Raw genomic sequence first — 50,617 nt, 5'->3', positions numbered from 1 at the left:
TGTTTCCTGAGCATTCATCCTGTTTGGTTTGCATGGAGGTTAGGTGACTTTGCATCTGGTACACTTTTCTTACTGTAATATAGCACAATATTTTTGGAGAAGCTGGTTTATCGCACAAGGGCTCCAAATCCATTTTAATTGTGCAACCTGAATTTGCTGGAGTTTGAATCCCCCCCCAAAATAGGGACAGTCTGGAATTGCCCAGTAAGAAACCATGCGAATAGACACAGTAAGGATGAACTGAGTGAGATGTAAGGCCTTCAGTTATCGATTTAAAGAAGGATCTTAACACCCAAGTGGCACTTCTCAGAATCAACTATATTTCCCTTTCCCCATATAAGGTAGTCTTGCTATGGTGGGACTATTTGACAGCATTTTTGTGGCCCTTTGCAATCTTGCTTATTTGAAACTCTTACTGGCTACAACTCATTTAAGCATCCATCAGCCTTTTTCGGGAGAGAACCAGCCTTTCTGATGCATTGCATGAAGTGTTCCTAGGTTAAGGCTTTATGGTTGCATACAGACTGTAGACACCCCTGCATTTGAGCTTGCCTAAAATTAAGTCTGTGTGCTGCCTTTAACACTAAATCTAAGTGTCTAAAGGGCTCCTTTCTTCTGCCCATTCACCTCCCATTTCTTTGCTCGCTACCCTGAAATCATCTGGAAGAGGCAGAGAAAGCAAAAGTCAAGAGTGATAGGTGAGAAAGCAGAATGCGAGAGAGAGAGAGAGAGAGAGAGAGAGAGAGAGAGAGAGAGAGAGAGAGAGAGAGAGAAGAGGCAACCTAAGAAAGCAATCAAGCTCCAAATCAGGCACCTGCATATTTAACACACTCACCAGTTTGGCCATAAAGTGGAAGGTGGTAGAGAAGACAAGTCTAGTTATTGTCCCCACTTTCCATTTATGGACAAAAGTAGGCAACTCTCCCTTCACCTTTATAGCCAAATTGCTAAGCATGTGCTTGGCAACAGACATGCAGGTCTGGCTCAGCTCCAAGTGAGCAATCAGAAAGCATGAGAGTAAAGAAAGGAAATGGAGAGCAGGTATGAAACACGCAAAGGGATGGCGAGTGCATGAGATGCATGGAGATGGCAAAGCCAAGGGAGCTGGAGGACAAAAGAAGACAGAGACCTAGCCAAGGCAAGAGCGAAGGAAGGAAGGAAGGAAGGAAGGAAGGAAGGAAGGAAGGAAGGAAGGAGGGAGGGAGGGAGGGAGGGAGGGAGGGAGGGAGGGAGGGAGAGAGAGAGAGAGAGAGAGAGAGAGAAAGGAAGGAAGGAAGGAAGGAAGGAAGGAAGGAAGGAAGGAAGGAAGGAAGGAGAGAGGGAGGGAGGGAGGGAGGGAGGGAGGGAGGGAGGGAGGGAGGAAAAGGAAGGAAGGAAGGAAGGAAGGAAGGAAGGAAGGAAGGAAGGGAAGGAAGGGAGAGAGAGAGGGGGGGAAGGAAGGAAGGAAGGAAGGAAGGAAGGAAGGAAGGAAGGAAGGAAGGAAGGAAGGAAGGAAGGAAGGAAGGAAGGGAGAGAGAGAGAGAAGGAAGGAAGGAAGGAAGGAAGGAAGGAAGGAAGGAAGGAAGGAAGGAAGGAAGGAAGGAAGGGAGGGAGGGAGGGAGGGAGGGAGGGAGGGAGAGAGGAGAGAGAGAAGGAAGGAAGAAGGAAGGAAGGAAGGAAAGGGGGAGAGAGAGAGAGAGAGAGAGAGAGAGAGAGAGAGAGAGAGAGAAAGAAAGAAAGAAAGAAAGAAAGAAAGAAAGAAAGAAAGAAAGAAAGAAAGAAAGAAAGAAAGAAAGAAAGAAAGAAAGAAAGAAAGAAAGAAAGAAGGGTGATGAGGAGGCAACTGGTTCTCAACATGACCCAAAGACCCATGCTGTGGAACCCTTGGTGAAGCTAAGCAGGTGTGGGTTTGGTCAGCGCTTGGACTGCAGACCTCCCACATCTCCTGTCTTGAATTCTATGATGGAAAGGGGATAGAATACTAATAAAGAAAAGTGAGGAGCAAAAGAGAACATGGCACCATACAATACCAGTATCTCTACCATCCACCCAAGAAGAGCTAAATGCAGCTCGGGGAGTCTACTTACATGAGAGTGATAGGGAGAGTGTGTTAAAACATTCTCTCCCCCCTCCCCCAGTGCATCTGCTCTGATCAAAATCAGAGCTGAGGGTTGGCACTTTTAGTGGTTTTTCTGGTTTTGTTAATAAGCAAATCAGGAGATCCTCTCAAAAGTCGCTTCCGGATTGGTTTATGATGAGGTGGGTTCTGCTCATGTATGCAAGCTTTTTTTGCGGGGACCAGATGCTGTCATGGGGACCAGAATGCCAGCCTTTGTTGTTTTCCCCATATAATCTGGATTTGCCCTTTCCTGGGGAAAATCTGGTTTTGGGTCATTGTTGTTGTTGTTGTTGTTTTAAAAAACCCACCACTATTGTCCACTCTATGTGAATACACTGCTTGAACTATTAAGCTCCTACCAGGAAGCACCCAGAGAGGGCAAGTACAGAAGATGGAAAAGATTAGACAAGAAAGCCGAGGAGTGGCAGAAAGACACACAGAGAGAGGAAGAGAGAGAGAGAGAAAGAAAAGATGCAAAGCAGCGCAAATGTAGAGACCGTGGAGAAGGAGGTAGAGAAGAAGGCTAGAGAGCAAAGTCAATGAGAGAGCAAGATACATGCTAATGTTAGATTCCCATGTTCATTTTTGTTTAAAGCAAAGCCGCTCACTGCAAGGTGAATTCTCACCATCACTTTCAGTCGGCGGCCCTTTCTTCTGAATTGCAGGAAACGAGAAGAGCCCATTCCTGCCACTCACCAGGACCAGGAGAGTTCTTGACGACAAGAGGAGCAACCAATGATGCCTGTAGGAGGGGAGCAGGCTAGGGTCTCATCCTTTCATGTGATGGCTTGCAGGTATCACATGACAATGAACCATGAGAAATCCTCAGCTGATACAATAGAGGAAGAGAGTTAAAGCGACAGAAGAAATGAGAATCACCGAGCAAGGGCGAGAAGGCAAAGACACAAAAGCAGTGGGAAAGAAAGCAAAGGCGATGTGAGCCAAAGCAGAGAAAGCAACAGAGAGGCAGAGAGAGAGAGAGAGAGAGAGAGAGAGAGAGAGAGAGAGAGAGAGAGAGAGAGAGAGAGAGAGAATCAATGCAGGGGGCAGAGAAGGGAAGTCAAGAGCAAATGAAATGCCAAGATGCTGAAGGTCAAATCAGAAGCAATGCACAGTTATGTGTCTCTTTCCAAGTGGCACAGCCAGCTAATTTTAGATGCTGGACTTCCAGGTCTTACAGGTGTTGGGGAGGGAGGAAGCCTTAATTTCTCTTCCCTCTCCCCCCCCCCATGCCATGCTTTGTAACTACAGTGGTGCCCCGCAAGACCAACGCCTCGCAAGACGGAAAACCCGCTAGACGAAAGGGTTTTCCGTTTTGGAGGCGCTTTGAAAAACAAATTTCCCTATGGGCTTGCTTCGCAAGACGAAAAAGTCTTGCGAGTTCCTTCGGGGTTTTTTCCCTCCCCCCCCCTTTCCCTAAGCCGCTAAGCCGCTTATCAGCTGATCCGCTGATAAGCCGCTTAACAGCTAATTGCTAAAAGCCGCTAAACCGCTAATAGCGCTAATCCGCTAAGCTGTCAATGGGCTTGCTTCGCAAGACGAAAAAACCGCTATACGAAGAGCCTCACGGAACGAATTAATTTCGTCTTGCGAGGCACCACTGTACTCCTACATTCCCGTTAAATTAGAAGAACAACAAAAAGTTTGCCCACTCTAGTTTTTTAAAGTAAAAATATACTCTTGAGAACGTGCAGTTTCACATTTTTAACTGACTTAAATCTTAGCAACATCATCACTAAACAAATAAATAAATAAATGGTGTTTGCTTCTACTGCTAAATATTTGGGAATGGGCACAATTTTGCTGTAGAAAAGGATAATACTGTATTTACTCAAATGTAATGCACACTTTTTTTGGCTAAATAATGTCGCAAAAAAAGATCCACTTGTCGCATACAAAACAGCCCTGGTTGCTAAAGCTGCCCAAAGTACTTGTGCTAGCTGTATAAAAGACAATGCTGTAGACTGTGCAGGCGATTCATTAATACTGACTTATTGTAAGTGGATGTATACCTCTGGATTTCTTTTAACAGCTTTTAATGCACTTGCTGGATCTATAATTGAATTTGTAATGGCTTTTAGCCAAACACAATAAATAAATAAATGATTGATTGATTGAATCAGGGTGCACATTAGATTTGACGGCGCATTTACATTCGCCAGCAAATACATTTTGGGGTGTCAAGGTTTTGAAAATTAAGGCACGCATTAGATTCGATGGCACATTAGATTTGCATAAATACGGTATATTTTTGAAGTAAATGTAGTAATAAAAATTGGCATCTGTGACCATGTACATGCCTGGTCCACCACTTTGACTATAACATATTTTTAAAAAAAAATAAGAAGAAAGGATGCCAGGGAGACTACTATCAGCCTTGATGGGCCCTGGCATGTCCATGCTTGCTCAGGTGCCGATACCAGTCTTCCTTCCTTCTCTCCCCATCATCTCCCATTCTCAGGTGGTCATCTGGAGGCCCCTGGACTTAGGCCCTGAGGTTAAGCCCTAGCTGCCCCACTTGTCTTCCCCCCAGTATTTTAAATATATAAAGGTAACCTTGGGAGGCTGTGAATTTAAGTGGGGAAATGGATGGCAATGGTGTGGTGCAGGGACTGCTTAATCTGTTTCCCTCCAGACTATTACCCTGATCAGAAACCACCCGCCTTCAAATTGCTTTTCTCCCTGCAGGGGGGGAAATAGTATTCCCCACCCCTACTGAGCGGACAAACAGAAGGGGATGACTTCAAGCAAAAAAGGGGGGAGGCAGATGAAACAGGGTTAAGGCATTCCCTCCTTCCCATTTCCTCCCATATCATGTCTAATTTTAATCAGAAATAAAGAGGGACGCGGGTGGCGCTGTGGGTTAAACCACAGAGCCTAGGACTTGCTGATCAGAAGGTCGGCGGTTTGAATCCCCATGATGGGGTGAGCTCCCGTTTCTCGGTCCCTGCTCCTGCCAACCTAGCAGTTCAAAAGCACCTCAAAGTGCAAGTAGATAAATAGGTACCGCTCCGGAGGGAAGGTAAACGGCATTTCCGTGCACTGCTCTGGTTTGCCAGAAGCAGCTTAGTCATGCTGGCCACATGACCCGGAAGATGTACGCTGGCTCCCTTGGCCAATAAAGCGAGATGAGCGCCCCAACCCCAGAGTCGGTCACGACTGGACCTAATGGTCAGGGGTCCCTTTACCTTTACCTTTAAGCAATAAAAAGAGGACAGAAGCAAAATGGAGATCGCATGCAGGACAGAATGCAAGAGAGAAACAGAGAGCAGGATAGGAAAGGAGAAAGGAGCATCTGTGAGCAAGCAATAGGGGTTCGAGGGAGAGCAGACAAGCAAAGGAGCGTGAAAGTAAGTGGCCAAGGAGGCAGAAAAGCTCAGTGGAAGGCAAATGCAGAGATGTCCCGCAGTAAGCAAAGGGCTAGGCTAGAATCTTTCTTCCTTGTATTTTGGTTTTCTACATGCAGGATTTAGCTTTTATTTTTGAAAGGGCAACGTTCGGTATCCAGCCAACCTCTTCATCCAGCTGCGTATGTTGAACCAGACCAAGTCTTTTGTGGCCCAAGACCCTTTAGCTTGACTTTCCAGCAAGATCTGGGGCAAGCAGCGATGCTGAAAGATGACAGGAGGAGGGAATTATGGGATGAATGAGCAGAGAAAGAGTAAGCAGCAGGAAGCAAGGCATTGAGGAAGCCCCCATTCTGACAAAGTACTAAGGAGCCATTTCTCTTCCTTCCTTCCTTGAAAAGGCAAATCAAACTGTTAAGTTTATGAGAAGCTATGCACTGGATAGCTTCCCCATTAAAACCACATAATTTCAGGCCACCTTTTCTGCCCACTACAGAAACTCAGATTAAGTCCTCATTAAAGGCTATAGTCAAGAAGATGTGTGCTGTGCTGTGCTGTGCTGTGCTGTGTGTGTGTGTGTGTGTGTGTGTGTGTGTGTGTTTTAAAAAAATGAATCTTGGGACAAGGAACTGGGGAAGAGTACCAGAATCCCACCCTAGGCGTACACAGTTGTACCCTGGAAGTCGAATGGAATCTGTTCCGGAAGTCTGTTTGACTTCCAAAATGTTTGGAAACCAAAGTGCAGCTTCTGATTGGCTGCAGAAAGCTCCTGTAGCCAATTGGAAGCTGCAGAAGCCACGTCGGACGTTTGGCTTCTGAAAATCGTTCAAAAGCCAGAACACTCACTTCTGGGTTTCGATCATTTGGGTGGCGATTTGTTCGGGAGCCAAGTTGTTTGAGATCCAACGTACGTCTGTTCTTTTCTCAAATCCTGTCTCTGCTTTCTGCAATTTCCACAGGCACTGCTAACATGCATTCAAGCGTCACAGTCACAAGGACGAAGAACTTGGTTCCTAAGAAGCGAAAGTTTAGCGTGCTGAATGCCGAGCCTTTGCACTTGCCCTGGGCAACATACAAACCACTCTGGCTAGAGGGAAATCCAGGCTCCGCAGTACTGCAAGTTACAAAAATGAAACCAACCTCGTTCCGTTTCACCATTGGGGTTGGATTATCCCTCTCCAAAGACCAGCAGGGAAGTTCACGATCCTGTGTTCCATGCTTGACCCCTGTAATCAACTATTCTTAGGCTCAAGGCGGGCAAAACACACTTAAAACAAGTCAAAGTAGTTTTGAGAGAGGAATCGCTTACTATGGTGTATGCAAGTGTCTTTTGTTCCACTGTCACCTGTGAACAAACAGGTTTGGCAGGGTTTTAAAAAAAACCTACCAGGCTTATTTAACCAGAGGCAAAGGGTGGGATGAAGGCACCAACAGCAGTGCTTTTCAGTTAACTCCAGCCTTGCTTTGCTCCTGTCCTTCACTAAACACCCTTGCCAGTTAGGAGCTGAAAGCAAGCAAGGCTTCAGTCACATCCTTAACATACATTCAAAGCACTCTTAAAGTTGTATGAGTCATGCTTCCCCCACCCAAAGAATCTTGGGAACTGTAGTTTGTTGGGGGGGGCTTCAAACAACTCTCCTTAATAAGCTACAGTTCCTAGGATCCTTTAGGGGAAGCCACGACTCTTAAAAAGGTTTAAATGTTTGGTTTGGATGTGGCCTTCATTCCAGACAAGAGGAAGTAGGCAGCAGTAGCAACAGCAATAGAGGAGGAGGAGGAGGAAGAGGAGGAGGAGAAGGAAGTAAAAGAGGCAGAGTAAAAGAAATTAGCCAGAATCAGGATTTTATTACAGTAACAAGGAAACAGTGAAAAAAAGAACAAGCATCTATATAGAAGGGTTTCCCTGAGATATTGCACTGTGAACAGGCACTGCCAGACACCCAAGCCCAGAAATACGTGGAAAGCAAATTGCTAGAAACAGAAATGGCTTCTGCTTTGGGTTCAGCCTCCTTCAGAGGAAAATAAATTAACTGCTGAGATCCAGTTTTGTCTTTGTTCTGCTTTTAAACTGCCTCGTAACATTCCTTGGGACACAGGTGGCGCTGTGGGTTAAACCACAGAGCCTAGGACTTGCCAATCAGAAGGTCGGCAGTTCGAATCCCTGCAACGGGGTGAGCTCCTGTTGCTCGGTCCCTGCTCCTGCCAACCTAGCAGTTCGAAAGCACGTCAAAGTGCAAGTAGATAAATAGGTACCACTCTGGCGGGAAGGTAAATGGCGTTTCTGTGCGCTGCTCTGGTTCGCCAGAAGTGGCTTAGTCATGCTGGCCACATGACCCAGAAGCTGTACACCGGCTCCCTCAGCCAATAAAGCGAGATGAGCGCCGCAACCCCAGAATCAGCCACGACTGGACCTAATGGTCAGGGATCCCTTTACCTTTAACATTCCTTAGGCTTCCACTCTGCACTGAGTTCCTTAATGCCCTTTGGCTTCATCGGAAACTCCTTGTGTTATCAGTTTCCAGGACTTCTTTTTGGATTGTCTCTTTTGCATTTTTAAAATATCAAAATTTCTTTTCCAGCTATAAACATTCCCAGCTTGGTTTGTTTTTTTTTTAAAAAATGAATGAGTCAAAACCCCAGCCCTCAAAAAAAAACCTTTTTAGTTTATTTTTTAGGGGAAATCTAGGCAAAATTAGGTACAAGTCCTATGGATTTGAATGGGAAACCATTGAGCACATTCAGATCAATGGGACTTGGAATAGTGTGTAACCTAAGTTTGATGCAGCATTGGCTGAGATCCAGAAGAATGTGTGAATATATACATACATGTGTGTGCGCACACATCCTTCTCTATGCACAGATATGCAAAACTCTTGCACAATATGATGTGCACAGGAGGGTCCTGCAAAACAGCGCCTGATTGTTGAACAGGTTCACGTGGCATAAAACCCCTACTTGAGTTCATTTGCTTTTTCTGTGCAAGGAAAACTTCTGCTACTAAGCCCTGCATACAAAGCCATTTTGCTGCATCATGGCCATTAGATATACAGTGGACCCTTGGGTTATGTTACCTTCAGGTAACTTAACTTTGGGGTTGTGAACGTGGCAAACCTGGAAGCAAACTCTGTGTGCTTTGTGCAAGCACAGAAGCACTCTGTGTGCATGCACAGAAGCGTTCTATCGCACCGCGTGCATGCGCAGAGGCAGCACTTCTAGGTGCGGACTTTTCTGGGTACATACAGACCCCTGGAACGAATTAAGTTCGTATCCGGAGGGTCCACTGTAGATAGATACACAAAAGAATAAAAAATAGGGAAGTAATATTTATAAAAATATACTGTGATTTACCCCTGGCTTTGATAAAAAAAATAGTCTCCAAGTTTTCACAGAAAAGTAAGAGGCTGGCTTGAGCAGCTACCTATCATAAGCTGATACCCAAAGCAGATCAGAAGTACAGGAGAGCACAAAAGAATACAGCATGAGTGCAGAATGAAGAAAAATGTATTTATAAAAGAGCAACCAAAGAGGAGGAAAAGGACAGGGAATGAGAGTAGGAAGGGGAGAACTCCAGAGACAGATAGAGACAGATCAGCGCCAGATTTAGGGTGGTACGGGCAGATCCCCTACACAGGGTGCCAAGCCAAGGGGGTGCAAAACTGAGAAGATCAATTTGGGGATGCCAGTTTTTGGCCTTACACAGGATGCCATATTATGAAAGATTACCAAAGTCCACCCCTTGAACCGATGATTCTGAACCTCCTCTCGCTAAACCATATGGCAGATCTATAACACGAGGTGGGGGGGGGACTATACCCCAGGGAACCCTGGGAATTGTGGCCTTGGACGGGCTTAGGAACCAAAAGCAGAGAATTCTCAGCATTTTCAAAACTACACTTCCCAGGATTCTTGGGGAAGCCATAACTGATGCACGTGTTGTAGTGAAGGCAAATTGAAATCCAAAACTAGTCTGGAATCCGTTTTTGTTCTCAGTTCCCCAGTCCATCTGCCAAAAATCGAAGGGCCTGAGTATCTTTGGTTGAAGGAATACACTACTCTATCCTTGAATCTCCAATCCTCCTCAAGGTAGGATAATCAGGCACCATAACTATTTAAACTGCTTTGAAACTAGTTTATGGTTGTGGTGGAAGGACACAAAGGAGATCTGATCTATCACAGAGAACTCCAGGGAATGGCTTTTGCCAAGGCCTTAGCTTGCCCCACTGCCGCAAAGTGAACTGGATTTCATCCTATGCACCTTGCCAATCCTGTAACCTAGCTGTGGTAGCCCGTTTTCAGTTTGCCCTGCATCTGAATTGTTTCGACCATCCAACTGCTGGACTCTGCCCAACAGCAAAACACAGGAGAGGCCAGAATTTGTGAGGAACGACGAAGGCTTTGAAGAGACTGGAGGAAACACCTGAGCTGTCGTCATCTGACTGTCACCCAGAATTAGCGTCCTGTTGGTTGAGAGGCATCTTCACCGATCACCTGCCTGCCTTCCTCTCACACACATATACACCACACACACAAAAACACGCAAGGTTCTCAGCGCCAGGTCCCACCACCTGTGCCATCAGCTCACAGGTGCCTCCGAGATGCTCAGCGCCAGCGCTTGGTCCCTCAGTACGGAGTGAAACGGTTGCATCCTCCTCGGTACAAGCTGGCCTGCCGGAAAGAGAGGGAGCAAGCGTGTGAGGGGAAAGTTGTATAGGAGGAAAAGTCAAAATAATAGGACAGGAAGGCGTTAACAAAACAAAGCTATGTTGACTTCTTCATCCTCATCACCTCCCCATAGCAAAGCCTATACATCATGTAACCCCTCTTGCTATCTTCTTCTCTTCCTCTGGTACCTCCTATGGTTTTATTGTTAAACTGGAAATTCTGCATGCATTACGTTTCCGAGCACAATTCACAGTGTTGGTGCTGACCTTTAAAGCCCTAAACGGCCTCAGCCCAGTATATCTGAAGGAGTGTCCCCACCCCCCTTCATTCAGCCTGGACACTGAGGTCCAGCTCCGATGACCTTCTGGCAGTTCCCTCACTGTGAGATATGAGGTTACAGAGAACCAGGCAGAGGGCCTTTTCAGTAGTGGTGCCCGCCCTGTGGTACGGCCTCCCATCAGATGTCAAAGAGATAAGCAACTATCTGACTTTTAGAAGACATCTGAAGGCAGCCCTGTTTAGAGAAGTTTTTAATGTTTGATGTTTTATCGCGTTTTTAATATTCTGTGGGGAGCTGCCCAGAGTGGCTGGGGAGGCCCAGCCAGAGGGGGGCGGTATAAATAATATAGTAATAGTAGTAGTAGTAAAATGCAGTGTAGGTGTCTGCATTGTAGAAATTACATAGGATCTGCAACAAAATGTGGCAGTGTAGAGCACTCCTGTTCAGTATTCCAGCCATGCCCCTTTCCCCAGGGTATTCCATTCTTCTTCCACCACCACCAACAGTTTTCTACACTCTCCCCCAGTCAGTTTTCCATGGCCATTAAGTCTGCTAATTGTCTCCTTTCCCCATGTGTGTGTGTGTGTGTTGCATTTCTACAAACTTTGTGGTTCCTCTCTAAACCATTCAATACCTTCCCTCTTCTGCATGGATGGGGCTGTTTTAACTAAAGATGGATCTTTATTGAAAGCATTCCCTACTGGTATATGGGATCACCATCATAATCCATTTTAAGTTCTTTGCCTAAAGATAGGTACATTCACGCAATTCATCCCTCATAGATCAACTACATAAATTGAGAATACACCATATGTGAGCACCATGGCACCCTCAAGTTGCTGGGTTTTTTTTAAACCTTGGGTGGGTAACAGAAAGTTGAGCCAGATAGGAAGAGCTGTTCTACCCTATTCTTTTCCATCCCCCAGAATTCCTCTTGGGGGCTCTCTTCCCCAACAAATAAGATGCCTGCAGCTCTAGATTATTTGAAAGGAAGATACAGAGGACAGGAGGCCCAAGAGACCTGTCTGTCTAGGCTTCCCCTTCACATGCCATATAAAATTCCCACCAACCACCCTACTTTGGGGAGTTGTATGGCTGTCCTCAGGTCAGAAGTTTGAGCTAAATCAGACACTGTGACATTTCTAATTTACAACGTTATGCACAAGCTCAACGCACTGTTTCGTTTCTGTCAGAACTTTTTAAGCTGCCAAACAAAGCACCGAAACTGGAATCCCACATAGAAGCAAAAGGAACAGGGATTGTATATGCTTGTTATTTGAAAAAGCAGAAGACCCTTAATAGACAGGTAAACACTGCCATCTGCTGGGCATTTTTCAGGGATGCAGTCAAGCTACACCCAGTATTGCGATGAGAATTTTCACATATCTATGATGATCCTCGCTTTAAAAAGCACACCAGAGTTTGGTTTTAATGACTTTAGCTTTTCTGTTTCTGATCTTTCATGGAAAACCTCCTGCTGTCCTAGTCCCTTGTACGAACAGCTGTATTCTTTTGATCTATGATTACATTATGGTAGTTCATTAAACAGCCGTTTGTTTGTTTGTTTGTTTGTTTGTTTGTTTGTTTGTTTGTTTATTCCTTCCTCCTCTCTCTCTCTCTCTATATATATATATAGAGCCAAGCCAAATCGTCCCCCACTATGATTTTAAAGCTGAAATTACTGCTCATGCTCATGTTTGCAGACATTGGGTTGAATCCAGTCTGACAGAGCAATCCTATATGTGTATTCAGAAATATATCCCATACAGTACAGTGGGACTTACTCCCAAGTAAGTGAGCACAGAACTTTAACTCCTATTGCTTAAACTTGGCCCCATTGACATCAGTGGGACTAGTTAGTCATGACTTCAAAGTCCCACAGATTTCATCAGGAACTACCTGCAACAAACATGGATCCAGCTCATTATTTACCCTGTTGCAGCTAGACACAATCTTCTAATCACTACGTCTTCCTCCTTGTCCTCTGTTAGTCACATGGGCAATGACTGGATCACAGTACAGGCAGTAAATGGAACAATACTGCAATTCTGCAGAACCAGTTTGGCTGCAGGCTGACATCATCAAGGGCAAAGAAAGCCAATTCAGAAAGCACAGCCCTCACTCCAAACAGGCAGACATTTCCCAACCTTTTTATGAAGGAGCCACCAAAAAGCCAGCTCAGCCCCACGGGATAAATGCCTCACTTGCATTTATCTTCTGAAGCTAAACTGCTGCTCTTGAAGCAACTTCCTCCGCTCTGCCTGTTCAATGCTTACATTGCCTTTCAGCGGGTGATTGGGCATGCATGGTCTTCCATGCCCACCCAGCTTTGTGATTCTGTGATGGGGACACAATACACCTGGCCATTAACGCTGTGACTCACCATGGCACCAACTCCATAGGCGGGGGTCACGGTGTGGTGATAGGGGTCGGCAGTAGTATAGACCCGTCCATACCTGTGAACCAAAAGACCCGAGAGAGGAGATAATCAGATAAGCATCTAGGGCAGGGATCAGCAAACCTTTTCAGCAGGGGGACGGCCCACTGTCCCTCAGACCTTGTGGGAGGCCGGACTATATTTCCTGGGGGGAAATGAACGAATTCCTATGCCCCACAAATAACCCAGAGATAATAATAATAATAATTTATTATTTGTACCCCACCCATCTGGCTGGGTTTCCCCAGCCACTCTGGGCGGCTTCCAACAAAGATTAAAAATACATTAAAATGTCACACATTAAAAACTTCCCTGAACAGGGCTGCCTTCAGATGTCTTCTAAATGTCAGGTGGTAGTTTTTCTCTTTGATATCTGGTGGGAGGGCGTTCCACAGGGCGGATGCCACTACCGAGAAGGCCCTCTGCCTGGTTCCCTGTAGCTTTGCTTCTGGCAGTGAGGGAACCTCCAGAAGGCCCTCAGACCTGGACCTCAGCATCCAGGCAGAACAATGGAGGTGGAGACGCTCCTTCAGGTATACTGGGCCAAGGCCGTTTTGGGCTTTAAATGTCAACACCAACATTTTGAATTGTGCTCGGAAAGGTACTGGGAGCCAATGTAGGTCTTTCTAGACCGGTGTTATGTGGTCTCAGTCACCAGTCTAGCTGCCACATTCTGGATTAGTTGTAGTTTCTGGGTCACCTTCAAAGGTAGCCCCACGAAGAGCGCATTGCAGTAGTCCAAGCTGGAGATAACTACTCATGTAAAAACATGCTGATTCCCGGACCGTCTGCAGGCCGGATTGAGAAGGTGATTGGGCCGGCTCCGGCCCTGGGCCTTAGTTTGCCTACCCATGCTCTAGGGTCATTGGACAAGGCACACAATCTGTCTCAAACTTACCCATCGCTATAAGCTGTTGCTGTTGCTGCAGCTGCAGGCGTCTGGGCCACTCTGTAAGCTGCAGGATAACCCTGCAATTCAAAGATTCAATTCAATTCAATAGCCCATCGTGCATGATTCTTGAAGGCCGCCCCGTCTCCAGTTCTTCAAAAGAAAACAAAAGTCTTCCTCCATGCACCTTCTTCCCCCTTTTCTGAATCGTGATCAAGAGCGGCCACTGGAACTCACCTCGCAGTTTGACCCACAAAGAACCCATGCCTCTTTTCTGCTTCTTCTTACGCAAGAATTTTGCCCCTGGGCCACCCACTAGTCCACTGATTTTGCATTTCAGAGACCTGCCTAGCCACCAGATGTTTGCACGAGGTCTATGCTGTGCACACAGTCTTATGCGTGATGTTAGTTCACAAAACCTCTACAGTCCATGACACTCTATTTGTTATTACTGTTAATTTATTAACTACACGTGCATGGCCACCCAACAAGATGCAGTCTCTGGACAGCTCTTCAATAGATAAAATAAAGTCTTAAAGGATGGAGTCCCACTCTTTCAGGCCCACGTGAAACCACCAAATCAGGAGCAATTCTCATGCTGGATCACCCAGACTTGCACATGGCTCAATGCCCTTTTCCTTCAGGCCACCCATACCTCCCAACTGCCCCAGGCTTAGAGGAAGAGCTGTAGCTCAGGGGGAAACCATCTGTTTTGAACACAGAGGTGTCAAGTTCCCCTGCCTGAAACCTTGGAGAACCACTGCCAGTCCGTGTAGACAGTAGATGGACCAACGCTCTTGCCTCAAGGAAGATTCTCATGTTCCTCATTTCTCATGCAATCTTGGTTCTAGGGCAATCCTTTGTTCTACCCAATTTTGTGGGTCCTGCCAGTTTTGCAGGACTGTTTTGCTAGCTCACCTGCCCTGAGAGATGCTCCCCCCAAAACAACCATGACCTTTGCCTTGCAAAAGCCATGAAACCAACCCACTCTGCTTTCTCTACTCACAGGTAACTGGTGCCAGCACATACCCAGGACCTTTGAACCCTAAAATCCAAAGAAATCCAGGTAAAGACTTACGTAGAGGTCAGAGCCATACAGACTGTCTGGATAGAGCACACTAGGTGGGAAAAGAAAAAAGAAAATCAGCACAGATGGTCCTCTACCTTGGCCATCTTATCAACAGGGGATGATAAATCTGTCAATCTGGGTTTTTCTTAGTTTCTTATTGTTCTACTCTTAAATTCAGTTTGCCCCATTTCGGCATATTCTCATGCATTAAAAAAATACCTATTTCCACCTACTCAAAAAAGTGTTTTCAAGCACATTTCTCCTAAAACACACATTTGTGCCTAATATACGGTATGCATTTTTCCAAGCCGTTTCTGCTAATATAAGGCATATTTTGGATGTTACTTTCAGTAACGTACACATTTGTGTGCAAACTTCCCCTTAATAAGAAACTTTAATAAACTAAATAATAAACCTAATAAAATTTCACTCAGTTTTTACTGATTGATTCATTGACAAACTGGATTAGGAAATTTGGAGAAGTACTTTCCATTTTTTTTAGGAGAAGGTTAAATGACAATGAGCATTCTGCCTGCATTCATTCAGGTTTCCTCATGGGATGTTTATATGTCTTCCTGTTAAGCCATTCATTCCGCACTTTTCAATGCATTTCCCTATTGCTTTCCTAACTGCAAGAAGTCCATTTTACCTGTTCTTCCCATTAAATCAGGCATGGCCAAACTTGTTTTGGGACTACAATTCCCATCATCCCTGACCACTGGTTGTGTTAGCTAGGGATGATGGGAGTTGTAGCCCCAAAACAGCTGAAGGACCAAGTTTGGCCATGTCTGCATTCAGTCTGCAAAACCTCCAGACTTCAGGACCTATTTTTAGGGCTATAGAAGTTGTCCCCATGAAAACAAACAGAACGGTCTCTGCCTCTCACCTGCCATAGGCTGGAACTGGAGACGGAGCAGGAGCTGCTCGAATGGGGTTATAGATGGCAGCTCGGCCACGCCCTCGCAGAGCCCCACGATATGCCAGGGCAGCTGGTGCCATCATGGGGTAAGGGATGCTCGCCACTAGATGGGAGGAAGAAAGATATTAATGTGTTTATTTCCAATACTTATATCCCGCTTTATAGCCCCAGGAGGCTCTCAAAGCAGCTTGCTAAATATTCTCCACAATAAAAGTCACATTGAAGTCAGGCAGCAGGAATAGAAATGACGTGGTGCCAAGATTATTCAGGTGACACTTCCTGCCCTCATTCTTGGCCTTCTATTGTAAAGGTAAAGGGATCCCTGACCATTAGGTCCAGTTGCGGACGACTCTGGGGTTGCGGCGCTCATCTCGCTTTACTTGCCAAGGGAGCCGGCGTACAACTTCCGGGTCATGTGGCCAGCATGACTAAGCTGCTTCTGGTGAACCAGAGCAGCACACGGAAATGCCGTTTACCTTCCCACTGGAGCGGTACCTATTTATCTACTTGCACTTTGTGCTTTTGAACTGCTAGATTGGCAGGAGCAGGGACCGAGCAACAGGAGCTCACCCTGTTGCAGGGTTTCGAACCGCTGACCTTCTGATCGGCAAGTCCTCGGCTCTGTGGTTTAACCCACAGCACCACCCGTGTCCCTTGGCCTTCTATGTACTTTGCCTAATAAGAAAGAGCTTTTTCCACAGATGTCCCCAAAGGTCAGAGAGTGTGTCTAAACAGCTGCAGCTGCATGCATGGGGCATGCATGTCCTACTAGAGGCAGAAATGATGGAGGCAAAATTGAGCATGAGCTCAATGGAACTGGGTGACTTAAAGGAGGAGTGGCTGGCCCAAAGCGCTTTTCAAATAAAGAGAGTGACAGAGGAAACCCTAGAACAGGATTCTGAGAAGCCACCAAAGAATTTCAGCCACGACTGAGATTTTCAGCGAGCGTTGGATGTAAGGATATAAGGAGGCAACCATTTCTGTCCCATCCTGTTTTCGCCACAATCAGGGCTGTTTCTCGTCCTTTACGGTTCAGCTTCTTCCAACAATTCCCTCGTTCTCCACTGTGGCTGAAACTAGCACAATGAATTAAGTAGCTGATTTCAATGAAAGGAGAACGTCAAAAACACTGACGTTTGCATAATGTTTGCAGACTAAAAAGAAAAAAAGATAGCCAAGAATTGTTGCATCCTTCTTGCATGATTTTAGTGCCTTACCTTGCACGAACATGCAAACTGCAGCAATTGATGCTCCTGTTTTTGATGAGATTTCCCCACATCCCTAGCTGAGAGACGCCTCAGGAAAGCTAGTCTTGATACTCCTGAGGCCTTAGGAAATTATATACATACACGTTAAAAAAAAAAGACCAAACCCAGCATGCTCCAGCTGGATCTCTGTCAGCCTGACAACACAGACTGCTTCAACTCAGCTGGGAAGCCTCCCCAGAGGTACAATAAACAGCAGCGAAGCACTGAGCACAAATCAGGATGGCAGAGCCAAACAACTCTCTGCTCTGCAGCCCCTTGAACCCCAAATGAATGAGAAAATTGCAGGGGTAGAAATGCTAAACCTTGTATTCTGGTTTGGTGCTAAATAAGTCCACTGAACAGGCACAGAGCCAACCCACAAAATTTTGGAGTCTGAGGTGCATACATCTGACATTATTATTATTATTATTATTATTATTATTATTATTATACATATGACTGTTTAGTATTGCTTTCTAGTGATCACAGAAATCTCATTCTAAGTCATGGAAGGGCCAGTCCAGTGTGGGATTGTAAGTAATTGGGATCATAAAATAGAACTTATTTGATTCCAAGCAAATGCCCTAAATAAATGCGTACAGGATTTGGGGTCTTTGGTAGGTGGTGAATGAGAAAGGAAGGCAGAAATGTGGAACTTGATGGAAGTTTAGGAGGGGAAAGTAATGGCAAAGAGATGGGGATTTACCTGTGTACAGGTCAGGGGCATAGACAGCGCCAACCATAGGATTGATCTTCCATCCTAAACGGACACAGACAAACAAGGAAAGGCTCAGAGAAAAACTTGTCCCATCTTCATTACTATTTTCAGGTAGTCTTGCCCCTATCCTTAACGAAGCAGTTATGATGATTTTGCTGTTTACAAGTTACAGTGGTACCTCGGGTTACAGGCGCTTCAGGTTACAGACTCCGCTAACCCAGAAATAGTACCTTGGGCTAAGAAATTTGCTTCAGGATGAGAATAGAAATCGTCTCCGCGGTGCAGCAGCAGCGGGAGGCCCCATTAGCTAAAGTGGTACCTCAGGTTAAGAACAGTTTCAGGCTAAGAACAGACCTCCAGAACAAATTAATTCTTAACCCAAGGTACCACTGTATATGTTTTTGCTGCTGTTTTATTGTGTCTGTTGTTTGATTATTGTAAAGGTAAAAGATAAAGGACCCCTGGACGGTTAAGTCCAGCCAAAGGCGACTATGGGGGTTGCGGCGCTCATCTCATCTTCAGGCCGAGGGAGCCGGTGTTTGTCCACAGACAGCTTTCTGGGTCATGTGGCCGGAATGACTAAACCGCTTCAGGTGCAACAGAACAACGGAAGCCAGAGCACACGGAAACTCCGTTTACCTTCCCACTGCAGTGGTACCTATTTATCTACTTGCACTGGCATGCTTTCGAACTGCTAGGTAGGCAGGAGCTGGGACAGTGTAACAGGAGCTCACCCTATTGTGCAGATTCGAACCGCCAACCTTCTGTCTGACAAGCCCAAGAGGTTTAGACCACAGCACCACCCGCATCCTGCATTTTGATTATTGTCAGAGCCGCCTTAAGCATATCTGGCGCCATGGTTCAAAGACCCCTCTGGGCCCCCGCCCTCCATTTTCCAGAGTTGCTCTCCTCCCTTGGAGGCTTGGGAGGCAAGCTGCACGCCCGCCAGCCATATGGTTGACAGGGCACAGCTGGCGGGCGTGCAGGGAAAGGGGAGACCACCGGCAAAGCCCACAGCTCCCCCACTCGCTGGGGCACCCCTGAGAGACCAGCGCCCTGGCGCAACGTGCCAGTAAACCCAATAGGAAATACGGCTCTGATTATTGTATAGTACTTACCCCTATGTATTAGTGGGTTGTTGTTGTTTTTTAATGCTCTTAAAAATATGTAAGCTGCTTGGAGAATTACTACGTGGCAAGTGAATCATAAACCAAATGTATTGTTGCTATTTTTATTCCAGCTTCTACATACCATTCACCACTGGTGCCGCCGGTGGTTTCTTGGTGACTAAACGGGCTGTGGCGTTGTTGACCTGGATGGGAGAAGGAAGAAGGAAGTGAGGCCATATGCAGAACAAGTTGCTGTTAGCTTCTTCTTCTTTTCCTCCAAGAAGTGGGACAAGTAAATAGATAGCCACACAGTGATGATTTTGACAAGGCTCTTAAGGGGTTTGAATTAAGGTGGATTCATATATATATATGCTTTCGTAGATTTTCACGGGTACAGGAATGCAGGTTTTGGTGTCCTCGGGTGTCTTCCCGTGTAAAAGTTGGGGTGTCTAGGCGACGTTTCGACGAGGTCTCACTCGTCATCTTCAGGCTGGTGCTTTCGGCTTCTTGTTACTGGAACAGAGCAGGATCTCAGTGTTTGAGTTCCTATAAATACTGTTGAGGGGGTGTGGTGTATAGCCTCCAATGTTCTGGGCAGAGAGGAAGTTCCCAGGCTAGTGTGCCTTTTCTTCTTTTGTTCCTTAATTACTTGAGGGATATCTTGAGTGATTTCTTGAGTGATATCCTGAGTACCACTTAGGTGGGTCATTAGGTGTGGATTAGTTGCTAAAGTCTTTGTGTCTTGACCTCTTGAACTTTGTGAAGAGTTTTTCTGAGAAGATGGCTGTACTGCACTTAGTTGTGCTCTGGCTTGGCTTCGTGTATAGGGGCGAGCTGTGGTTTTGTGGCCTGTGTCAGCCAGATCTGTGTAGGGATTGCAGGGGGGTGCAGCATCCGGAGGTGCCACCATGGTTTGGCTACTGGATGGTGTCTGTAATTTATCTGTGGAGAGGGTCTGGGTTTGGGTCTGGTGTGGTTGATTGGTGATGGCGTTCTGTGTGCCTCTGGATCTGGTGTCAGTTTTTGTGGGGAGGGCTAATTTCCAGATGTCTGGCAAGCGGGATGTGTCGTCACGCTTGTTCATGTTGTGAGGGTGTTTCTCTATCTCGATGGCTTCCATGATTATTCTCTTGTGGTGATGTTCCATGTTAAAGAGCAATTTGGAATCTGCAAAATTAATTTCGTGTCCTGTTTCTTTCATGTGTTGGAAAAGAGAGGAAGTTTTTTCTTCTTTTTTGACGGCATTCTTGTGTTCTGCGATATGTGCATTTATTCGTCTGTTTGTTTGTCCAATGTACGTGGCTGGGCAGACTTTGCAGGGTATTTCATAGACCCCTTGGTTTTCCAACTGGATTTTATCCTTGGGGTTTCTGAGGATATTGGCTATTTTTTGGTTGGTGCAAAAGGCTGTTTTGATATTGTGTTTATGGAGGATTTTGCTAATTTTATCTGTAGTGCCCTTGATATAAGGAAGGAGGGCCATGCCATTGTTTTCTTCTGTGTCTTGGTTTTTGGGGGGTGTTTCTTTTTGGATTAGCTTCGTAACCCTGTACACGAAGCCAAGCCAGAGCACAACTAAGTGCAGTACAGCCATCTTCTCAGAAAAACTCTTCACAAAGTTCAAGAGGTCAAGACACAAAGACTTTAGCAACTAATCCACACCTAATGACCCACCTAAGTGGTACTCAGGATATCACTCAAGAAATCACTCAAGATATCCCTCAAGTAATTAAGGAACAAAAGAAGAAAAGGCACACTAGCCTGGGAACTTCCTCTCTGCCCAGAACATTGGAGGCTATACACCACACCCCCTCAACAGTATTTATAGGAACTCAAACACTGAGATCCTGCTCTGTTCCAGTAACAAGAAGCCGAAAGCACCAGCCTGAAGATGACGAGTGAGACCTCGTCGAAACGTCGCCTAGACACCCCAACTTTTACACGGGAAGACACCCGAGGACACCAAAACCTGCATATATATATATATATACACACACACACACACACACATATATATATATATATATATATATATATATATATATATATATATATATATATAAATATCAGTACTGGGCCTATTTGTGCCTGTGTGGTGTTCCTGGCACGCTCAAAGGCAAGTGAGGACAGGGATTCTGCACCTTTGATAATTGTACAGAAGAGGGAATTCATGCAGGTAAGGCTTGTCCAATATCTGAGCACCCCGGGTATTCCTCACATATGCACATTCACACGTAGTTATACAGGATCCTGCCTGGTGGGCAAACGAGAAGAGCGGGGCCTGTGACAAATCGTGTCCTCCCTAAAAGAGGGCACATGTTGCGGTGAGACCTGGAGACTGACCCAGTGTGTTGTGGGTGGGTTTGATTGGTTGTCGCAACACCTGATTGGCAATTCCCTTGATGTTGGATTCAATCTGACCAATGGGGCGCAGCCCAAATGGATCAAGGGACCTATTTATACCCATGAATGTGACCCAGAGCTTCCTCTTTCGGCTCGTGCATTCGGAACACCCGCCCACCTCTCCCTAATTTTAGGGCTTTGTGCGATTGACCTTGCTATGCTGTCGTCTGTCGTTGGGACAGGGGCATGGCAGGAATTTCCCCACTTGGCTGATTGGCTGTTGCCATTTGGGTTTCTCCTGCAGCATAGCAAATCGTCACAACTTGTAAGGTTGCGGATAGGCACTGGTTCAGGTGATAGGGCTGGGGGAACACTCTCGCTATCCCTATGTGAAGGGTATTCCGTTAAAGGAATCCAGGGACTCGATGGTTTGGTCAACCCCTGAGAGAGGGTTGTGCCCGTACCTGAGTCCAGGGGGGCATCTGGGTGGTGAACAGAGTCTGTACCCGGCTTTTCACCTTCCCAGGTGTTCACCCTTGGCTGACCTATGCTGGTACCCTGGGTCAGCACTGCCTGCAAGAGTGCAGGGAGCTAGTTGAACCAGAGCCTATGCAACAACTCACCTTCTGTAATCAGTAAAGTTGTGGCCTAAATTCTGCCAAAAACCAAAACTAAAATTTGAGTCATGTGTGAATTTATTTAGTGGGGAGGTCTCTGGGTCTGAACATGCAAACTGCTGCCACGTGGGGTGCTTCTGTTCCAACCACTCCATTCTACCCCTCACTTGGGTTTTTTCCTGTCCCTCCACATGCACTGAGCATGCTCAGTCCTTATATATTTAAGGAGTTGCCTTCCGCATGAGCAGGGCCGGATTTAGCTTTGATGAGGCCCTAAGCTACTATGGGTAATGGGGCCCTTTATATGTCCAGCTGTCCTTTGCCAACAACAAACTGTCGCTGTTTTATAGGTTGAATATATGCTATATGGTAATTTATGGACCTAACACGTATCTAAAGCCATTTGCACATGAAGAATATAGGCACCCTATATATAGAAAGGAGCAAACCAGTGATATTTTAGGGAGCAGGCTAGCAGGTGGGGCCCATTATTTACATCATAGGAGCCTACACAACACAAAACACTGTTGCTGTGTGTAGGTTTTATTTTATTTGTTTTTTATCTTTTATTTTGGAAATTGACATCCAGGTTTTTTTCCTTTACACTTTTGGGGGCCCCCCAAGAAAGTGGAGCCCTAAGCTATAGCTTGTTTAGCTTATACGTAAATCTGGCACTACGCCTGAGTCCCAAGGCAGTTTACATAAACTTGACTAAAATAACATTAAAAACACTACACAACAAAACAACAACTACTAAAGATAGGGGCTTTTTTAAAAATTGTTTTTAAAACTAAGGCTGTGGGGGATTCTCCAGAAGTTTTTTTTAGATATACCTCTGGAAAAAACCCCCGCTGATATTTCCCTTTTGTATGTGGATGGTACAAGGACTAGCACTCGGAAAATTTAGTTCATTATTAGCATATATGGTATTCAATGATCAAAGGACCTCTTTTTTTAGGATTGAGCATCTTCCCCTTCCACAATGCACACAGGCATTTATGCTGAGGACACGGTAAATTCTTACCTCAATCTTCCTTCCTTCCACAATGCTGCTGTTCAGCTTCTCCCGCGCCCGGTCGGCATCCTGACTGTTTTCAAAGGTGACAAAGCCAAAACCCTAAGAGAGAAGATTCTTCATGATCATGGTGTCTCCCCTGCCAGGTAAGTATGCCGCCAGGATGCTTTTAGCCCAGCGATGGAAAGACAGCAAGGTCCCTACCAGAGTGAAATGGCAGACCAAGTTGATGGACTATGCAGAGATGGCAAAAATGACCGGGGAAATCAGAAACCAGGAAGATCAAAAATTTAACAAAGAATGGGGGGGAGATTTATTTCGTATTTGGAAGACCACTGTAAACAGCTGAATTCATTAGCAGAACTCTAATAATAACATTTGTAATGTAACAAGGACAATATAAGGGACCAGGCATAGGCAAACTCCGGACCTCCAGATGTTTGGGACTACAATTCCCATCATCCCTGACCACTGGGTCCTGTTAGCTAGGGATGATGGGAATTGTAGGCCAAAACAAGGGGAGAGCCGGCGTTTGCCTATGCCTGTAATGGACAATCAAATAATTGGAGTGACTTAAAATATGCAGTAGAAAAGGATAAGTATGGAACCCACGGAGGGGTGGAGGGAAGTCCAAAGATTCGGGAGAATCTTGCGTATTTGTTTTTATTTGTGATTTTGAATGTTAATTTTAATTTGTAATACCAAATAAAAAATAATTTGGGGAAAAAGGAGAAGATTCTCATAATCTACCTGGCCCTTGAGATTCCAGGCCGAACACCCCTTACCCACCCTGCTTTGTCCTCTACCCTTGAGTGTTTTGGCCTGGCTGGAATGTGTTCTTGGATTCTGTTAATGCCTCTTGCTCGTCCAGATGGAAGACAGAAGGAGTTTGAGAAACACTGATTTAAAGGGAGATTAGGGGGATTAAATGGGATGCGGTTGGCGCTGTGGGTTAAACCACAGAGCCTAGGACTTGCCGATCAGAAGGTCGGCGGTTCGAATCCCCCCGACGGGGTGAGCTCCCGTTGCTCTGTCCCTGCTCCTGCCAACCTAGCAGTTCAAAAGCACGTCAAAGTGCAAGTAGATAAATAGGTACTGCTCTGGCGGGAAGGTAAAGGGCATTTCCGTGCGCTGCTCTGGTTTGCCAGAAGCGGCTTAGTCATGCTGGCCACATGACCCGGAAGCTGTACGCCAGCTCCCTCGGCCAATAAAGTGAGATGAGCGCCGTCACCACAGAGTCGGCCACGACTGGACCTAATGGCCAGGGGTCCCTTTACCTTTACCTAGGGGGGGGAAAATGTGGAGTAGGCAACTATCAGTGGCTCCTCTGTCATAGGGGGCATATGGAGTCTCCATGTTCAGAGGCAGTTGTGCTACTAGATACAAGTTGCTAATGGGGAGAGGGCAACACAGTGTGCTACCACATTCTAGCTTTGCTTGTGGGCTTCCCATAGGCACCAAGTTGGCCACTTGATCAACATCAAATCCTGCACTTGTACAGTGTGGTTGTGAGACTAGGGATGGGGAAGCTGTGGCCCTCAAGATGCTGTTGGGACTTCAACTCCCATCAGCAAGGCCAGTGGCCAGGAACAATGGGATTTATGGGCCAGCAATGTCTGGAGGGGCAGAGGTTCCCCATCCCTGACATAGAAATTGCTCAGCTTTGCCCAGCAGACCCTGACTTTCTTGTCCATACACCTCTCCACCCCTTCTTGGCAGCTAGCATTTCCATACCTTGGAGCCACGCTCGTTAAAGATGATCTCCACATCCAAGATCTTTCCAAATTGCTAGGGGGGAAAGGAGAAAAGTCAGTCTTTGACACAGACAATACACAGCCTGTTGCCCTAGAAACCATGTGTAACGAACCATGCTTATCCTACAACTCAGCCATCCTCCAGCATGGCTAGATACACAACTTATCCCTGAGCAGAAATATGGCACCTGCATCTCCTTATGCATTCCATGTGGCAACAGTGGAGAACTTGTGGCCTTCCCTATCTTGGTGGGCTACAACTCACTTGGCCATTGGCCATGCAGCTGGGACCGGTGGAAGTTGGAATCTAACAGTATCTAGAGGGCTACATACTGAGCCAGTGACATAACATGGGTTGCCAGTGCCCAAAGCCACACAGTGGAGGGGAGGAAGCAGACTACGCATTCACATTCAACTGCCTAACAGCATCCATGTCACCCAGGAGTTTGCAGCTGCAGAGATAAGAAAAGAAGAGCTGTTCTGTTGTCTGAAGAGGTCACTTCCTGGTTTGCATGGAGAAGCCATTTTCGACGGAACCCAGCAACAGAAGAGCGCAGCACCAGGTGTTGAAATTTTGTGTCCCTAACAATTTTGCTCCTGGGGAAACCGCCTCCACGCTATGCCACTGGATTCAGGCACCCCTGCAATATGACCATGCCATCCCAGACCTCCAAATCCGGCAAAGTGCTAGGATTGGCACCACAGCGTCAACACCACAGTGTCCAACAATGTTGGGCAGCAGCCCAGGGCCCATTGATGCTGAAAGCCCTTACACACCCACTCCAGACCAAGCCCTCAACTTTCCCTACTCTAGAGACCCGTGAGGAGGATGAATTAAAAGATCAATGCATACAAAAGCATCACACAACATGACTCAGGTTGGAGGGAAGCAGGAAAGAGGAAAGACTCACCCCAAACATCTGCCGCAGGTCTGGGTCACGGAAACGGAAGGGGATGTTCGACACATGCAGGCGTTTGGGCTGGGCCTTGTTCTCGCTGCTTTCTGCTTCCTCTGCCTCGGGGGTCAGCTCAGGCGCAGGGGCTTCTTCCGGCTGCTGTGGGGAGGGGTGGGGCAAGGAGGAAAAGAAGCAGGATCACAAACACCACTGAGACAACCCTCCCCTTGCAACACCTGCACAGAGGGCATGGAGCATAACACTCCCAAGTCGTGCCATGGGCAGAACAAGGTGGTCAGAGCTGGGCAAGTTCCAACAGTGGGCATTCTCCAGTTCATGTGCAAGTGGTCTTGAGGATGTGCAGAGACTCGCAGCGTGGCAACGTCAGTCTAACTGTTGCCAAGATGGGGTGGGAGGAAATTGGGTACCATGGGGTGGGGGGGATATTCAGCAGCATCTCCGTAGCAAGTTTATTCTGTTGCTCTGATCTTTGTAAAGGAGAAAGCAAGCAGGTGTGGCCTGTGTATATGTGTGTAGTGAAAGTGGTGTCCAAGACATCGGATGCCATCAATCAGCATCATCCCAACGTTGAACATCTGAAGCTGCCTCACACTGAGTCAGACTATCGCTCTGTCTAGACTTAGTACTATCCATTCTTCTGACCAGCCAGAACATAAGAAGGACCATTCCTGGATCAGACCGAAGGCCCATCTAGTCCAGCATTCTGCTCTCACAGTGGCCAAGGAGATGTGTAATGGGTTCAGAGTCCTATCATCCTTGACCATTGGCCATGCTGGCTGAAGCTGATGGGAGTTGTAGTTCAAAGCATCAGGAGGGCACCAGGTTGGCAAAGGTTGCTTTAGACAAAGCAAGGGCCAATCTGCTCGTAGAGAGAAATCGTGAGAGACTATGAAATCCCCAAATTGACTTATTTACTGCTTCCTTCCCCGTTCCTCTTTTCTTTTCATACCGTTTCTCTATTACCTTGTATACCATTATTTCAAAACAGGAACCACCTTGAGTGCTTTAGCAGAAAGGCAGTATAGTAGATGAATACAAAACCATAATAATGGTGCAGTCTTCCTGGGACAGCACCATTTTAGGTTTCAAGTGGAAGCTCCTTAGATGTATGGGTGTTCTCTCAGATAGTTTAAAATCAAGAACTGGGCTCACTCCCCTTGGGGGGGGAAAGCAGATCAAAGGGGAGCTTTTTTTTGGCTTGCTTTTCTGCCTGGCCCGCCAGCACCGCATATGCAGATAAATTTTCTTAAATGGAGGGGGGAAGTCAGTCAATGAACTCCTTTGCCCTTGAAACCTAAAGTGGTTGCTGTCCAGCAAGAGCTGGTATATTTATCTGCAGAAGGATTCATGTGAAACTGGGAGGCCAACTCAATGTGACACCTGTCACACATTTTGCAATTGTGTGAATAGCAAGTGAGAAAGGGCAGAATTCATTCCTGAAGCTCCCCTGCCAGAATTCTGCTCAAGGCTGGGCTCCCCCATCTGCTATATTTACTCTTAAACAATTCACACAATTGCTAATTCATTTGGTCATTTTTGTTTATCTTGTCCGTTGGCATGAAAGTTCAGAAGAGAGGGGGCCAGATCCCCTCCTTGTTTCCTACCCAATCCCACCCCCCAAAATCAGATCCACTCTCTTTGCAAGGAAGATGGGGCCAATCTTCTTCTTCCCAAGATTTTCCTGGTCAACCAGAAGGGGAAAAACAGATGTCCCAATGCATCGGCAAAACATTCTGGCTTGGGTTAATGGAGAAGATGGACACAAACCAACACACAGAAGGACATTAGTGGAGAGAAGAAGCAGGGCCAGGTGAGAGAGGGCACGATTCACAGAAACCTTGTGGAGAAGATTGGGGGACCCCAAACCGGACACCACCACCCCTCTTCTCCATGCAGATGGTCCCCCTCGACTCACGATGCAATCACCACGATGCAACATTCCAAGGCCATGGCCGAGGTGTGGGCAGCCTCTCTTGCAATGTCTTTTAAGTGCCAAAGGGTGGGGGGGAGAGAGAAGAGCCTGAGAGAAGCAATTAATCCGGCAGGGGGACAGAGTTGAACTTGTCTTTGAAATTCCTGCTGCAGCCTGGCAAAGAGGGGGAAGGCCCTGTGTCTGGGGCATGTGCTACCACCTAGCACCTCCTTGCGATGACAAGGAAGGCAGGAATGTCCAAACAGGCTTGGTGGAGCACAAAGTCTCACTGTTGACTTGCTAATCAACAAAGAAGCCTGGGCTCTGTGGCTTTGTTCTTAGAAACGGCAGATAAGGCCGTAAACTGTGTCTGGACTCTGCCATGTTAATGGCACATGATGGGAAGCTCCCACATGCAATCTTGCACATTAAGAGCAATGCATTCATGCTCAAAGAAAACTAGCCTGTCCAGGGGGGTTGGAAGGCTAGGATCCTTCTTCACAACATCAAACTTCCCATGTGTGGTGATTTGTTGGGTTTTCATAAGCATTCCATCATGTGAGCTCTTAGCTGCCATCTACAATGGTACAGTCCAGACACAGGAAAGGGGTACAGGTGACACCCCCAACGCATTGGAAGAACATGTGGGGCACACAACTTAGACTCCGTCCAGCCATTACCTATACCTTTGGTATACCAATAGAGCCCCTTAAATGAAAATGAAAATGAAAAGTAGCCCTGGGAGGCTGTGTGTTTTAAGCAGAGAAACAGTGCTGAGGAGAGGCTACTTTCGCCTCCCCTCCATTTCTCTCTGCTAAGGAAATACTTCTCACAAGCTGCCTTTCCACCTTGGTGGTGCTCAGGAAAGTTTCATTCGAGCACGGTCCCTGGGAATCAATGGTGGTGAGGGAACTGGGCTCAGATAAAGATTCCTCTAAGCCCTTTCTCCTGGCCACTTCTGTGGCCGAAGCCTCCTTTTGTTTTCAAAGCAACTGGTCTCTGAGACAAAATGCTAGAGGGGAACAATCTTCAGGAGCAACGAGGAAGAAGCATGCATATACACCGATGCCCAGGGACAATTTTTGCTAACGTGCGTGTCTCGCTCTGACCCACTGCTCTCCGCCCCAGTGAAAGTTAGGAGTCTCTGCTGGCAATGATCCATGCCCTCAGCCTGTCCACATGCAGACATTCCATTTTAGGGACAAGAAGCCCTAAACCGAGTGTGAGCCATTGGTGCATCTAGGTCAGTGATGTCTACCCTGATCGACAGCAGCTCTCTCGGGCAGAAGTCTCTCTCTGTGCTGCTTGGAGATGTCAGGAACCGAACCCGAGACCACCTGCAAGCGAGGCAGTTGCTCTACCGCTGAGCTACAACAGCCCTTCCAAAATAAACAGTGGTATCTGTGGGACCTGTGGAGAGCTCTACAATTCGCCCACTCTGTGTCGGCATGCTTACAGGCTGTGCCGGGAGTGTGCCTGCCTCTGAGCATGCCGCACCCGCAGAAAGGAGCACCCTCATGTTGCTAGTAAAAAAACAAGACACGCGATTCCAGCCACTCAAAAATGCAAACAATCCACCAGGCAGTAGCCAGTCCTCCATCTTCTGCCGCTTCATCCCAACCCACAACCCTCTGTCGTCCCACCCCCCACCCTGGCAATACACTCCAAAACTACCCCCCCTCCAAAAAAAGCTGGATGCATCCATCAAATGCTACGCAGACTCTTTGCTCATAAAGACAAGTTCAACAAGGATTAAAACCTCCCCGATTTTGGCTGGAAGGGTCAAATGCACAGGAGTGGTAAGGGCAGGGAGGTGTCAGGCTGAGAAGACAGGCAGGTGCAGTTGCACAGTGAGTAAGAGGTTAACTATTCATATGTATTAATGAGAGTAGAACAAGAGAAACGTGATGGATGTCCAAGATGCCTGGGACAAAAACCTGAGCTTGATGGGAGAGGTCCACGAACCGTCGCTGTTAACACCCCCAGGAAAAGGCCCTAGTCCGGGAAAGACACAGTCATTGAGTGGGGGGGTAGGAATTGCTAGAGACCAGGAATCCTTTGGCAGTTGGCACTTAGCAAAGGCTTTCCAGCAGAGGGAGAGAGAGAAGGTGGGGGGGAGAGAAGAGACACACATACAGACATTAAAGCAGGGCTGGGGAATCTCATGCCCATAGGGTAGTGGTGGCAGCCTCTGTTTGACCCATGGGGATCTCCCCAGGCCGCACCCCTCGAAAACGACACTTTCCCTCCCCAGACCACATGGTTCACCTGCCCTGCTCCACATTCTCCACAGGTACTTTTGGGCTGTCCTGGAACGGCGAGGCTGCCTCTTGCTTAGAAGGGTGAGGGCTGCAGAGACATCGCTTTGACTTTTGCATAGACCAGAGGTTCCCAAACTTATTTGGCCTACCACCCCCTTTTCAGGGGAGGGGGGAAACCCACTACTCAGCACCCCCTCTTAAAATCCAACTTCTTTAAGTGAGCAAACAGAAAGACACAGTGACAAATTTGTGTTCTTTTATGTATCTACAATATATTTCTACCTATGTCCTAGAGGGACGCGGGTGGCGTGGTGGGTTAAACCACAGAGCCTAGGGCTTGCCAATCAGAAGGTTGGCAGTTCGAATCCCCACGACAAGGTGAGCTCCCGTTGCTCGGTCCCTGCTCCTGCCAACCTAGCAGTTCAAAAGCACGTCAAAGTGGCGGGAAGGTAAACGGTGTTTTGTGCGTTGCTCTGGTTCGCCAGAAGCGGCTAAGTCATGCTGGCCACATGACCCGGAAGCTGTACGCCGGCTCCCTCGACCAATAAAGCGAGATGAGCGCCGCAACCCCAGAGTCGGTCACGACTGGACCTAATGGTCAGGGGTCCCTTTACCTATGTCCTACAACATAGTAAAGAAATGTTTTGTAAGTAAGACACCTTGAAGTTTGAAATCGAAAACCCCTTGACTCCAACACAACCATCAGATCCAGGGGAGACACTGCCACTATCCCGCAACGGTGCCCGACCTGGCGGTAAGCGTCATTACGCAACAAATGAAACATGTACAAACGTTTTTCAAAATTTTCTTCTCTTCTTTATGCTTCCACCACCCCTATATTTTTATTCAATGTTCCCCAATTGCACCTGATGCTACTAATGCCCCCAGTGCCACCCAGGGGGCATAACAAACAAATAATAATAATAATAATAATAATAATAATAATAATAATAATAATATATTTATACCCCACCCATCTGGCTGGGTTTCCCTAGATACTCTGCGCAGCTCCCAACAGAATATTAAAAGCAGGATAAAACATCAAACATTAAAAACTTCCCTAAACAGGACTGCCTTCAGATGTCTTCTAAATGTCAGATAGTTGCTTATTTCCTTGACATCTGATGGCATTCCACAGGGCAGGTGCCACTACTGAGAAGCCCCTCTGCATGGTTCCCTGTAGCTTCACTTCTCGCAGGGAGGGAACCGCCAGAAGGCCCTCAGAGAGGGACCTCAGTATCCAGGCAGAACAATGGGGGTGGAGACGCTCCTTCAGGTGTACTGGACCGAGACCTTTTAGGGCTTTAAAGGTCAACACAAACACTTTGAATTGTGCTCGGAAACGTATTGGGAGCCAATGAAGGTCTTTCAGGTGTTATATGGTCTCGGCGGCCACTCCCAGTCACCAGTCTAGCTGCCGCATTATTACCCACTTTGTGAAATACAGGCATAGATGGAATGAATCGCACTGCGCCAAAGGCAAGACCCACACCCTCTGGCCCCACCCATCTCCCTCTTGTGCCTCCCACTCCGGAAGGCTCTCCACTAGGGAATGAGCTAAAAAAAAAAAGGCTCCCCACTCCTCCAATTTAGCCTTTGTGTTGCCCACCTTGGAAGCAGAAGAGTGGAAGCACCTGCAATTGAAGGAAGGTGAGCTACAAAACATATACATGGGGTGGTAACAACCCACAGCTGGACACAGTAAGCAATGTGAAATTGAACATTATAATTCAACATCAGATAATGAAATATGCTCTAAGGCAGCCATCCCCAACCTTCGTCCCTCCAGATTTTTTTGGACTACAATTCCCATCATCCCGGACCACTGGTCCTGTTAGCTAGGGATCATGGGAGTTGTAGGCCAAAACAACTGGAGGGCCGCAGGTTGGGGATGCCTGTTCTAAGGGCTCCTTCGAAAGGCAGGTATTGTCAGGCTGAAGACCAAAGCAACCATTAATTCTTATTATTATCAGTGCTTTTTTTCCAAAAACAAATGTTTAGGGGTACTCTCATTTTCCTACTCACATTGAAATACTGCCCCTCAATGAGGCCAAACTTAGATTCAGAAAATATTTAGGGGCAGGGGAACAGGGCTGTAGGGAGGGAAAGGGGTCAACCCCAACTGTGGCCGAGGAGGGAAGCTGGAGGCAAATAGCCAAGCAGGATTAGAGCTTGTGGGATAATTTGTAATATAATTGCACGAGAGAACCAAAGATCAGGGTTTGCCTGGACGTGAAACAACCAGACGCTGGATTGACAAGTAGGGCTGCCAATTTATCGACCCCAGCAGCTGCGTCCTAAACAACAGTTTGGTTTGCAGGAATCAGCAGGTGATGGTGGGTTTTTTGGCCCTGGAAAAACTTCACCTGTTGACTTCTACAGCTTATGCAGTTGTTTAGAGGCCAGTTTTTAAAAAAAGAAATTCTGGACAGATGGCAACTTTTTGGGGGCGGAGGCAGGGGACAACAGCACAGGACTCTGTGAGGGAGGGCATTTGTTTGTCTGGCCCTACTCTAAGGCTTACCTCACGTGGTAGATTTTGGGGTGCCATTGGAAAGCAGCCAACTGTCAGTTTGGAAGCTAAACTTTAGACAATTGGTGGTGGTGGTCAATAAGAGCTACTACTACTACTACTACTGCCGCCACCAGGGAACGGAAAGGGAATCCGTCAGGATTTATTTATTTTTTTTGCCTCGGGCACCAAATTGTCTTGAGCCCTCTCTGTTTACAGTCTCTCGGAGGGCACAGTGTCCTTGAGATGAGGCTATCAGCAGCACACCACTTGTCTCCCATGTGGAGATAAACAGCTGCCAGCAAAGATGGTGAAACTTGAGGGCGGGGTGGGGGGGGGGAAGGGGAGAGAGAAAACAGGGAATCTGATAGGGGGTGCGGCGCAGCTGTCCTGGCCGGCGAAAAAACGTGTTACCCAATATGGTCAGAGAGGCCATCTCTTCGAGGGTCACTGGCTCAGGCGAGAGGAGGGAGGAAGCCGTTGCCCTGAAGGGTGGGGGAAAGAGGGGCAGATCCACCTAATGCATATGATGGGAGAAGTGGGCCTCACCCTGCTTCCTTTGGAGCAAGAGTCAGGAGTTGTTCTAATCTGAAACCTTCCACAACAATGTCCTGCCCGTGTGACTCGATTTCGGCATGAGCAGTAAGGCTGGGTCTACACATGCAGCAGAAGAAGGTGGCATAATCCTGAGGTGCCAAAGGGGACCATACTATTTCAGATTGAGGGGTGTGGGTGTCATTTTGGAGTGCTCTCTTTTATTAAAAAGGAAGCCATGCAAATATGAAACCTAGCACACCGAAGAGAAAAGAGAGGTTCTAATCTGGCAACTTTTAACAGTGCTAATATCCTACTTGCAGGAAGGCATTTTGTTTTTTAAAGGTAGGTTTTCCTCTCCCCTCTGCCCACCTTCCCCATAAAATTATGTGGTGGAGTCCTTTCTATCGCCTCAGAATGACTGCCAGTCCATCATGCTGCTATGTGTGGGCACCAAGCATGAGAGCTCACATAATATGAAACTGTTGTTCCATGTACCCCCTTCCCCACCACTTCTGAACAGTGTCCAGCTACCCTCAGGCCCTGTTGTGCTCCCAGTCATGGCTCCCCCACAAAGGATAATGGGAACTGTAGTTTGTTAACTCTCAGCTCCCTTGGCAAACTACAGTTCCCATTATTCTTGGTGGGGGGGGGGGCGTCATGACCATTAAAATAGTATATGGTGTGGGTGCGATTTATAATAGACCTGTTCTTTTCTCTACAAACCTGGTTTGGGGGTTAGTTTGGAGAGAGCCAAACCACAAGTTCAGGTTCAGAGGCACGCTATGCCAAACATAATAATAATAATATAATAATTTTATTGTCATTGCCCCCTCTCGGGGACAACGAAATTACGAAACATTGGCTTGGTTCTGTGTGGCACAGCAGCAGATCAGAGGAGGAGGAGCAAAGCAGCCGTGATCTCCTCTCACACACCATACACAATATTCCCCTCTCCACAAAGCATATTCTCCTCTCCACAAAGAATCCTGCGGACTGTAGTTCACTAATGGTTCTGTGAGCTGTACTTCTGTGATGCGTAAGCTACTGTTCCCAGGAATCTTTGGGCAGGTGCTTTGAATGTATGGTGTGTACCCAGGTGAATAATACAGTGGTACCTCGGGTTACATACACTTCAGGTTACAGACTCCGCTAACCCAGAAATAGTACCTCGGGTTAAGAACTTTGCTTCAGGATGAGAACAGAAATCACACGGCAGCGGTGGCAGCGGGAGGCCCCATTAGCTAAAGTGATGTTTCAGGTTAAGAACAGTTTCAGGTTAAGAACGGACCTCCGGAACGAATTAAGTACTTAACCTGAGGTACCACTGTACTCCTGTTTCTCCTACCACAGTAAAAATTGCTACCATATTTGACGACAGCTTGCTGTGAATATGGTGTTTCCTGCTTGGCTAAGGCATCTGGGTGATTTGTAGAGAAGCGAGAGAGAGTTTAGGCAAGACTAGTGAAACATCTTGGGGAGGTTCAACACGGCGCAATTGAAAACAGAAGCTCGGGAGTTTCTGACATGTCAAAAAGATCTTACTCCATGACATACCTCTCCATGAAGAAACTCCCCACATTCGGAATTTGATTACTTTCCTCCTAAATGTATGCAGAGGTAAGAAACCAACAAGGCATGGTGTGATTCTGCAACTGGGAGCAGAGAAAGAAAATGATGCCCTTGGTCTGCAGCACAGACTGGCATGAAAAGAAATGGAAGTCATCAGTAGGGAGTCCATGTCTCTAGCCCCTATGATCACCTCACAATTCCTACACACTTGCCTACGAAGCCTCCATTGCTCTCAATTATTATCTAGAGGAAGAGATGACTGTGTCAGCATGTCTGTGTGCAAGTGCTTTTTCCTTTTTTATTAAAGCCTCTGGTCCACCAAAAAAAGAAGAATATCCATTGGTCTCTCTTCCTCGCGCTAATCTTGTCCTTCCTCAGAAGTCTAACTTTGGGAAATTCCAGCGGGAGAGCTATGTTACATCACATGATGTCCCTAAAAGACATGTTGTTATTTCAGGAAAAAGCTCCTCTGTATCTGGAGGCGAAGAAGAGGCTGCCTGGCATTTAGGCCCAACATCAGGACATGGGCAGCAATTAGCTGAACTGATACCTGCCCAGGGCCACCCACCCACCCCAGATGGCTTGGAGCTGTCGTTTTTAATTTCCCTCAATGTCCTGGAATGATGCTACATCAGGGGCATCATGGGAATGTAAAATGGCAGCCCCAAACCACCTGGCCGTGGCTGCCAATATCAGATAAGACCATCAGGGCGAACCAACATAAGAGGGGGCTTAGCAGAAGACATTGTGCCCAGGGCCTCCTCAAACCTCAGCCAACCTTTACTGGTACTGAGATAAATTCCAGTCCTGCGCTCAGGCACAATGCAGCCATGAGGGAGGAGTAAAAATTGAGCACTTACAAGATGGCGAAGGGGATCGCTGCAAGAGAAAACCAGGGAAAGCAGATCTATAAGGAGCTACTAAAATGGGTTTGGAAAGGACCATAGGTAGAGTCTTGATAGGAACTAGTTTTTCCAATAGTGTAGGTCAGGCATCCCCAAACTTGGCCCTCCAGATGTTTTTGGGACTACAATTCCCATCATCCCTGACCACTGGTCCTGTTAGCTAGGGGTGATGGGAGTTGTAGTCCCAAAACATCTGGAGGGCTGAGTTTGGGGGTGTCTGGTGTAGGTAAAGGAGGAAAGGGCAGTGGTTATTTTGGGGTGGGGGATAACTATTGGGTCCCATGAATCTGAATATCTCTCTCTCTCTCTCTGCTGTCAACAAGCAGCAGTCATTTAGTAGTTGACCAAAAGCACATTCTACATATGCTCAGAGGCACTTCTCCTTGTTTGTTCCAAGATTTGGGGGCTGTGGCCAAGGGAAGTCCAAACAGACGAGCACAGAAACAAAAACACACAAAACCTCTTGTAGAAATCTGGTGCCTCTCTTGTGTTCAGTTTTCTAAAATGAACAGCCTCGGTATCTGAGCCTGTCGCAGGAGATTTATCCTTTGCTTTGGGAGTCCATTCTCCCCCCTCTAACTTTTCAGACGTAGGAGTTGGTAATGGCTTGCTTCACGGCGTGAGGGTGGAAAAACACACCACTCTCTGCACATGGTTAGAGATGCTTCACAGGTGTCAGGGCTCAATCCCGAGAACCCAAAGGGCTAAAAGCAGCCCCCGTGGTGAACCGTGACCACGCAAAGTCCTGCAAGCCCAGCACACACCCGTCTTAAATCTACCCTCATTCTAAAATCCCAAGATCCCCCTCTCCTTTCAGAAAATCCACCTGCCGATCACCAAACCCCCAAGAGATGTCAGTCTTTTCCCAGAGAACCCTGGAACTGAGGCTCCTGGAGAAAAATCAGCCCTGCCCTACACAGCTTCTGTTGGGGTGCAAGATGTGGATGCAGGAAGGAAGAGATGGAAGTGAAATGCAGCTCTTTCCTGCATTCAGGTTTTTTCCTATAACAAATAGCGGGCTCCAGATCCTTGAACCAGCTCCTGAACAATTTCAGAGGAATGTTACAAATGGAATCAGGGCCATTACGATGCATGGTACCCATAACACACACCTCGAAATAAAAAAATACCGTACCCCCAAACCACCCACAATTCCCCATCCATTTGCCCAAGTGAAGCCAGCCAGACCTTCAGCCATCACTTACCGCAGGCGGTGGGGGCAGAGGTAGGGGCTCTGGAGCTGCCGTTCCCTGTTCAGGGAAGATACGAAGGCTGTGATCCGGCGCTGTTGGGGATGGGTACTCTGAAGGGGTACTGTGGAGATGGTACTGCGGAGGCAGGCGGGCCTGGGGTGGCGGCGGAGGGTACTGAGCTGGGAACGTCTGTGTCATGGCATCCGCTGGCGGTACCGCTGCATCTGGACTACCCTAAAGGCAGGAAGAGCAGAAAGACAACAAAGTTAGGAGCTGTGAGCAGCGAATAAGAGAGGAGCAATCGCAGCCATTTTCCAGAATCAAACAGGACTGGGGATAGAGCAGGCTCGGCCACTGATCTTCATCCCTGCAACTGCTAAACACCAATTCCTCTCTCACAACACGTCCACCCACCTTCCTGATACGCTGCTCTCCTTTCCAGACTTTTTCAGTATCCTTTGTCCCAAAGACAACGTATCAGAATAGTATGTAGCTCTCCTCCCTCAGGGACCTATAGACATTGTATCAGTAACTCTTACAACACCCCTGCGAGGTAGGACACTATTATAATCCAAAGCATGCAGGGAATGGAATGAGAAAGAGAAAAATACCTAAGGTCGTCCAATGATATGGGTGGAGGCGAGAGCTGGATCAGGGAGGTCCCGATCATTCCTCCCCAATACCCTAAAATCCAGCACTAATAAATTCTTTTCTCCACAATTCCTGTTCACAGGGAACCCAGGCCTCCAGTTATCCTGACTAGTTGTCTTTCCAATACAGGAATAAAGACATACTTCTAACCCACCCCTAACCTGATAAGCAAGGACGCGGGTGGCACTGTGGGTTAAACCACAGAGCCTAGGGCTTGCCGATCAGAAGGTCAGTGGTTCAAATTCCTGTGACGGGGGTAAGCTCCCGTTGCTCTGTCCCTGCTCTTGCCAACCTAGCAGTTCAAAAGCACGTCAAAGTGCAAGTAGATAAATAGGTACCACTCTGGCAGGAAGGTAAACGGCGTTTCCGTGCGCTGCTCTGGTTTGCCAGAAGCAGCTTAGTCATGCTGGCCACATAACCCGGAAGCTGTACGCCGGCTCCCTTGGCCAAGCGAGATGAGTGCCGCAACCCCAGAGTCGGCCACGACTGGACCTAATGGTCAGGGGTCCCTTTACCTTTAACCTGATAAGCAGCCCACTCCTTCCTCCCAGAGGACCCCGGAGTCTCATCTCACAGCTGCTCTTGCCTGAACCAATAACACTCCTCCCCCCCCCCATATGGGAGCTCAGGCTCTCAAGCCAAACCCCACCCCAGTTTATCATAATGAGGACAACGAGGCAGCCTGCAAGATTTCACCCACCTACGCCAACAGGCCCCATCCCTTGGCACCTTCCAGAGTCTCTGCCGGGATAAGATGCTCAGGGAAAATGCGCACACCCTTTCTCTCCCCCTGGCCCAGGACTATAAAGGCATCCCTTGTGCTTTCCCCTCCGCCAATGAGAAGAAGTCTCAACAGGCACAGGCTCTCCCATTGGCCAGCCTCTTATCAGCACCTCCTCAGCCCTTATTTGGAGTTGCTGGACCGTCTCTCTTTGTCTTTCAGCTGTTTGGGGGCTTTTGAAAAAAAACAAAACCCGGCTGCAGATAAAGAAGAAAGACAGCTGCAAGATTTCGCTGGAATCTGCAGTTTGCAGGCAGGCTCAGCCCCTGTGGCCCAGGCACCTGCCCCACCTGTCCCAACGGCAGGGGCAAGGATTAATCTGAGCCCAAGGGCTTAGTCCTAGAAGGGACCAGGTTGTTTATGCATCGGTAGTAGGAAGATATTAGGAATCTGAGGGTGTGTACTGGCATCCCAGACTGAAGAAAGCAAACGATGCTCCTGTTAGCACAAAGGGCTTTAATTTGGGCTGCATGTTTCAGCTTGCTTAATTAGGAGGATTAATCAGGAAAAGCTTGCGTTGATTAACTGGCGGGGTTGAGAGTTAAAGTCACATGTATTACATTCTAATCTTCTCCCACCCTTTCCCCAAAGGGCTTGTGTATCTTTCTGCCCATCCCCATTATGATAGGGTGAGAGTGAGTGGGAGGGCGTGCTTCAGAGCTGTGGGGATTTGAACCCAGAACTTCCCTGTTCTGGTCCCAAACAGTAGCCACTACACACACATAAACAATGATGCTGTTTTGGTTCTGGTGCACCACTGTGTCAGCTGGGATTCGAAAAGGAACTACTGAAGGTGGAATTTCCTTCAGGCAGGCGTTACGTGATAGCTTTTGTATGTTATCTCACATTTCTTTCAACATCTCGAAAAGGCATTTATAGAATCACAGAACGGAATATTTGGACTAGCATCACCTAGTTCAACCTCCTGCAATGCAGAAATCTTTTGTACTGAGGTTCTGGTGAGATGCAAATGTATTTACACGTATTCAATTGGTTAAAAAGATAATTGATTGACAAAATCCTTGGCGGGAGGCTCTGTTTTGACTATGGGTCCCTGATGCCCTCATACAGTCCCTGGAAGTCGTACAACTGTTGGCACAATTTGCAATAATGCACACACAAATGTGCTGTGAATTTATTTTTTTCAAATATCAACATATCAGATAGAATAATCAATACAAACTAAGATGACATAAAAACAGTAAAAATGACTTCCCTCCACCCATATGTGACTTTTCCTTTTAAATTTTACTTCACTCGTCGTGTTCTTGTACTATCTTATACCACTGTTTCTGCTATGCCTATTACTCTGTCACTTCTCCTTGCGATATCTTAGACTTCATATCAATATTTTAATACCAAAACCATGTTTTTCCATGTATTCCTTTATGCAAATCCAATCTTTATTTTTTTATTTGATTTTCCTCTTATAATTGCGGTCAATTTCGCCATATTTATAAATTCACAAAATTTGCCCTGCCAATCCCTTATCGTTGGGGCTTGTTCCCCCTTCCAATTTTTTTGCGATCAAGGTCCTGGCAGCTGCTGTTGCGTATAGGAATGTATTTTTCATACTTTTGGGGATATCTTCCATTACTAAACCCAGAAGGAAAGCTTCTGGTTTTTTCTTAAATGATATTTTAAATATGCTGTGAATGGTGGAATTTGTCTGCCAAAGTGAATTTCTACCTCTCCTGTGAAGAACGATGCTTGAGGAGGGCTGAAGCACAAAATCCTTGCATCAGATCAGACTTTATCTTCAAAAGCCTCAATTCCCACACATCTCCTTTGCTAGAGCTTGCAAGAGATGGGATGGGAAGCTTTTATGTGAACATGCCAATGTCCTATCAGACAGTAGGGCCGGCCCAATGCATTTTGGCACATAGGGCACCCACTTCCCTGCCAGGGAAAAAGGGGTGAGTGAAGATCTGCATCAGGAAGGGGGGGCAGAGAATAAAGATCTACATTGTGATCTTCTACCCCTGTGGATCCTGATGCCTGAGGCAGTCACCTTACCTTGCCTCATGCTTGGGCTGGCCCTATCAGACAGTGTAGAAGAAACCGAGACCTTTGCTGATCTGCCCAGCCACAGCCATAACTGGATCGTAGCCACAATTACCCATGCTTTCGCTACTCCCCATTTACTTTCTTGTAATGCGCTGTTCGAAAAAGGTGTGGAAACGTCAGGTGGTTCAAAATAGGGCTGCAAGATGGTTTGCTTGGACTGGCCAATTCCTGTTGGAAGTGCATCAGCAGGGATCATTCAGCTTCTTGCATAAGTGCTAATTCTGTTAGTGTTGAAGACAGCTAACCAAGAGGGGTGGAAGTATTGCTTAGCAACCAGGCAGAGTGACATGAACTTTACTGGGCTCAGGAACGCAATACCTCTTTCCATATGAACCTACCCAGACCCTGAGATCATCTTCTGAGGCCCTTCTTCGTGTGCCTCCTCCTCGAGAGGTGCAGAGGGTGGCAATATGAGAACGGGGCCTTCTCTGCAGTGGCTCCTTGTCTGTGGAATGCTCTCCCCCGGGGAAGTTTGCCTGGCGCCTTCATTATACACCTTTAGGTGCCAGGCAAAAACGTTCCTTTTAAATAAGGCCTTTGGTTGATTTGGTTGACATTGTATGCCCTTTTATAATGTGGTTTTTTGGGGGGAGGGGGTTATTGAGTTGTTGTTTTTATTTTTATTTTGTTCTGTGAACCGCCCTGAGACCTCCGGGTATAGGGTGGTATATACCGTATTTTTCTGTGTATAAGACGCCCCCGTGTATAAGACATCCCTTATTTGTGGGGACTCAAAATTAAGAAAATGCACTATGCACTATCCGTGTATAAGACGACCCCTTATTTTAAACTTCAAAAATTTAGGAAAAAATCTAGTCTTATGCACAGAAAAATTCAGTAAATTCTATTATTATTATTACTGTATTATTATTATTATTATTATTATTATTACCGAGGTAGCACACACTCTGACTGCCTATGTAGTTCCGGGAGGGTTTTCTTCTGTATGTTTAGTTGAATGTCTTCATGCTATGTACAAGGCCTGAACTAAGAAAGACAAAATCTCTCTTTCTCCTCGAAACATACACTGGTCTTTTCCCCTCCCAGCTTTTCAGTTCCTCTGAACTTTGCTTCCTGGACTCCATCTGTGTTATTTAAGTGACTTTGCTCACATCTACATCACGTGATGACACCAACATTTTATCAGCTTCCATGGCTCTGGGCCCAATTCAAAGTGATGATCTTAGCTTTTAAAGCCTTTATTGATTTGGAGCCAGGATGTCTGAAAGATTGCTTTGGCTCACTTATACCTACCCTTAACTTGAGATATTTAAAGAGGCTCTCGCCTTCTTTATGGTCATTCTAGGTGCCATGTGGGAGGGGTTGAGGTGCATACCGAGTGATTTAAGTTTGCAGAACTGAAGTGGATTAAAGCGCTCTGTTGCTCTTGCACAGCAAATCCATTTTTTAAGGCGTTCAGATAGAGATGGGGAAATGCAATGAAAAGTGTGGAATGAATGAATGACTTAAGAAGACGTATAAACAACCGCACAAGCAAATCAGGATGAATGGAAGATGAAAGCTCATTGTCACATAATCGCCTCATAAACAAATCAGAATGGCTGCTTATTGCCAGGTGACAACTATTTTTATTCTCCCAAGCCTTAAAAACAAACTGTGATTTTCATGCACTGAGCCTCGGTTTATGTGCCGTGTAAATTTATTTATTTTTTAGTCATCTGGCTTTATTCTCTCTGCTGAAAATGTTTAGGCTGCAAGTTATCCTTTTATGATTTTGCTATTTTATTCCATTGCATTTTGATAGCGTTTTATCGTTGTATGTTAGTGAGCTATCTGTAGAACAGGGTTACTAGCCAGCCTTACATAAATATAGCAAATAAATAGAGAGTTGTCACTGGAGTGGGAAATCTGGGTCTGTGCTGCGGCACTGCAGACAACATTTGGGGACTCAATGACTGAACACCCCTCCATATCACAGATACACCAAATTCGTAACATGGAAAATTCCCACAAGCATCTGCTTGGCTTGATGAGCCATTGGCCTGATCCAAAAGACTCTTTTTATGTTCTTAGATCAGACCCTCCAAGTGTCGCTATTTTCCAGGGACGTCCCTGATTTAGAGAAGCCATCCCAGTTTCTGATTTGATCCCAGAATGTCCCAATTTTCCTTAGGATGTCCCTATTTTCTTTGGGGAAATGTTGGCGGGTATGGAGTCATCCAAGCTCCTGCCCCTCAACGAGTCCTCTGCAGGCAATCCTGTATAGGGAAAGTTTTTTAAAAAAATGTTTAATGTTTTATTATGTTTTTATATATGTTGGGAGCTGCCCAGAATGGCTGCGGCAACCCAGTAAAATGTGTGGGGTATACATAGTGAAATTATCGTTAAGGAATGGAACGGCCCTATTTTCATCGGAGAAATGTTGGAGGGCATGTTTGGTATCAGAGAGATCTTGTAATAATAAAACAAGTTATATAGAAAGCAGAAGGGGAGGCATTTTAAAAAGGAGGACTCTTTGCCTCCTTTTTAAAGCAATATACTCGAAGCAATATACTCTCCAGGTGAAAAGAAAAGAAAAGTTCCAGCCAATGCATTTTGTGGGACTTTGGTTACAGCTTCAGAAAGAGATGTCAGGCCCAAGAGTTCAGGAGAAGTGCTAAATTAAAGAACCATATAAAATATAGGTGAAATGAGCATTCGGCTGTTCTTCTGAAGAGGGAATAACTTGCAAGACAGATGGGACTCCAGAATTTCCATTTGTGTGAGAAACTAACTGGTGCCTCAACTGTATCACTATCGGGCCAAACTACACTTGCCTGTATCTTATGTTTCTCCTCCTGTAGGGTAAATAGCAGCCAGGGGAGGGTGTGTGTTAATCCTTGCCTCCTCTCACACCCACAACTCTGCAGTTTTTACATTACTTGGAGTGCAATTTCCCTTTGTTCTTTCGCTTTCCATCCTGCATTAATATTCTAAAATCACGGGCCACTTTTCAGATATTGTTTTAGGCTTTCCCACCCAGGCTGATGCTTTGAAACAGGAGTGGTTAACCTGTAGAGCTATGCTAGCTGGGGCTGATGGAGTTGGAGCCCAACAGCCTTGGAAGGACAAGTTATCAACCCCTGCATTGTTGTTGTTGTTTAGTTGTTTAGTCGGGTCCGACTCTTCGTGACCCCTGCTTTAAAATTGCCTTAAACACACTGAATGGGAGGGAATATGTCCAGCTCCCTTGAACAGCATAGAGTTTGGTAGCATCAAGCAGTGGTGTAGCGTGGGTTGTCAGCACCCGGGGCAAGGCAAGTAATTTGCGCCCCCTAACCCATGGATTTTAGCAGGGGGCAGAGAGCTTCGAGTGCGAGCGCGCCCCCCCCCCCAGATGTTGCGCCCGGTGCGGCCGGCCCCCCCTGCACCCCCCACGCTACGCCACTGGCATCAAGAGATAAATTTCCCCTCGCCATGAATTCCTCTCCCCACAGCTGAAGGAGCTTAGGGCATCCTATGCCATCTAGCATTGCAATAATTAGGACGCTTTTGACAGTTTTGCGAAGCGAAGTTTCCAAGACTGGGTGCCCTTCACTAAAAACCTGAGTGCAAAATATTTTTTTCTTCCCTTTGGAGCTAAAGGCTTGAGCTGCACATGAGAAGACATGTCAGAGAGAGTGCTTCTGATCTGAGGAGCAGATTACTCATGTGTGTGAGAGTGAGTGAGTGTCAGGCGCTTTAAAAAGCCACCTGTCTCCCATGAAGTTCTTTTCCTCATTTAGGAAACAAAGGGAGTAAATAACCAGCTGAAATTTTCCAGCCTTCCAGCCTGTTCCCTGGGTTTATGCGCTACCGTCCTGTCCCATCACTGTGCAAATCACAGACACTCGTCACCACCACTGGGTGGTTTAAGCAGCCCCCGGGAGGCCATTTCTTATCAATGCTGGCTCCACTTTCAGATCTTATAAATAGCTCCACTTCATAAACAGCACCTTCTTGTCAGTCACAGCCCAAGAGGGGCCCGAATTGGGGGGGGGGGATCATAAATAGATTTACTCTCCAGTCCCAAGGGATCTTTCTGAGGCCCAGGGATTGCTGAGGTGCCTTTGGCAGGAAGCCAGGTTAGCCTTGCATTTTTTTAAAAAAAAACGTTCTGTAGATAGTTTCTCCTCTAGCCCCCATCCCAATGACGGGGAACAAAATACAATGCAAGCCACTTTTGAGCTTCTCTGAAGTTAATAAAAAATAAGAATAATAATAATGAGGAGGAGAAGGAGGATAATGCTATTATCTGTACCCAACCCATCTGACCGGGTTGCTCCAGCCACTCTGGGTAGCTTCCAACGTATATACAGTGGTACCTTGGGTTACAGACGCTTCAGGTTACAGACCACGCTAACCCAGAAATAGTACCTCAGGTAAATAACTTTGCTTCAGGTTGAGAACAGAAATTGTGTGGCGGCAGCAGGAGGCCCCATTAGCTAAAGTGGTACCTCAGGTTAAGAACAGTTTCGGGTTAAGAACGGACCTCCAGAACGAATTAAGTTCTTAACCCGAGGTATCACTGTAAAAACATAATAAAACATTACATGTTAAAATGTTTCCCTATGCAGGGCTGCTTTCAGATGTCTTCTAAAAATCAGATAGTTTTTTATTTCCTTGACATCTGATTGGAGGGCGTTCCACAGGGTGGGGGCCACCACTGTGAAGGCCCTCTGCCTGGTTTCCTGTAGCTTCACTTCTCACAGTGATGGAACCTCCAGAAGGACCTTGGAGCTGGATCTCAGTGTCCAGAAGGGGAACTTAAATCATAAGATTTTCCCCCATGGCAGAAGGTTTATGGGTTTGGGGCCTATTTAAAGGGCCACAGCTCTGCAGCAGAATTTGCATGCAGTATTTCCCAGGTTCAACACCACTGATTAAAAGACTCAGATAGCAAGCAATGGGAAATATCCTTCTCTCTGAAACCCTGGACAGCTGCTGTTGCCAGTCAGAGTGGACAATATTTGTTGAGCTAAAGGGAACTTCCTGTGTACCGTGATGCTAAAAAGTGAACAGGGTCTCCCATGAACTGTCAACAGCTGTAAAAAGGAGCAGCAGGTTACGTTCCTGTGAAAATTACTGTTATTTTAATATGACTTTTACAGTGGATCTGCAGACATAGAACTGGGCACACCTGGGTGGTGACTCCTCACATCTTGGCATGTTAGCTGCAACTAGAGCCTGTCACAACTGGTGCACATTTCAGTAATCCAGCCAATACATTGGAGCTGACATAGAAATAACGTCAAGATAATTTTTTTGCCACACCATCCAGCACTTAAATCACCTGGGGAAACTATAGTAACCCTACTTAAACTCCTGTCATGGACAAATATGGTAAGTTGCAGGATTTGGTGGCAGGGAGGGTAGTATTTGTCCCAGTTTCAGTTATTCAGCTTACAAGAGACCTGGTCCCAAACCATTGAGGTTCAGGGCTTTAGTATGTTTTCTGTGCCCTAAGAAAGGAAGGAGAAGAGGTAGCCTTGCTTTCGGTGTGGCCGCTAGCCTACAAAGTAAGGGCTCAGCCAACTGATACTAACTCAACATTTGTCTTCAGACTACTCACTTGACCAGCAAAAAGGCTCTGGAATTACGTAATATGCAGTGAATCAAACCAGAAGGGGAATTTTCTGAGCTGTTCCTCACAGCCACACCAGGGGAATATGGAAGACCTTAAAGCAGGCATGTCCAAAGTCCGTTTGGGGGGCCTAATTCGGCCCCCTGGCAGGTTTTATCCAGCCCCTGTGGCAGTTTATTTATTGGGGTCAAATCCTTTAAAAAGCTCAACAACTTTGGTCGGCTCTCACACACATTCACTTAATCAAGTCTGGCCCTCTTTGAAAAAAGTTTGGGCAGCCCTGCTAAAGGGAGGCCACCAGTCTCGTTCTCATAAAGTCCTTTATTTGCTATACATGAAGCAGCAATCATTAGTTGCTTGCTTGTGAGGTCTTGTGAAGGCTTGCCCTTTTGCTCAGGCAGGTTTGGACCCAGTTTTACATGTTAGAATCCTCTGGTTTCCTTTTTATTTGCATTTATTTTATTTACCTATAATAAATACTTCTATTCCACTGTATCATTCATTCATATATATATATATATATATATATATATATATATATATATATATATATATATCACAACAGTTTGCAACAATATAAAAACATGAAACCAGACAATAAAATCATAGGAAGTGAAAAAGGCCAAGTTAAAAGCAAAAATAAATTAAATGCAAACAGCAATAGACATCTGTGAGGGGATGTACTCTTAACTGCCTGCATCAGCCTGGCAGAATAGGAAAGTTTTAAGCAGGTGTTTAAAAGTTGCCACAGGGGGCACCCACAGAATTTCTAGTGGCAGGGTGTTCCACAGGACTGGGCCAATGACACTAAAGGCTCAGTTCAGGGAATGAGCCTCACCAATTCAGGGAATGAGCAAAGATACTCCTGCAGATGAAACAATCCTCCTCCTCCTCCTCCTCCTCCTCCTCCTCCTCCTCATCCTCTGCTTATCTGGCTGGGTTTCCCCAGCCACTCTGGGCAGCTTACAGCATATATGTATGTGTTTGCAAATTGTTGTCTTATTCGTTTTAGGTTGTGTTTTAATACTTTTGACAATATATTGGTTGGTTTTCAGTATATATATCAATCCAAGCTTTTTGAAATGCTAAGCAGTTTCAAAGATAATAAAGAAATAAATACAGCAGTCCCACTTTGAATTCTACAGTTTGTGATCATGCCTTGTTCATGCCAGATCCATATGTGCAGAGGTTCTACCAAGCTGTTAGATTTCCTTCTTTTTGACAAAGCCACAGCCTGCATATCATCTGGAATACTTTTTATTCCAGCCACGGATGAGCACTGATGTTCGTATCGGCTTATTCCTTGCCAAATATACTTCAGTAGGATTTCCCCTGTAATTTCCCCCCTGAATATTTTCACACCTCTCACAATATGTGTGAAATGACAGATGCAAATATTTAGAAAGCTTGTCAAGATTCTCTGTTCTGCCAGGTTTTTGGTTGGCAATTAGGGCCGCCTGAGATATTATGAATGCATGAGGCAGAAAATCACAAAGCGGGTGTCCTGTCCCTCTCCCTATACTAAAGCAACAACTGATCATTTGTAAACTTTTAATGGCACACGAAAAGGGGGCCTCTCAGGTCAGGTCTTTTAGGGGGGGTACTGGCAGAAAATATAGTGGAACCTCGGCTCCCAAACACCTTGGAGGCAAACGTTCCGACTCCCGAACTATAGAAAATTGGAAGTGATTGTTCCGGTTTTCGAACATTCTTTGGAAGTCAAAAATCTGGCGTGGCTTCCAATTGGCTGCAGAAAGCCCCTGCAGCCAATCGGAAGCCGCGCCTTGGTCCCCAAACTGTTTCAGGAGTCGAACGGACTCCCGGAATGGATTAAGTTCAGGAACCAAGGTTCTACTGTAGTCAGTTATTGATCAATTATCAATCATGGCATTGATTACCACCAGCCATTTTGGTGGTGTTGTTGCTGTTTTGCCTCAGACACCAAAATGCCTCCGTTGCGCCACAGTTTATCATTGCTGCTGTTCCAAAGACATTCATATTTTGCTTTTGTTGACTCATGACTCATAGTTTTGTTGTCTCAATTTTTAAGTTGTGTCTTTTCATGGGTTTGAATCTACTACCGTCTAGTGTTCAAGGTTGCTCGCAAAACAAGTCAATTCTGTATGTGTCTTTGAGCACTTATTAAAGCTGCGGTGGAAAAGGTGGGATTAAAAAAAGTAGTTACAAAAAGGGGCACCAACTTGCACACCACATTGAGGCAGCCCAGAATTCCCCCTGGCACACAAGCCCCCGCCTGTCAGTGGTGGGGGAGGCTCAGCCCCCTGCCCCAAAATATTGAGGGGGCCAGAGTCCCTTCCACCCCCTATAGTTGGTGCCCCTGGTTACAAAAATAAAAGAAAATAAACTGGAAGTTTAAACTTCTTTCACATGTGGTGGGCATGCAGAAAAAGTTAAAGAATATTGGGAGATGATATATAATGAGTTGAAAAAAATGTTTAAAACAATGTGTCACCCACACACACACAAAACAGAGGCATTCCTGTTAGGAATGACAACAGTGACTCGGATTTTGTTAGCCCAAAAATGGAGGGTGAATGAGGTCCCTAGTAAGGAGGATTGGCAACTTAATATGATAGAATATGCAGAGTTAGCAGAATAAGAGAGCAAGAAGAACAGGTATTTAAAGAGGAGTGGGGTTGTTTTCCTTAGTAAGTGGAAAATAACTGTACACAGTTGAAACCGCTGGCAGTATTAAGGTAAATTCAGCAGTATAACATATTTAAAAGGGATGTAAAATGGGGGGAGTGATTTAGATGGATATACAAGAATATGCAGGAATTATGGGTAAATTAAAAGAACCTTGGAAGGGGAAGGAGGGAAGTCATTGAATATACGTGTATAATGAAATACGTTCATGTGGAAATGTAAAACCTGAAAACGTCAATAGAAAATATCTAAGAAAATAAACTGGGAGTTCGGCCGTACTGTTCAGCAGATGAGGGGCACAGAGAGAAACTCTCAGCCACAAATCATTCTGCAGGAACCTCAGCCTTTGTCATTTTGGCCACACACCTTTAAATCCTTTGTCCCTTGTGCACCAACGTTCACAATGCACACAAAAATCAAAAACACAAAGAGGGGAAAGAAGAAGCGAAAACATGGACGCTGTGTCATTCCTGCCCAGCAGCGCATGCAGTTGCTGAGGGCAGCCATGTTGTTAAGGGCACCAGTGAAGTAGCTCAAAGTTCATGTGGTTGCACCTCAGCATAACCATGTGGGATCTTAAGGTGCACCACCCATGTGGTGAAACCAACCGGGTGTCAAAATATCTTTTGCTAGGCCTGCAAATGCCACTTCATTTGCTCAGTAAAATTATTATTATTATTATCATTATTATTATTATTATTCACACGTGCCCCACCTTTCTTCCAAGACATTCAGCCCGAGCAGGGATAAAGTCTCTGGCTGCTTACTACACACCACACATTTAAAGCACATTTGCCCCCCAAAGAATCCAGGGTTCTGGGAATTGTAGCTCTGTAAACTACAGTTCCCAGGATTATTGTGAGGGGGGCCTTTAAATGTATGGTATGTACCCAGCCTATGAGGTAAATTAGAGCATTCATGTTAACCTGTGTATTGTTCCCTACAAGAATACAGTGGTACCTAGGTTTACGAACTTAATCCGTTCCAGAAGTCCGTTCTTAAACCAAAACCATTCTTAAACTGAGGCGCACTTTCCCTAATGAGGCCTCCCGCCGCCGGTGCCCTTCCACTGTTCAGATTCCGTTCTTAGACCAAGGTAAAGTTTGTAAACCAGGACACTACTTCTGGTTTTGCGGAGTTCGTAAACCGAATCGTTCGTAAACAGGGCTGTTCTTAAACCGAGGTACCACTGTACCCTTCACTCAGAAGGACTCAAATATGGCGTGACCTGGAAGCCACTGTCAGCTTAGGGGGCTTAAAGGCTTGTGGACAGTGAGCCCCCTAGAGAGAGCCAGTTGCCAGAGTTTGTCCCTTCTCTTTATTCACATGTAAGGTCTTCCTCTCCTTTCGGATTTATCTGGCTGCGTCCACCAAAGTCAGAGGCTGTTTTATGACACCACCATTTTAAACCGCCACGTAATTTAAATCCGCAGAGACTTCTCCCATTAGGTTTGAAGGCCTTCCCGTTGACAGAGTCCATCTGCTCTACAGAACCCACGGAATCAGGTACAAAATCGACTGATCTCCGCGTTTCCCACCGGAGCCGTGAATATCTCTCCCCTTACAAGGAAAGGACTTTCTCTCTCTTTCTCTGAGCAATTCTGTAAAAATAACTCGCCGGGAACGAAGGGATTTATCGTTGTGGGAGACTTTATCAGCTGTCCCCCCTCAAGACCACCAGCCAGCCGCAGCTGGGCCCTGTCAATGACACAAATCTCACTCCATTTCTATCTCTCTCTCACACACAAACACACTCGCATGCATAGATAGGAAGACAGACAGTCGTACCTGAACCAGCCCGGAGTAACACTGGGGTGCCGGTGGGTAGACAGGCAGGCTGTAGGGGTGCAAAACCACAGCTGGAGGGGAGAGCATGGCACATAATAAAGTCAGGGCCCAGCCACCCAGTCCCAAAAGGAGTCAAAAGCACCTCTGTCCAAACGGCTTTGGCACCAGCTGAGGGAGTGCTGAGTGGCAGATGGGACGGTGCCATTGAGAGACGCCAACAGCTGTTGAGAACACAAGCTCCCGTCACAAACTGCCTGGGCAAAATGCATCTGCCCTGGGATACGGTCTCGCCAGGGACGTGCAATTTTACGAGGCACAAAGTCAACATGAGGTATGGAGGCAAACATGGCCTTTCCATTTATGTGTCGCTCAGCCACGCCGATGCTGCAAGTTCCACTTGATTTGTCAAGTTTTTGAGGGGTTGCTTATGCGTCATTTGAACAGTGGTACCTCGGATTAAGTACTTAATTCGTTCCGGAGGTCCGTTCTTAACCTGAAACTGTTCTTAACCTGAAGCACCACTTTAGCTAATGGGGCCTCCTGCTGTCGCCACACGATTTCTGTTCTCATCCTGAAGCAAAGTTCTTAACCTGAAGCAATATTTCTGGGTAAGCGGAGTCTGTAACCTGAAGCGTATGTAATCTGGAGCATGTGTAACCCGAGGTACCACTGTATTAGGATGTGCAGGACACTGTAGAAGAGGGGTCAGCAAACTTTTTCAGCAGGGGGCCGGTCCACTGTCCCTCAGACCTTGTGGGGGGCCAGACTATATTTTGAAGGGGGAAAATGA

At 46.4% G+C, this 50,617-nt stretch overlaps 1 protein-coding gene across 3 annotated transcripts; it reads right to left on the bottom strand.

Annotated features, from left to right (window-relative positions):
- Window positions 1-8,090: 8,090 nt before the first annotated feature.
- Window positions 8,091-50,018, bottom strand: LOC309354242 (RNA binding protein fox-1 homolog 1-like). 3 transcript variants are annotated; one of them, XM_081884323.1, is made up of 12 exons: window positions 49,828-50,018; window positions 36,323-36,544; window positions 25,416-25,556; window positions 24,485-24,538; window positions 22,760-22,852; window positions 18,918-18,978; window positions 17,655-17,708; window positions 15,669-15,804; window positions 14,792-14,831; window positions 13,723-13,793; window positions 12,771-12,843; window positions 8,091-10,110 (listed from the first exon to the last, which is right to left on the bottom strand). In XM_081884323.1, the coding sequence occupies exons 1-12, from the start codon at window positions 49,912-49,914 to the stop codon at window positions 10,066-10,068; spliced, it is 1,077 nt and encodes a 358-aa protein (XP_081740449.1). In that variant the 5' UTR covers window positions 49,915-50,018; the 3' UTR covers window positions 8,091-10,065. The 3 variants fall into 3 exon arrangements, with proteins under 3 accessions (XP_081740449.1, XP_081740448.1, XP_081740450.1); XM_081884322.1 differs by having other exon boundaries at window positions 25,416-25,559; window positions 49,828-50,014; XM_081884324.1 differs by lacking the exon at window positions 49,828-50,018 and adding an exon at window positions 37,662-37,779 and having other exon boundaries at window positions 25,416-25,559.
- Between the last annotated feature and the right edge of the window lie 599 nt (window positions 50,019-50,617).

Source organism: Podarcis melisellensis, assembly GCF_964234715.1.
Source record: "Podarcis melisellensis genome assembly, chromosome: 13".
Classification (NCBI taxonomy): domain Eukaryota; kingdom Metazoa; phylum Chordata; class Lepidosauria; order Squamata; family Lacertidae; genus Podarcis; species Podarcis melisellensis.
Note: the sequence above shows the minus strand (reverse complement) of the source record. Positions and strands in the feature narration are given on the sequence as shown.

Bases quoted from the DNA above. Each gene is read 5' to 3' on its own strand.
- LOC309354242 (XM_081884322.1), bottom strand. From the start codon at position 49,914: ATGCTCTCCCCTCCAGCTGTGGTTTTGCACCCCTACAGCCTGCCTGTC. The intron at 17,709-18,917 runs GTATGTAGAAGC...GTGTCCGTTTAG, and splicing joins GGCGGCACCAGTGGTGAATG to GATGGAAGATCAATCCTATG. The intron at 13,794-14,791 runs GTAAGTCTTTAC...TTTGAATTGCAG, and splicing joins TGTATGGCTCTGACCTCTAC to GGTTATCCTGCAGCTTACAG.